Source organism: Arachis hypogaea, chromosome 18, assembly GCF_003086295.3.
Source record: "Arachis hypogaea cultivar Tifrunner chromosome 18, arahy.Tifrunner.gnm2.J5K5, whole genome shotgun sequence".
Lineage (NCBI taxonomy): Eukaryota > Viridiplantae > Streptophyta > Magnoliopsida > Fabales > Fabaceae > Arachis > Arachis hypogaea.
In genome coordinates, this window is record NC_092053.1 from 86,479,559 (window position 1) to 86,551,647 (window position 72,089).

Consider the following 72,089-nt stretch of genomic DNA (forward strand, 5'->3'; position numbering starts at 1 on the left):
TTAAAGTACTGAATCTTAAAGAACAAGAAATTAAATGGCAGAAACTTAGAATGCAAGAAATGTAAATTGCGGAATCTTAAAGTGCAAGAAATGTAAACGGCTGGAATTGTAAAGGGAATTGGGGATTGGATTTGCAGAATTTAAACAAGGAAAAGTAAATTGCATCAAACAGAAAAGTAAAAGAGTGTTTGGGTTGAATCGGATCTGAAGCAAAACAAGTAAATGAACATGAAAAGCAAAAACAGAATGTAAATTGGAATTTCAGATCTCAGGGGTCCAGAGACTAGAAAACCAGGTCTAGATCTCACTACCTTCCTTGATCCAACAAGAACAATTGCAAGGGAAAAGTAAATTGCAAAGAAAGTAGATGAAGAACAATTAACCGAAACTGAATTTCAATTAAACAGTAAATAAACAGAGAGATCCAAGGATGAGATTGAAACAGAATTTCTTCAATTCTTCAACCTAAGATCCAAGACAGTTGTAATTGAAATTGAAAGCAATAAAACTCAGAGGAAGAGAATGGAATTCTCCTTCCCCGAAACTAAGAAATTAAAGATCACTCAATATCCAAAGCTCTCCGAAAACTAATATGAAAACTCAAAAGGAAAGCTCCCCGAAGAACTTGAATTCTATCCTATTTATACACTTTCTTCAAATGATCTTCAAGCCTTGAGTTGGGCCTTTGCTCTTGGTGGAATTGGGATGAAAGAGGCCTTGGTTGATTGCTTTTGGAGTTTGGAGAAGAACCAAAGTGAACCAAATGAACCGGGTTGGAGTTTTGCAAAAGTTGGAGTAAAAGTTTGAGCAAAAGTTAGGGGCTAACTTTTGCTCCAACTTTTCATATCAGCCACCATAACTTGCTGCTATCCACGTTGGGACAAAAGTTAGGGGTCTAACTTTTGCTCCAACTTTGGCCTCCTAATGTGTACTTATGGCGCCAACGTTAGCCCAAAAGTTAGAGGCTAACGTTGGCGCAAACTTTTGCTCCTCCCCTTGTTTTTTTCATGTGCCAACGTTAGCCCAAAGTTAGGGGCTAACGTTGGCGCAAACTTTTGGTGGCCAGGGAGGTTTTTCTTATGCCAACGTTAGCCACCAAGTTAGGGGCTAACGTTGGCGCAAACTTTTGGTGCCCAGGGAGTGATTTTCAAGTTCCAACGTTAGCCCAAAAGTTAGGGGCTAACGTTGGGGCTAACTTTTCACCCAAAAGTTTGTGCAAAAGTTTGAGGCTAACTTTAGGTCCAGCTTTTTGCTTCCTGGTTCAATTTCACTTATTCCATTGTCCTCTCTTTACTCCTAGCCATTCCTTCTTGCTTCAACCTTTCTCCAAGCTTTCTTCACCTATCATTAATCAACCAAACACATCAAAGCTATGCTTAAAATCATGAGATATTCATTCTTTCATAATATGTGACAATTATAGTATAAAACCTCATGAAATAGCATGAATTCATACATGGTTGATTAAATCAAAGGAAGCATGAAAATCTACCTAATTGACTTGCTTGTAGCTCAAGAAAGTGCATAATTCTAATGAAAACAAAAGAAAAAGACTAGTTAAAATAGGCTAAGATGACTTGTCATCACATACCTACGTTAAGGGCCATATTAGTTACACTAACGTGGACCATTAATGTGGGAAAGAAGACAAGAGTGTAGCGTTATTTGCAAAGTTAGCACCAATAACGCTATCGAAGGTTACGAAGGCTACGTTAGTGGTCACGTTAGTGCCACTAACGTTGGAGTTAACGTGGCTCAATTGGTAGGGATGTTAGTGACAAAGTTAGCGTTACTAACATCTTCGAGCCAGAATTTATACTTAACGTTAACACCACTAATGCCTTGACTAACTGTAAACTATGCCTGAATCAACTTCTTTCTGCAAGCAAAGCTAAGCCCACTAAAGACTGTAACTGCTTCAACTAAGGATCAAAGGCCCATATCCAGGACTTGCAGAGCTGATAGAAGATCAGAGAAGTAGTATATATAGGAGTAGTTTTGAACTAGAAAGGGGATTGGAATTCTGGATCCGGAGGATCCAAGAACTTTTAAACACTCTTATATTTACCTTTTCTACAATTTAGTTTACTTTACAATGCACTTTTCATTTTTGCTTTCCATTTTCATAGCTACGAACAACTAAACCCCTTTTCTTTGAGTTAGGGAGCTCTGTTGTATTTTGATGGATCAATTGTAGTTTTCATTCTTCTTCCTCTTTCTTTTCTCTTGATTTTACTAGGAAGCTTTCGGTCTTCACCCAATTGGTTAGTTATCTTGGAAAAGAAACTATCCATAATTGGATCTCCTCTGAGCCTTGGAAGAGGAATGAGGAGATCATGCTAGAAATGCTTTCTCATGTTGGACCAGATTGGGGTTTGGATGGATATAGTGACATATAATCCTACCAACTCTTTGATTCGGAAATGCATGTGGTATAATCAGTGACCAAACTTCATCTCTTCCCATGAGCAATTAAATCAAGGAATTGGGCAATGGTTCAAGCTTAGAGAGATTGGGTTGCCAAGGAATTGGGATTCAATCACCTAAGATTTCCAAGGAGATCAATGAATGCATTGATTGAGGAAGAGATGAAGATGAACTTGATCCGGAGAATGCAACATCTCCTAAACCCAATGAATTCCCCATTTCTGATCTTACCCATTCTCTTTAATTTCTGTTATTTACTTTAATGCTCATCTCCCCAATTCCCCATTTAAGATTTTGCAATTTACATTTCGCCATTTACTTTCAACATTTACATTCCCTGTCATTTATTTTTCCTACCATTTAATTTTCTGCAATTCTCAACTCAATTTGTCTTAGCTCAACTAGAACACCCCTCTAACAAAAGTTGCTCGACCAATCAATCTCTGTGGGATTCAACCTCACTCTATTGTGAGTTTTTACTTGACGACAATTCGGTATACTTGCCGAGGGAAATTTCTAGCGATACAAGTTTTCGCGCATCAAGTTTATGGCCCCATTTCCGGGGATTGATTTTGTATCGACAATGAGTAAATTAGAGGATAACTAGATTGAGCGATTTTCTTTTGTTTTGTTATTTCATTTCTGTTGTTTACATCGAGCATTAGAAATTTTCTTTTACCACTTTCTTTTATTTATTTTCTTAGTTATCTACAGTTCTGTTCAACTAACCCACTAACTGTTTGACAAATTGCATCACTCACACTAACTGCAATCTTAACAAGAGTGATTTCTTCACTTTTCTCTTGCTTTTGTGCTCTGTTGAGTGTATGACAGGTAGAAGAAGAGGAGCTTCAACCTTCTTTGAATCTGAACCTGAGAGGATCTTCCTTAGATTAAGGAGGAAAGCAAGATGAAAGAAGGTTGTTGGTACAGAGGAAGAAGAGGAGAACTTAGAGATAGACATGGAGGAGGATATGGAGAATCACCATGAGGAGGAGGCACATAATCATGCCAGAGAAGGTGCAGCAAACCATGCTGGACATGAGAGAAGAGTACTAGGCTCTTACATTAATCCAAATCCAGAAAACTGTGGGAATAGCATCCAAAAACCAACCATACATGCCAATAACCTTGAATTGAAACCCCAACTCATCACCCTTGTTCAGAACAATTGCTCATTTGGAGGAAGAGCACAGGAGGACCCTAATCAACACTTAACCACTTTCCTAAGAATATGTGATACTGTGAAGTCTAATGGTGTTCACCCTGACACCTACAGATTGCTCTTGTTCCCTTTCTCTCTGAGGGGCAAGGCATCTAAATGGCTAGAATCATTTCCAAGGAAAAGTCTGACGACTTGGAAAGATGTGGTGAACAAGTTCCTGGCGAGATTCTACCCTCCTCAAAGAGTCAATAGATTGAGGGCTGAGGTCCAAACATTTAGGCAACAAGATGGTAAAACTCTCTATGAAGCAAGGGAGAGGTACAAAGACTTGACAAGAAGGTGCCCACTAGACATGTTCAACGAATGGGTACAGCAACACATTTTCTATGAAGGCTTGTCTTATGAATCAAAGAAGGCATTGAATCACTCTTCAGAAGGATCTCTGAAATAGAAAAAGACCATTGAAGAAGCCATAGACATCATAGAAACTGTGGCCAACAATGAGTTTTTCTATGCATCTGATAGGAGCAACAACCGAGGAGTAATGGAGCTAAATCATATGCATGCATTGCTGGCTCAAAACAAGATTATTACCAAGCAGCTGGCTAACCTTACCAAGCAGATGGAAAGGAATCAAGTTGCAGCAGTCACCACCCCACCACCAGCTCAAGAAGGAGTGAATTCAGAGGAAGGAGGAGACTGGGAACAAGCCAACTATGTTGGAAACTCATCCAGGCAGACCCATGATCCATACTCCAAGACTTATAATCCTGGTTGGAAGAACCACCCAAACTTTGAATGGAGAAATCAACAAGACCAAGGCCAAGACCAAAGGCGTCACAACCCCAACTAAAACAATAGTACTGCCTATCAACACTCAACTCAGAGGCCATATCAGCACCCACCCAACAACTCCTCTCAGCATCTATATCAGACCCAAAATTGCCATTCTCAACCTCCTAACCTCAACTCACCATCATCATCTGAAGATAGACTCTCCAGGATTGAGACTCTGCTTAAAGGCATATGCAATGAAGTTCAAGATAGTAGAGCGTTCAGGGAAGAAGTGCGATCCAATATGCAAAATCAGGGTGCAGCCATCAAGAAGCTTGAGACACAGATCAGCTACCTATTCAAGCAAGTTCCTAGCCACAGCCTTTGCAACAGCACTAATGTAAACCCAAGGGAGGAGTGTAAAGTTGTCACCCTCAGAAGTGGAAAGGAATTGAAAGAGACTTCCAAGGAAACATGAGAGAAGAAAACGGATGGAGGAAAAAAAAGGACAAGAGGGAGCACGAGCTCCTGCCCCCAACTGACATCAAGAAAAGGAAGTGTTGAAGCCGTATGTTCCAAAAGCTCCGTACCCTCAGTGATTGAAGAAGAATGGAGAAGACAGCCAATTCTCACGATTCTTAGAGGTCTTTAAGAGACTACAGATCAACATACCCTTTGCCGAAGTAATAGAGCAAATGCCGCTTGATGCCAGGGCATTTTGGCCAGTTTCACTGACCTTTTCTTTACTGTTTTTAAGGTAGTTTCATGCATTTTATTAGAAAATAAGCGAGTTTTAGATAGATATTCACTTACATCTTGATTCAAGCATACATTGTGCACTTTACATGATTTCATAAGAATTTTGCATGAATTATATGATAAATTGGATGATGCATGATCCCATGATTAAGAGCAAGACTTTGATGCACTTTGTTTGATTGATTTCAGGCCAAAAGAAGAAGAGAAGAGCCACGTTAGTGGCTACGTTAGTTACACTAACGTGGGCACTAACGTGGAAGGAAGGAAAGCCCCAACGTTAGGGAGAAAAGTTAGTGGAATTAACTTTGAAGAAGGAGAGCATGGAACGATAGCAAGGAAGACCCACGTTAAGAGTCACGTTAGCTACACTAACGTGAACTCTAACATAGGGACAAAAGGCACCAAGCAACATAAATGGGGAAGGTGAGCCCCAATAACGCTTGCGAAAGGGGTATATGCCAACGTTAGTGGAAAAAGAGAGTGCCACTAACGTTTGCGAAGGCTAGAAGACCCACGTTAGTCTCCACGTTAGTGAGATTAACATGGGAACTAACGTGGAAGGAAAGGGGAACGCCAACGTTAGTGGAAAAGGTGAGTTCCACTAACGTTGGCGAAGCAAAAAGACCCACGTTAACTTCCACGTTAACTAAGTTAACGTGGGCAAAAGTCCCACCTGGCAGCCTGACCATGCCTTCTTTAAACACGCATAACTTGAGCCACAAAGCTCCAAATGAGGTGATTCCAGTGGCATTGGAAAGTAGGATTCCAGAACTTTTCAAGCATATATGGCACTACATGGTTGACACTAAATTTAAGGGAGAAAACCTGCCCCGAATGTGCAATGATGAACATGGTTTCAACCTGTATTAAGGCCAACTGACCTCTTCACCTTCCAAGAAGTGTAACTCGAGTTGTAGAGCTCCAAATGATGCGCTTTCAAAAGCGTTGGAAAGTAGACATCCAGAGCTTTCCAACAATATATAATAGTATGGGGTGGACATTGATTTTGAGCTCCAGAATCTGGAAATATTAAGCCCCTGGTCGCTAGCGTTATCGGGACTCACGTTTTCCATTAACGCTAGCGATTATGCCAGCGACCATGTCCACTTCAAAGGAGCATAACTTGAGTTATAGAGATCCAATTGAGGTGATTCTAGTTGCGTTAGAAAGCTGACATTCAGAGCTTTCCAACGATATATAATACTCTATAGTGGACTGGTGCACAAAATTGTTATCATCAATGGCGCCATCAACATGGTACGCTCAATTGTAATCTCAACTTTTTATCACAACTTCGCACAACTAACCAGCAAGTGCACTGGGTGATCTAAGTAATAAACCTTACGCGAGTAAGGGTCGATCCCACGGAGATTGTTGGTACGAAGCAAGCTATGGTCATCTTGTAAATCTCAGTCAGGCGGATATAAAATGGTTATGGAGTTTTTGAAAATAAATAATAACATAAGGATAGAAATACTTATGTAAATCCTTGGTGAGAATTTCAGATAAATGCATGGAGATGCTTTCGTTCCTCTAAATCTCTGCTTTCCTACTGTCTTCATCCAGTCAGTCTTACTCCTTTCTATGGCTGGCTTTATGTAAGGGCATCACCGTTGTCAATGGCTACATCCCATCCTCTTGTGAAAATGGTCCAAATGCTCTGTCACAGCACGGCTAATCATCTGAGGTTCTCGATCATACTGGAATAGGATTCACCCTCCTTTTGCGTCTGTCACTACGCCCAGCACTCGCGAGTTTGAAGCTCGTCACAGTCATTCAATCCCAGAATCCTACTCGGAATACCACAGACAAGGTTTAGAATTTCCGGCTTCTCATGAATGCCGCCATCAATCTAGCTTACACCACGAAGATTCTGATTAAGAGATCCAAGAGATAATCATTCAATCGAAGGTAGAACGGAAGTGGTTGTTAGGCACACGTTCGTGGGGGAATGATGATGATTGTCACGTTCATCACATTCATGTTGAAGTGCGAATGAATATCTTAGAAGCGGAATAAGTTGATTTGAATAGAAAAACAGTAGTACTTTGCATTAATTCATGAGGAACAGCAGAGCTCCACACCTTAATCTATGGAGTGTAGAAACTCTACCTTTTGAAAATACATATGTGATAATGGAGTTCATTGGTCTCGGCCCCCGAGGGGAACCGGAGTAACCAAAGACTTTGAATACAATGATAAAAAGTTCTATTTATACTAAACTAGTCACTAGGGTTTACAGAAGTAAGTAATTGATGCATAAATCCACTTCCGGGGCCCACTTGATGTGTGCTTGGGCTGAGCTTGAATGTTACACGTTCAGAGTCTCTTTCTGGAGTTGAACGCCAGGTTGTAACGTGTTTCTGGCGTTCAACTCTGGTTTGTGACTTGTTTCTGGCGTTTAACTCCAGACAGCAGCATAGAACTGGCGTTCAACGCCCTTTTACATTGTCTAAACTCGTTCAAAGTATGGACTATTATATATTTCTAGAAAGCCCTGGATGTCTACTTTCCAACGCAATTCAAAGCGCGCCATTTTGAGTTCTGTAGCTCCAGAAAATCCACTTTGAGTGCAGGGAGGTCAGAATCCAACAGCATCAGCAGTCCTTCTTCAACCTCTGAATTTGATTTTTGCTCAAGTCCCTCAATTTCAGCCAGAAAATACCTGAAATCACAGAAAAACACACAAGCTCATAGTAAAGTCCAGAAATGTGAATTTAACATAAAAACTAATGAAAACATCCCTAAAAGTAACTAGATTCTACTAAAAACATACTAAAAACAATGTCAAAAAGCGTATAAATTATCCGCTCATCACAACACCAAACTTAAATTGTTGCTTGTCCCCAAGCAACTGAAATTCAAAGAGGATAAAAAGAAGAGAATATACTATAAATTCCAAACTATCAATGAAACATAGCTTCAATCAGATGAGCGGGACTTGTAGCTTTTTGCCTCATGAATAGTTTTGGCATCTCACTTTATCCATTGAAGTTCAGAATGATTGGCTTCTATAGGAACTCAGAGTTCAGATAGTGTTATTGATTCTCCTAGTTCAGTATGATGATTCTTGAACACAGCTATTTTATGAGTCTTGGCCGTGGCCCTAAGCACTTTGTTTTCCAGTATTACCACCGGATACATAAATGCCACAAACACATAATTGGGTGAACCTTTTCAGATTGTGACTCAGCTTTGCTAAAGTCCCCAATTAGAGGTGTCCAGGGTTCTTAAGCACACTCTTCTTTTGCTTTGGACCTTGACTTTAACCGCTCAGTCTCAAGTTTTCACTTGACACCTTCACGCCACAAGCACATGGTTAGGGACAGCTTGGTTTAGCCGCTTAGGCCAGGATTTTTTTCCTTTAGGCCCTCCTATCCACTGATGCTCAAAGCCTTGGGATCCTTTTTCTTACCCTTGCCTTTTGGTTTTAAGGGTTACTGGCTTTTTGCTCTTGCCTCTTGGTTTTAAGAGCTTTGGCTTTTTCTGCTTGCTTTTTCTTGCTTCAAGAATCATTTTTATGATTTTTCAGATTATCAAATAACATGTCTCCTTGTCATCATTCTTTCAAGAGCCAACATATTTAACATTCTTAAACAACAACTTCAAAAGACATATGCACTGTTCAAGCATTTATTCAGAAAACAAGAAGCATTGTCACCACATCAATATAATTAAACTAAGTTCAAGGATAAATTCGAAACTCATGTACTTCTTGTTCTTTTGAATTAAAACAGTTTTCATTTAAGAGAGGTGATGGATTCATAGGACATTCATAACTTTAAGACATAGTTACTAAATACTAATGATCATGTAATGAAGACACAAACATAGATAAGCACTTAACATAGAAAATGAAAAACAGAGAAAGTAAGAACAAGGAATGAGTACACCTTAGTGATGGTGGCGTTTCCTTCTTGAGGAACCAATGATGTCCTTGAGCTCTTCTATGTCTCTTCCTTGTCTTTGTTGCTCCTCCCTCATTGCTTTTTGATCTTCTCTAATTTCATGAAGGATGATGGAGTGCTCTTGATGTTCCACCCTTAATTGTCCCATGTTGGAACTTAATTCTCCTAGGGAGGTGTTGATTTGCTCCCAATAGTTTTGTGGAGGAAAATGCATTTGAGGCATCTCCGGGATCTCATGGTGATGAGCTTCATGCGCCTCTTGAGATCCATGAATGGGCTCTCTTATTTGCTCCATTCTTTTCTTAGTGATGGGCTTGTGAGATGAATCTTTCTATCTCCCATGGCTCAGAGGTGGAAGCAATTGTCTTCCCTTTTCTCTTTCTTGAGGTTTCTCTGGCCTTAGGTGCCATTAATGGTTATGGAAAAACAAAGAAGCTATGTTTTTACCACACCAAACTTAGAATGTTGCTCGCCCTCAAGCAAAAGAAGAAAGAATAGAAGAAGAAGAAGAAGATATGGAGGAGATGGAGGGATTGAGGTGATTGGTGAAGAGTTTTGGGGAAGAGTGTTTATGGGATTGTGTGAAAGAGGGGTGAGAAGAAGTGAGTGGAGGTAGGTGGGGATCCTGTGGGGTCCACAGATCCTGAGGTGATCTTGTGGGGTCCACAGATCCTGAGGTGTTCAAGGATTTACAACCTTGCACCAAATTAGGCATGCAAAATGCCCTTGCATACAACTCTGGGCATTCAGCGCCAGATTGGTGCTTGTTCTGGGCGTTGAACGCCCATTTGTTGCCCATTTCTGGCGTTGAACGCCAGAACCATGCTTGTTCTGGGCGTTCAGCGCCAACTCTTCTCCAGGGTGCAATTCTGGCGTTCAAACGCCCAGATGCTGCCCATTTTGGGTGTTCAGCGTCAGAACCATGCTCTGTTCTGGCGTTGTACGCCAGCCAAATGCTTCTTACTGGCGTTTAAACGCCAGTAAGGTCTTCCTCCAGGGTGTGATTTTTCTTCTGCTATTTTTGATTTCGTTTTCAATTTTTATAATTATTTTGTGACTCCACATGATCATGAACCTAATAAAACATGAAAAACAATAAAAATAGAATTAGATAAAAATTGGGTTGCCTCCCAACAAGCGCTTCTTTAATGTCAATAGCTTGACAGTGGGCTCTCATGGAGCCTCACAGATGTTCAGAGCATTGTTGAGACTCCCCAACACCAAACTTAGAGTTTGGATATGGGAGTTCAGCACCAAACTTAAAGTTTGGTTGTGGCCTCCCAACACCAAACTTAGAGTTTGACTGTGGGGGCTCTGGTTGACTCTGTTTTGAGAGAAGCTTACTGTGCCTTTTTTCTATGTCTACAGAAGGATAACCTTGAGTTGTAAACACAAGGGAGTCCTCATTCAATTGAAGGACTAATTCACCTCTGTCAACATCAATCACAGCTCTTGCTGTGGCTAGGAAGAGTCTTCCAAGGATGATGAATTCATCCTCATCCTTCCTAGTATCTAGGACTATGAACTCAGCAGGGATGTAAAGGCCTTCAACCTTTACTAACACATCCTCTACTTGTCCATAAGCCTGTTTTCTTGAATTGTCTGCCATCTCTAATGAGATTTTAGCAGCTTGCACCCCATAGATTCCTAGTTTCTCTATTACAGAGAGGGGCATGAGGTTTATCCCTGACCCAAGGTCACATAGAGCCTTCTCAAAGGTCATGGTGCCTATGGTACAAGGTATTAAGAACTTTCCAGGATCCTGTTTCTTCTGAGGCAATGTCAGTTGATCCAGATCACTTAGTTAATTGGAGAACAAGAGAGGTTCATCTTCCCAAGTCTCAATACCAAATAATTTGGCATTCAGCTTCATGATTGCACCAAGGTATTTGGTAACTTGATCTTCAGTAACATCCTCATTCTCTTCAGAAGAGGAATACTCATCAGAGCTCATGAATGGCATAAGGATGTTCAATGGAATCTCTATGGTCTCTAAATAAGTCTCAGATTCCTTTGGTTCCTCAGAGAGAAACTCCTTATTGATCACTGGATGTCCCAGGAGGTCTTCCTCACTGGGATTCACGTCCTCAACTTCCTCTCCATGTTCGGCCATGGTAATTAATTCAATGGCCTTGCACTCTCCTTTTGGATTTTCTTCTGTATTGCTTGGGAGAGTACTAGGAGGGACTTCAGTGATCCTTTTACTCAGCTGGCCCACTTGTGCTTCCAAATTTCTAATGGAGGACCTTGTTTCATTCATGAAACTCACAGTGGCCTTAGATAGATCAGAGACTAAGTTTGCTAAATTAGAGGTATTTTGTTCAGAGTTCTCTGTCTGTTGCTGAGTGGATGATGGAAAATGTTTACTATTGTTAAACCAATTTCTTCCACCATTATTAAAGCCTTGTTGAGGCTTTTGTTGATCCTTCCATGAGAAATTTGGATGATTTCTCCATGATGGGTTATAGGTGTTTCCATAAGGTTCACCCATATAATTTACCTCTGCTATTGCAGGGTTCTCAGGATCATAAGCTTCTTCTTCAGAAGATGCCTCTTGAGTACTGTTGGATGCAGCTTGCATTCCATTCAGACTCTGAGAAATCATATTGACTTACTGAGTCAATATTTTATTCTGAGCTAGTATGGCATTCAGAGTATCAATTTTAAGAACTCCCTTCTTCATAGGCGTCCCATTACTCACAGGATTCCTCTCAGAAGTGTACATAAACTGGTTATTAGCAACCATGTCAATGAGTTCTTGAGCTTCTGCAGGAGTTTTCTTTAGGTGAATGGATCCACCTGCAGAAGTATCCAATGACATCTTTGATAGCTCAGATAAACCATCATAGAATATATCCAGGATGGTCCATTCTGAAAGCATGTCAGAAGGACACTTTTTGGTCAGTTGCTTGTATCTCTCCCAAGCTTCATAGAGGGATTCACCTTGTTTCTGTCTGAAGGTTTGAACATCCACTCTAAGCTTGCTCAGCTTTTGAGGAGGAAAGAACTTGGCTAAGAAAGCCGTGACCAGCTTATCCCAAGAGTTCAGGCTATCTTTGGGTTGAGAGTCCAACCACACTCTAGCTCTGTCTCTTACAGCAAAAGGGAAAAGCATGAGCCTGTAGACTTCAGGATCTACTCCATTAGTCTTAACAGTATCACATATCTACAAGAATTCAGTTAAGAACTGAAAAGGATCTTCAGATGGAAGTCCAAGGAACTTGCAGTTCTGCTGCATTAGAGAAACTAATTGAGGTTTCAGCTCAAAGTTGTTTGCTCCAATGGCAGGAATGGAGATACTTCTTCCATGTAAATTGAAATTTGGTGTAGTAAAGTCACCATGCATTTTCCTTGCATTATTGTTGTTGGGTTTGGCTGCCATCTCCTTTACTTGTTCGAAATTTTCAATAAGGTTGTCTCTGGATTGTTGTAATTTAGCTTCTCTTAGTTTCCTCTTCAGAGTCCTTTCAGGTTCTGGATCAGCTTCAACAAGAAGGCCTTTTTCCTTGTTCCTGCTCATAAGAAAGAGAAGAGAACAAGAAAAGAAGAGAAATCCTCTATGTCATAGTAAAGAGGTTCCTTATTGTTAGTAGAAGAAGAAAAGGAATAGGGGTGAAGAAGAATGAAGAATCCAAACACAAGGGTAAGGATAGGAGCAGTGATGTGAGATGAAGAGAAGTATTAGTAGATGAATAAATAATTAGAAGGAGATGAGGGAGAAGGATTTTCGAAAATTATTTTTGAAAAAAGGGTTAGTGATTTTCGAAAATAGTTTTTGAAAAAGGTTAGTAGTTTTCGAAAATAAAAAAAAAATAAAATAATTAGTTAATTAAAAAGAAATTTTGAAAAAGAGGGGAGATATTTTCGAAAATTAGAGAGAGAGAGTTAGTTAGGTGGTTTTGAAAAAGATAAGAAACAAACAAAAAGTTAGTTAGTTAGTTGAAACAAATTTTGAAAAGATAAGAAGTTAGGAAGTTAGAAAAGATATTTTAAAATCAAATTTTTGAAAAAGATAAGATAAGAAGATATTTTTGAAAAGATATGATTGAAATTAGTTTTGAAAAAGATTTGATTTTTAAAATCACAATTAATGACTTGATTCACAAGAAATCACAAGATATGATTCTAGAACTTAAAGTTTGAATCTTTCTTAACAAGTAAGTAACAAACTTGAAATTTTTGAATCAAAACATTAATTGATGATGTTATTTTCGAAAATTATGTGATAAAGATAAGAAAAGATTTTTGAAAAATATTTTTAAAATTTTCGAAAATAACTAAGAAAAATGAAAAAGATTTGATTTTTGAAAAAGATAAGATTTTTAAATTCAAAATTTGATTTGACTCATAAAAACGACTAGATTTTAAAAATTTTTGGAAAAAGTCAAATCTAATTTTCGAAATTTTAAGAGAGAAAAAGGGAAAGATATTTTTTGATTTTTTGAATTTTTAATGAGGAGAGAGAAGAACATGAAAATGATGCAATGCATGAAATTTTTAGATCAAAACAATGAATGCATGCAAGAATGCTATGAATGTCAAGATGAACACCAAGAACATATTTTTGAAAATTTTTATATGCAAAGAAAACAAGCAAGACACCAAACTTAGAAATCTTTAATGCTTAGGCACTAAGAATTCAAGAATGCATATGAAAAACACCATACAACACAAAACAAGAAAACATCAAGATCAAACAAGAAGACTTACCAAGAACAACTTGAAGATCATGAAGAACACTATGAATGCATGACTTTTTCGAAAAAATGCAAGATGAATATGCAATTGACACCAAACTTGAAATTGACTCAAGACTCAAACAAGAAACACAAAAATATTTTTCATTTTTATGATTTTCTAATTTTTTTGGATTTTTTGTATATTTTTTTTTTGAAAAAACATATAGGAAAAAGAAAATAAGGATTTCAAAATATTTTTTTTTTTCGAAAACAAAGGAGAAATTTTTTTGAAAGATTTTTATGAAAAGAAAACGAAAAGAAAGTTACCTAATCTGAGCAACAAGATGAACCGTCAGTTGTCCAAACTCGAACAATCCCCGGCAACGGCGCCAAAAACTTGGTGCACGAAATTGTGATCATCAATGGCGCCATCAACATGGTACACTCAATTGTAATCTCAACTTTTTATCACAACTTCGCACAACTAACCAGCAAGTGCACTGGGTCGTCCAAGTAATAAACCTTACGCGAGTAAGGTCGATCCCACGGAGATTGTTGGTATGAAGCAAGCTATGGTCATCTTGTAAATCTCAGTCAGGCGGATATAAAATGGTTATGGAGTTTTCAAAAATAAATAATAAAATAAGGATAGAAATACTTATGTAAATCCTTGGTGAGAATTTCAGATAAATGCATGGAGATGCTTTCGTTCCTCTAAACCTCTGCTTTCCTGCTGTCTTCATCCAATTAGTCTTACTCCTTTCTATGGCTGGCTTTATGTAAGGGCATCACCGTTGTCAATGGCTACATCCCATCCTCTTGTGAAAATGGTCCAAATGCTCTGTCACAGCACGGCTAATCATTTGAGGTTCTGGATCATACTGGAATAGGATTCACCCTCCTTTTGCGTCTGTCACTACGCCCCGCACTCGCGAGTTTGAAGCTCGTCACAGTCATTCAATCCCAGAATCCTACTCAGAATACCACAGACAAGGTTTAGACTCTTCGGATTCTCATGAATGCCGCCATCAATCTAGTTTACACCACGAAAATTCTGATTAAGAGATCCAAGAGATAATCACTCAATCGAAGGTAGAATGGAAGTGGTTGTCAGGCACGCGTTCGTGGGGGAATGATGATGATTGTCACATTCATCACATTCATGTTGAAGTGCGAATGAATATCTTAGAAGCGGAATAAGTTGAGTTGAATAGAAAAACAGTAGTACTTTGCATTAATTCATGAGGAACAGCAGAGCTCCACACCGTAATCTATGGAGTGTAGAAACTCTACCGTTTGAAAATACATAAGTGATAATGGAGTTCATTGGTCTCGGCCCCCGAGGGGAACCGGAGTAACCAAAGACTTTGAATACAATGATAAAAAGTTCTATTTATACTAAACTAGTCACTAGGGTTTACAGAAGTAAGTAATTGATGCATAAATCCACTTCCGGGGCCCACTTGATGTGTGCTTGGGCTGAGCTTGAATGTTACACGTGCAGAGGCTCTTTCTGGAGTTGAACGCCAGGTTGTAACGTGTTTCTGATGTTGAACTCTGGTTTGTGACTTGTTTCTGGCGTTTATCTCCAGACAGCAGCGTAGAACTGCCGTTCAACGCCCTTTTACGTTGTCTAAACTCGTTCAAAATATGGACTATTATATATTGCTGGAAAGCCCTGGATGTCTACTTTCCAACGCAATTCAAAGCGCGCCATTTTGAGTTTTGTAGCTCCAGAAAATCTACTTTGAGTGCAGGGAGGTCAGAATCCAACAGCATCAGCAGTCCTTCTTCAACCTCTGAATCTGATTTTTGCTCAAGTCCCTCAATTTCAGCCAGAAAATACCTGAAATCACAGAAAAACACACAAACTCATAGTAAAGTCCAGAAATGTGAATTTAGCATAAAAACTAATGAAAACATCCCTAAAAGTAACTAGATTCTCCTAAAAACATACTAAAAACAATGCCAAAAAGCGTATAAATTATCCGCTCATCATGGACATGAAATTGGAGCACAAACAAGAGGCATCTTTTAAGCCCCAAAAATACCAACTGGGCAGCAAGTGCAACGTTAGCCACAATAACTTTAGCACTAACGCCACACTTGTAGCGTTAGTGTGGCTAACTTTAGCACTAACTTTAGCACCTGGACCTCAACTTGACTCACTTCTCCCTCAAGTCCACTTCAAAGCTCAAGCAAGCAAGCCCACAATTGTCAACCAATCAAGACCACAAGAAACATCTAGAATAGAAATTTTCATTTAATTGTAATTTACTTTTAATTTCATTTTGTAATTTAGGAGAGCCTATATAAAGGCCTTAGTTTTTACATTGAAAGCATTCTGGAGAATTGAAGGAAGGGGGAGAGAGTGAAGACCAATTCGAACTTCTGTGAATTGGCACACTCCAAGAGGAGTGGGTCTTCAGACCCCTCCCCTCAACCACTCTTCTTCCTTTTCTCTTCTTTTCTTCCTTAGGAGTAGTTTCGTTTTAGTTGTAATTTTCATTTATGAATTTTGAAGTTTTAATTTCAGTTTCAATCTTTATCTTTACTTTTCTGCACTTTCTTTCTTTTCTATTTTGGTAGAACAATGATCAACTAACTCTTTTCATTGGGTTAGAGAGCTCTATTGTGATTCAATGGATTAAGTGTAGTTCTTATTCTTCTTCTTCTTTCTTTTCTCTTGATTTTACTAGAGAGCTTTCGATCTTCAACCAATTGGATAGTTATCTTGGAAAATAAGCTATTCATACTTGGATCTCTTCTAAACCTTGGAAGAGGAATGAAGAGATCATGCTAGAAATGCTTTCTCATGTTGCACCAAATTGGGTTTGGAAGGATATGTGACTATAATCCTCCAACACTTGATTTGGGAATACATGTGGTATAATCAGTGACCATACTTCATCTCTTCTCATGAGCAATTGACCAAGGAATTGGCTATTCATCAAGATTTGAGAGATTGAATTACAAGGAATTGTAATTCGATCACTTAAGATTGCCAAGGAGATCAATGAACACATTGATTGAGGAAGAGATGAGAATGAACTTGATCCGGAGGATTGCAATATCTCTTGATCCCAATGTTCATTTTATTTTTGGTTCTTACATTTACTTTTCTTGTCATTTTACTTTTCTGCACTTTATTGCTTTTCCTTTCTTTTCTATCAATTTACAATTACTGCTGCTCATTATCCAAATCTGAACCATCTGACTAGGATAATTAATCAACCATTGATTGCTTAATCCGTTAATCTCTGTGGGATTCGACCTCACTCTTTTATGAGTTACTTGATGACAATTCGGTACATTTGCCGAAGGAAAATTTATTGCGAGACAAGTTTTCCGTGCATCACCATTCTATGCTAAGTTCTTGAAGGAATTGATGACCAAGAAGAGAAGTTGGAGGGAGAACGAGACTGTGGTACTAACCGAGGAACGTAGTGCCATCATTCAGCACAAGTTACCTCAGAAATTGAAGGACCCTGGGAGCTTCCAAATCCCTTGTATCATAGGGGAAATCACAGTGGAAAAAGCTTTATGTGATTTGGGAGCCAGCATAAATCTGATGTCCTTAGCAATGTTGAGACGAATGAGGATTGAGGAGACCAAACCAACAAGAATGGCCCTTCAATTAGCAGATCGATCATTCAAGTTCCCTCATGGAATAGTAGAAGACTTGTTGGTGAAGGTGGGAGATTTTATCTTCCCAGCAGACTTTGTAGTGTTGGATATGGAGGAAGAAGCCAAAGCCTCCATCATTTTGGGAAGGCCATTCTTAGCTACTGCCGGAGCCATCATAGATTTCCAAAAGGGTGAACTTACCCTTAGGCTACATGATGAGAAAATGGTATTCAACGTATTCAAGGCCATGATCAACCCATAGGAATAACTGGGAGAATGTATGAGGTTGGATTCAGTGGAAGTTTTGGTTCAAGAGACCTTTGAGGAGGAAGAACTTGAGGAGATAGCAGAAGAAGAAGAGCCCGCATCATACAAAGAAGTTTCAGCAGCTGAAGTTCTTGTTCAGGGCACACTAGAAGAGAAGAAGGAAGAAGGAGAAGCACCCAAACTTGAACTGAAAGTACTACCATCCACTCTCAAATATGCTTATTTGGGAAATAATGAAAGCTACCCAGTGATCATAAATTCAGCCCTCAGCCAAGAACAGGAGGGGAAATTAATCAAAGTGTTACAAAAACATAAAGATGCCTGATGCACGAAATTGTGATACATATCCATGGCTTCAAAGGCCTGGTGCTCTGATCTAGTTTTATTGTCTGTCACAACTTCGTTACAACTAACCAGCAAGTGCACTGGGTCGTCCAAGTAATACCTTACGTGAGTAAGGGTCGAATCCCACGGAGATTGTTGGTATGAAGCAAGCTATGGTCACCTTGCAAATCTCAGTCAGGCGGATTTAAACATGATATTTTATTAGATTCAAATAAACAATAAAAGGGATAGAGATACTTATGTAGATTCATTGGCAGGGATTTCAGATAAGTGAATGGAGATGCTTTTCGTTCCTCTGAACCTCTGCTTTCCTGCTATCTTCATCCAATCAGTCTTACTCCTTTCCATGGCTGGCTTTATGTGATACATCACCACTGTCAATGGCTACTTTCGGTCATCTCACGGGAAAATGATCCAATGCCCTGTCACGGCACGGCTAATCGTCTGGAGGCATCACCCTTGTCAATGGGTTCATCTTATCCTCTCAGTGAATAATATGCTCACGCACCCTGTCACGGCACGGCTATTCATCTGTCGGTTCTCGATCATGCCGGAATAGGATTTACTATCCTTTTGCGTCTGTCACTAACGCCCTGCAATCGCGAGTTAGGAGCTCGTCACAGTCATTCAATCATCGAATCCTACTCGGAATACCACAGACAAGGTTTAGACCTTCCGGATTCTCTTGAATGCCGCCATCATTCTAGCTTACACCACGAAGATTCTGGTTAGGAGATCTAAGAGATACTCATTCTAGCTTAATTCATGTAGAACAGAAGTGTTTGTCAGGCACGCGTTCATAAGGGAGAAGGATGATGAGCGTCACACATAATCATCACCTTCATCACGTTCTTGGGTGCGAATGGATATCTTAGAAGCGAAATAAGAAGAATTAAATAGAAAACAGTAGTACTTTGCATTAATCTTTGAAGAACAGCAGAGCTCCACACCTTAATCTATGGAGTGTAGAAACTCTACCGTATGAAAATACATAAGTGAAGGTTCAGGCATGGCCGAGAGGCCAGCCCCTCTGATCTAAGAACCAGGCATCCAAAGATGTCTAATACAATAGTAAGAGGTCCTATTTATAATAAACTAGCTACTAGGGTTTACATGAGTAAGTATTTGATGTATAAATCCACTTCCGGGGCCCACTTGGTGTGTGTTTGGGCTGAGCTTAAGTGTTGCACGTGCAGAGGCCATTTGTGGAGTTGAACGCCAGTTTTTGTGCCAGTTTGGGCGTTCAACTCTGGTTTTGGATCCTTTTCTGGCGCTGGACGCCAGATTTGGGTAGAAAGCTGGCGTTGAACGCCAGTTTACGTCGTCAATTCTTGGCCAAAGTATGGACTATTATATATTGCTGGAAAGCCCTGGCTGTCTACTTTCCAACGCAATTGGAAGCGCGCCATTTAGAGTTCTGTAGCTCCAGAAAATCTACTTTGAGTGCAGGGAGGTCAGAATCCAACAACATCAGCAGTCCTTTTTCAACCTCTGAATCTGATTTCTGCTCAAGTCCCTCAATTTCAGCCAGAAAATACCTGAAATCACAGAAAAACACACAAACTCATAGTAAAGTCCAGAAATGTGAATTTAACATAAAAACTAATGAAAACATCCCTAAAAGTAACTAGATCCTACTAAAAACATACTAAAAACAATGCCAAAAAAGCGTATAAATTATCCGCTCATCACAACACCAAACTTAAATTGTTGCTTGTCCCCAAGCAACTGAAAATCAAATAGGATAAAAAGAAGAGAATATACTATAAATTCCAAACTATCAATGAAACATAGTTTCAATCATATGAGCGGGACTTATAGCTTTTTGCCTCTTGAATAGTTTTGGCATCTCACTTTATCCATTGAGGTTCAAAATGATTGGCATCTGTAGGAACTTCAGATTTCGAATAGTGTTATTGACTCTCCTAGTTCAGTATGATGATTCTTGAACACAGCTTCTTTATGAGTCTTGGTCGTGGCCCTAAGCACTTTGTTTTCCAGTATTACTACCGGATACATAAATGCCACAGACACATAATTGGGTGAACCTTTTCAGATTGTGACTCAGCTTTGCTAAAGTCCCCAATTAGAGGTGTCCAGGGTTCTTAAGCACACTCTTTTTTTTTTGCTTTGGACCTTGACTTTAACCGCTCAGTCTCAAGTTTTCACTTGACACCTTCACGCCACAAGCACATGGTTAGGGACAGCTTGGTTTAGCCGCTTAGACCAGGATTTTATTCCTTTAGGCCCTACTATCCACTGATGCTCAAAGCCTTGGGATCCTTTTTATTTGCCCTTGCCTTTTGGTTTTAAGGGTTATTGGCTTTTTCTGCTTGCTTTTTCTTTTTCTTTCTATTTTTTTTTCGCCTATTTTTTTTCTTCTTTTTTTTTTTTTGAAAGCTTTGCTCTTTGCTGCTTTTTCTTGCTTCAAGAATCATTTTTATGATTTTTCAGATTATCAAATAACATGTCTCCTAGTCATCATTCTTTCAAGAGCCAACATATTTAACATTCTTAAACAACAACTTCAAAAGACATATGCACTGTTCAAGCATACATTCAGAAAACAAGAAGCATTGTCACCATATCAATATAATTAAACTAAGTTCAAGGATAATTTCGAAACTCATGTACTTCTTGTTCTTTTGAATTAAAACATTTTTCATTTAAGAGAGGTGATGGATTCATAGGACATTTATATCTTTAAGACAAAGTTACTAACTACTAATGATCATGTAATGAAGGCACAAACATTGATAAGCACATAGTATAGAAAACGAAAAACAGAGAAAGCAAGAACAAGGAATGAATCCACCTTAGTGATGGTGGCGTTTCCTTCTTGGGGAACCAATGATGTCTTTGAGCTCTTCTATGTCTCTTCCTTGTCTTTGTTGCTCCTCCCTCATTGCCTTTTGATCTTCTCTTCTTTCATGCAGCATGATGGAGTACTCTTGATGTTCCACCCTTAGTTGTCCCAAATTGGAACTCAATTCTTCTAGGGAGGTGTTGATGTGCTCCCAATAGTTTTGTGGAGGAAAGTGCATTTGAGGCATTTCCGGAATCTCATGGTGATGAGCTTCATACGCCTCTTGAGCTCCATGACTGGGCTCTCTTGCTTGCTCCATCTTTTTCTTAGTGATGGGCTTTTCCTCTTTAATGAGGATATCTCCCTCTATGTCAATCCCAGCTGAATTGCATAGGTGGCAAATGAGGTGAGGAAAGGCTAACCTTGCCATGGTGGAGGACTTGTCAGCCACCTTGTAGAGTTCTTGAGGTATAATCTCATGAACTTCCACCTCTTCTCCAATCATGATGCTATGGATCATGATGGCCCGGTCTATAGTAACTTCAGACCGGTTGCTAGTGGGAATGATTGAGCATTGAATAAACTCCAACCATCCTCTAGCAATAGGCTTGAGGTCCAATCTTCTTAGTTGAACCGGCTTGCCTTTGGAGTCAATCTTCCATTGAGCTCCTTCTACACATATGTCCATAAGGACTTGGTCCAACCTTTGATCAAAGTTGACTCTCCTTGTGTAGGGGCGTGCGTTCTCTTCCATGTATGGCAAGTTGAACGCCAGCCTCACATTTTCCGGACTAAAATCCAAGTATTTCCCCCGAACCATTGTAACATAGTTCTTTGGATCCGGGTTCTTACTTTGATCATGGTTCTTGGTGATCCATGCATTGGCATAGAACTCTTGAACCATTAAGATGCCGACTTGTTGGATGGGGTTTGTTAGAACTTCCCAACCTCTTCTTTGAATTTCATGTCGGATCTCCGGATACTCATTTCTTTTGAGTTTAAAAGGGACCTCAGGGATCACCTTCTTCTTGGCCACAACATCATAGAAGTGGTCTTGATGGGCTTTGGAGATGAACCTTTCCATCTCCCATGACTCGGATGTGGAAGCTTTTATCTTCCCTTTCCCTCTTCTAGAGGATTCTCCGGTCTTAGGTGCCATCAATGGTAATGGAAAAACAAAAAAGCTATGCTTTTACCACACCAAACTTAGAATATTGCTCGCCCTCGAGCAATAAACAAAAGAATAGAAGGAGAAGAAGAAGAAATATGGAGAGGGAGAGGGAGATGAGGTTTCGGCCAAGGAGAGTGTAGAGGGGTTTGTTGTGTGAATTTGATGAGGAATGGAGGTCTTTATATAGGGAAGGGAGGGGGGTATTGGTTCGGCCATATGGGTGGGTTTGGGTGGGAAATTGGTTTTGAATTTTGAAGGTAGGTGGAGTTTTATGAGGTAGGTTTATGGGGAAGAGAGATTGAGGTGATTGGTGAAGGGCTTTTAGGGAAGAGTGTTTATGGGGTTGTGTGAAAGAGAGTGGTGAGAAGAGGTGAGTGGAGGTAGGTGGGAATCCTGTGGGGTCCACAGATCCTGAGTGGATCCTGTGGGGGTCCACAGATCCTGAGTGGATCCTGTGGGGTCCACAGATCCTGAGGTTTTCAAGGATTTACATCCCTTAGGCATGTAAAAATGCCTTTGTATCCAACTCTGGGCGTTCAGCGCCAGGTTGGTGGCCATTTTGGGTGTTCAGCGCCCATTTGTTGCCATTTCTGGCGTTGAACGCCAGAACCATGCTTGTTCTGGGCGTTCAGCGCCAGGATGCTGCCCATTTGGGCGTTCAGCGCCAGAACCATGCTCTGTTCTGGCGTTGAACGCCAGGCAGATGCTTCCTCTAGGGTGTGATTTTTCTTCTGCTGTTTTTGATTCCGTTTTCAAATTTTTTTATTTATTTTGTGACTCCACATGATCATGAACCTAAGAAAACATGAAAAACAATAAAAATAAGAATTAGATAAACATTGGGTTGCCTCCCAACAAGCGCTCTTTTAATGTCAATAGCTTGACAGTGGGCTCTCATGGAGCCTCACAGATGTGCAGAGCTTTGTTGAGACTCTCCAACACCAAACTTAGAGTTTGGATATGGGAGTTCAACACCAAACTTAGAGTTTGGTTGTGGCCTCCCAACACCAAACTTAGAGTTTGACTGTGGGGGCTCTGGTTGACTCTGCTTGGAGAGAAGCTTTTCCTGCTTCCTCTCCATGGTTGCAGAGGGAGATCCTTGAGTTTTGAATACAAGGGAGTTTTCATTCCATTGAAGGAATATTTCACCTCTGTCAACATCAATCACAGCTCTTGCTGTGGCCAGGAAAGGTCTTCCTAGGATGATGGATTCATCCTCTTCCTTTCCAGTATCCAGGACTATGAAATCAGCAGGGATGTAAAGGCCCTCAACCTTTACTAAAACGTCCTCTACTTGTCCATATGCCTGTTTTCTTGAGCTGTCTGCCATCTCTAATGAGATTTTAGCAGCTTGCACCTCATAGATTCCCAGTTTCTCTATTACAGAGAGGGGCATGAGGTTTATACCTGAACCAAGGTCACACAGAGCTTTAAAGATCATGGTGCCTATGGTGCAGGGTATTATGAACTTTCCAGGATCCTGTCTCTTCTGAGGCAATGTCAGTTGATCCAGATCACTTAGTTCATTGATGAACAAGGGAGGTTCAACTTCCCAAGCATCAATGCCAAATAATTTGGCATTCAGCTTCATGATTGCACCAAGAAACTTGGCAGTTTGCTCTTCAGTGACATCCTCATTCTCTTCAGAAGAGGAATACTCATCAGAGCTCATGAAGGGCATAAGGAGGTTCAATGGAATCTCTATGGTCTCTGGATGAGCCTCAGAGTCCTTTGATTCCCCAGAGGGAAGCTCCTTATTGATCACTGGACGTCCCAGGAGGTCTTCCTCCTTGGGATTCACGTCCTCTCCTTCCTTTTCAGGTTCGGCCATGGCGCTTATGTCAATGGCCTTGCACTCTCCTTTTGGGTTCTCTTCTGTATTGCTTGGGAGAGTACTAGGAGGGATATCAGTGATCCTTTTACTCAGCTGGCCTACTTGTGCTTCCAAATTTCTAATGGAAGACCTTGTTTCATTCATAAAACTTACAGTGGCCTTAGATAGATCAGAGACTAGATTTGCTAAATTAGAAGCATTTTGTTCAGAGTTCTCTGTCTGTTGCTGAGTGGATGATGGAAAAGGCTTGCTATTGCTAAACCTGTTTCTTCCACCATTATTAAAGCCTTGTTGGGGCTTTTGATCCTTCCATGAGAAATTTGGATGATTTCTCCATGTTGAGTTATAGGTGTTTCCATAAGGTTCACCTAAGTAATTTACCTCTGCTATTGCAGGGTTCTCAGGATCATAGGCTTCTTCTTCAGAAGATGCCTCTTGAGTACTGTTGGATGCAGCTTGCATTCCATGCAGACTCTGAGAGATCATATTGACTTGCTGAGTCAATATTTTATTTTGAGCCAATATGGCATTCAGAGTATCAACCTCAAGAACTCCCTTCTTCATAGGCGTCCCATTACTCACAGGATTCCTTTCAGAAGTGTACATGAACTGGTTATTAGCAACCATGTCAATGAGTTCTTGAGCTTCTGCAGGCGTTTTCTTTAGGTGAATGGATCCACCTGCAGAAGTGTCCAGTGACATCTTTGATAGCTCAGATAAACCATCATAGAATATATCCAGGATGGTCCATTCTGAAAGCATGTCAGAAGGACACTTTTTGGTCAACTGTTTGTATCTTTCCCAAGCTTCATAGAGGGATTCACCTTCTTTCTGTCTGAAGGTTTGAACATCAGCTCTAAGCTTGCTCAGCTTTTGAGGAGGAAAGTACTTGGCTAAGAAAGCTGTGACCAGCTTATCCCAAGAGTTCAGGCTGTCTTTGGGTTGAGAATCCAACCATAATCTAGCTCTGTCTCTTACAGCAAAAGGGAAAAGCATGAGCCTGTAGACTTCAGGATCTATTCCATTAGTCTTAGCAGTATCACATATCTGCAAGAATTCAGTTAAGAACTGAAAAGGATCTTCAGATGGAAGTCCATGAAACTTGCAGTTCTGCTGCATCAGAGAAACTAATTGAGGTTTCAGCTCAAAGTTGTTTGCTCCAATGGCAGGAATGGAGATGCTTCTTCCATGTAAATTGGAATTAGGTGCAGTAAAGTCACCAAGCATCCTCCTTTCATTATTATTATTTTCGCCTGCCATCTCCTCTGCCTGTTCGAAAATTTCTGAAAGGTTATCTCTGGATTGTTGTATTTTAGCTTCTCTTAATTTTCTCTTCAGAGTCCTTTCAGGTTCTGGATCTACTTCCACAAGAATGTTCTTATCCTTGCTCCTGCTCATATACCAGGAAGAATGGCCAGAAAAATGATAATAATAATAATAATAGAGATCCTTTATACCACAGTATAGGGATCCCTTTGTAAGTAGAAGAAGAGGGGGAGATAAAGGATGTGATGTAAAGAAAGAAACACAACTGTGAGGATTGGAATGTGAGATGAGATGTTAGGATATGAATGAATAAATAGAATGAGATGGGGGAAGAATAATTTTTGAAAATTATTTTGAAAAAGAGTTAGTGATTTTTGAAAATTGGTTTTTGAAAATTAGTTAGTATTTTTCGAAAATTTTTGAAAAAAAAAATAATAAAAAATAAAAATAATTAGTTAATTAAAAAGAAATTTTTGAAAAAGAGGGAAGATATTTTCGAAAATTGAGAGAGAGAGAGAGTTAGTTAGGTGGTTTTGAAAAAGTTAAGAAACAAACAAAAAGTTAGTTAGTTAGTTGAAACAAATTTTGAAAAGATAGAAAGTTAGGAAGTTAGAAAAGATATTTTGAAAAGATATTTTTGAAAAAGATAAGATAAGAAGATATTTTTGAAAAGATATGATTGAAATTAGTTTTGAAAAAGATTTAATTTTTAAAATCACAATTAATGACTTGATTCACAAGAAATCATAAGATATGATTCTAGAACTTAAAGTTTGAATCTTTCTTAACAAGCAAGTAACAAACTTGAAATTTTTGAATCAAAACATTAATTGGTTTTGTTATTTTCGAAAATTTGGTGTAAAAATAAAAAAAAGATTTTTGAAAAATATTTTTTTGGAATTTTCGAAAATAACTAAGAATTTTGAAAAAAGATTTGATTTTTGAAAAAGATTTTGAAAAAGATAAGATTTTCAAATTGAAAATTTGATTTGACTCATGAGAAACAACTTGATTTTAAAAATTTTTGAAAAAGTCAACCCCAAATTTTCGAATTTGATGAGAGAAAAGAGGAAAGATATTTTTTTTTTGATTTTTGAAATTTTTATGAAAACATGAAAATTATGCAATGCATGAAATTTTTAGATCAAAACAATGAATGCATGCAAGAATGCTATGAATGTCAAGATGAACACCAAGAACACTATGAAGATCATGATGAACATCAAGAACATATTTTTGAAAAATTTTTAATGCAAAGAAAACATGCAAGACACGAAACTTAGAATTCTTTAATGCTTACGCAATAAGAATTCAAGAATGCATATGATAAACATGAAAAGACACAAAACAAAAAATCATCAAGATCAAACAAGAAGACTTACCAAGAACAACTTGAAGATCATGAAGAACACCATGAATGCATAAAATTTTCGAAAAATGCAAGATGCACATGCAATTTCCACCAAACTTATAACATGACTCAAGACTCAAACAAGAACACAAAAAAATATTTTTTTGATTTTTATGATTTTCTAATTTTTTTTTTGGATTTTTGTATAAATTTTTTTGAAAACATTTGGGAAAAAGGAAGTAATGAATTCATAGTCCTCAATCAAAATCCTGGGAATTAGACATGGCTTCATGGCCAGTCAAGCTAAAACATGTTATATGAAACACTAGAATTCATTCTTAAAATTTTTGAAGAAAAATATATTTTTGAAAACATTTTTTTTTCGAAAACAGGTGAGAAGATTTTTTTGAAAAATTTTTGAAAATAAAATAAAAAGAAAATTACCTAATCTGAGCAACAAGATGAACCGTCAATTATCCAAACTCAAACAATCCCCGGCAACGGCGCCAAAAACTTGATGCACGAAATTGTGATACATATCCATGGCTTCAAAGGCCTGGTGCTCTGATCTAGTTTTATTGTCTGTCACAACTTCGTTACAACTAACCAGCATGTGCACTGGGTCGTCCAAGTAATACCTTACGTGAGTAAGGGTCGAATCCCACGGAGATTGTTGGTATGAAGCAAGCTATGGTCACCTTGCAAATCTCAGTCAGGCGGATTTAAACATGATATTTTATTAGATTCAAATAAACAATAAAAGGGATAGAGATACTTATGTAGATTCATTGGCAGGGATTTCAGATAAGCGAATGGAGATGCTTTTCGTTCCTCTGAACCTCTGCTTTCCTGCTATCTTCATCCAATCAGTCTTACTCCTTTCCATGGCTGGCTTTATGTGATACATCACCACTGTCAATGGCTACTTTCGGTCATCTCACGGGAAAATGATCCAATGCCCTGTCACGGCACGGCTAATCGTCTGGAGGCATCACCCTTGTCAATGGGTTCATCTTATCCTCTCAGTGAATAATATGCTCACGCACCCTGTCACGGCACGGCTATTCATCTGTCGGTTCTCGATCATGCCGGAATAGGATTTACTATCCTTTTGCGTCTGTCACTAACGCCCTGCAATCGCGAGTTAGGAGCTCGTCACAGTCATTCAATCATCGAATCCTACTCGGAATACCACAGACAAGGTTTAGACCTTCCGGATTCTCTTGAATGCCGCCATCATTCTAGCTTACACCACGAAGATTCTGGTTAGGAGATCTAAGAGATACTCATTCTAGCTTAATTCATGTAGAACAGAAGTGTTTGTCAGGCACGCGTTCATAAGGGAGAAGGATGATGAGCGTCACACATAATCATCACCTTCATCACGTTCTTGGGTGCGAATGGATATCTTAGAAGCGAAATAAGAAGAATTAAATAGAAAACAGTAGTACTTTGCATTAATCTTTGAAGAACAGCAGAGCTCCACACCTTAATCTATGGAGTGTAGAAACTCTACCGTATGAAAATACATAAGTGAAGGTTCAGGCATGGCCGAGAGGCCAGCCCCTCTGATCTAAGAACCAGGCATCCAAAGATGTCTAATACAATAGTAAGAGGTCCTATTTATAATAAACTAGCTACTAGGGTTTACATGAGTAAGTATTTGATGTATAAATCCACTTCCGGGGCCCACTTGGTGTGTGTTTGGGCTGAGCTTAAGTGTTGCACGTGCAGAGGCCATTTGTGGAGTTGAACGCCAGTTTTTGTGCCAGTTTGGGCGTTCAACTCTGGTTTTGGATCCTTTTCTGGCGCTGGATGCCAGATTTGGGTAGAAAGCTGGCGTTGAACGCCAGTTTACGTCGTCAATTCTTGGCCAAAGTATGGACTATTATATATTGCTGGAAAGCCCTGGCTGTCTACTTTCCAACGCAATTGGAAGCGCGCCATTTAGAGTTCTGTAGCTCCAGAAAATCCACTTTGAGTGCAGGGAGGTCAGAATCCAACAACATCAGCAGTCCTTTTTCAACCTCTGAATCTGATTTCTGCTCAAGTCCCTCAATTTCAGCCAGAAAATACCTGAAATCACAGAAAAACACACAAACTCATAGTAAAGTCCAGAAATGTGAATTTAACATAAAAACTAATGAAAACATCCCTAAAAGTAACTAGATCCTACTAAAAACATACTAAAAACAATGCCAAAAAAGCGTATAAATTATCCGCTCATCAATGCCATTGGATGGACTCTTGCTGAATTAAAGGGAATCAGTTCGGCCATATGCATGCATAAGATACTGCTGGAAGATGATGCCAAAACCTCCATTCAACCCCAAAGGAGGCTGAACCCAGTTATGAAAGAGGTAGTGCAGAAAGAGGTCATGAAGCTGTGGCAGGGAGGGGTAATTTACCCAATCTCGGATAGCCCATGGGTGAGCCCCGTCCAAGTGGTCCCCAAGAAAGGAGGAATCACTGTAGTGCCCAATGAAAGGAATGAGCTCATCCCTACCAGAACCGTCACAAGATGGAGGATGTGCATTGATTACAGAAAATTAATGAGGCTACAAGAAAAGATCACTTCCCACTCCCTTTCATGGATCAGATGCTCGAAAGGCTTGCAGGACATGCATATTATTGTTTTCTAGATGGTTATTTAGGATACAATCAAATAGTGGTTGATCTAAGAGACCAGGAAAAAACATCATTCACTTGTCCATATGGAGTGTTTGCCTACAGGCACATGCCATTTGGACTGTGCAATGCACCTGCAACTTTTCAACACTGCATGCTTTCTATATTCTCAGACATGATAGAAAAGTTCATTGAAGTCTTTATGGATGACTTTCCAGTATTCAGGGATTCCTTTCCCAATTGCCTAAATCACCTTGCCTTGGTATTAAAAAGATGTCAAGAGACCAATCTGGTTTTGAATTGGGAGATATTCCATTTTATGGTAACTGAAAGAATAGTCCTTGGTCATAAGGTTTCTAACCAAGGCATTGAGGTAGGCAGAGCTAAGGTGGAATTAATTGAAAAATTACCTCCACCAAGCGATGTCAAGGCAATTAGGAGCTTTTTAGGGCATGCTGGCTTTTACAGAAGATTGATTAAAGATTTTTCAAAAATAGCCAAGCCCTTGAGCAATCTTCTAGTGTCTGATACACCTTTTGTCTTTGATCAGAAGTGCATGCTAGCGTTTGAAAACTTGAAAAAAAACTTTCCTCAGCCCCTATCATTACCCCACCTGATTGGAATCTGACATTTGAGTTGATTTGTGACGCATCATTGCAGTTGGGGCAGTGCTAGGGCAGTGGAAAGATAATTTGGTGCATGTCATATACTATGCCAGCAAAGTCCTTAATGACACTTAAAAGAATTACACCACCACCGAAAAGGATTTGTTGGCAATAGTTTTCGCATTTGATAAGTTCAGATCATATCTCATTGGCTCCAAAGTGATTGTTTTTACTGATCACACAGCACTTAAATATTTGTTTGCTAAGCAAGAATCAAAACCAAGATTGATAAGATGGATCTTGTTGTTGCAGAAGTTCAATATTGAGATTAGAGACAAGAAAGGAGTGGAGAACAAGGTAGCAGATCATTTGTCTAGAATCCCTTGTGAGAAAGGTGGCACACATGATTCAAGTGTAAATGAGTTCTTTCCAGATGAGCAGCTAATGTTGGTTCACAAGGCACCCTGGTTTGCAGACATTGCCAATTTTAAAGCAACTGGGGAAGTGCCTCTAGAGATCAACAAACATCAAAGAAGGAAGCTCATTAATGATGCTAAATATTTCATCTGGGATGAGCCATATCTCTTCAAGAAATGTTTAGATGGAATACTTAGAAGATGCATTTCAGAAGAAGAGGGATGAGAAATCCTATGGAATTGCCATGGCTCTTACTATGGAGGCCACTCTGGAGGGGAAAGAACTGCGGCCAAGGTGCTACAGTGTGGATTCTTTTGGCCCACTCTTTTTAAGGATGCGAAAGAACTAGTGAAGAGCTGCAATGAATGCCAAAGGGATGGAAATTTACCCAAAAGAAATGAGATGCCACAGAACTTCATCTTAGAACTTGAACTGTTTGATGTGTGAGGAATCGATTTCATGGGACCATTCCCAAGCTCATACTCTAACAAGTATATTTTGGTGGCAGTGGACTATGTATCCAAGTGGGTAGAAGCCATTGCAACCCCAACAAATGATAACAAAGTGGTCACGAACTTCCTCAGAAATAATATCTTTAGCCAGTTTGGAGTTCCACGAGCTCTCATCAGTGGTGGAGGAACCCATTTTTGCAACAGACTATTAGAGGCTCTTCTCCTGAGATACGGCGTAAAACATAAGGTTGCCACACCTTATCACCCCCAAACAAGTGGCCAAACAGAGATATCAAATAGAGAGCTAAAAAGAATCATGGAAAAGACTGTGGGAGCCTCAGGAAAATACTGGTCGAAAAAGTTGGATGATGCTCTTTGGGCATACAGGACAGCCTTCAAAACACCAATTGGGATGTCCCCATATCAATTGGTGTATGGAAAGGCCTGCCATTTACCATTGGAGCTGGAACACAAAGCCTTCTGGGATCTCAAGCTACTAAACCTTGATACTACTGCTGCTGGTGAGAAAAGGATCTTGCAACTATAAGAATTGGAGGAGTTTAGGTCTCAGGCCTATGAAAACACCAAGATCTACAAGGAAAGGGAAAAGAAAAAGCATGATCTCTATCTGACACCGAAGAGCTTTGAAGAAGGACAGCAAGTACTCCTCTACAACTCCAAACTGAGACTCTTCCCTGGAAAACTCAAGTCAAGGTGGTCAGGACCCTTCGTTGTCACAAAGGTCTCACCTTATGGACACATAGAAATCATGGAAGAAAGTTCAAAACGGGCTTTCACGGTGAACAGACAAAGGCTCAAACACTATCTGGGCAATATGGGGGAGGACCCCAAACTGAAGTACAAGCTCAACTAATGGAGCAACCGTCGAGTTAGCGACGCTAAAAGAGCGCTTTGTTGGGAGGCAGCCCAACCTGAGGTAGTTTTCTTTTCATAAACCATTTCAATAAAAGGTATAAGTAGATTCTTTGTATTGTAAGGAGCTAAGTTTGGTGCTGCACACTAAGACAGTTCAAAGGGTGAGTGTGATGCTAAGTTTGGTGTTCCACCACTGATTTCATTTAAAACTATACTGCAACCCTTCACTGACAAGTCACTGACTCCAAACAATCAGAGAAATTACTTAACATGTGTTTAGTTTCTAGTTTATAGTTTATTTTTCTAGTTCATAGTTGTTTTCTTAATAAAAGCACATGAGGTTCTCTGCATATATTCAGTTGTGGCATGAAAAAGTAAGTAAGGAACTAAGTTTGGTGTTCCCACACCAACTTAACTTCAGGAAGTTCACAAGCATAAATGCATGCTAACAGTTTCTCAAAGTGCTTGGGGAACAAGAAAATTTCCAAGAAAATGTATTGCAGGAAGTTAATCGACTAGCTGGAGGATGGAACACACCATCATCTAAAGAAAAGAAAAGGGGAAATGCCAAGGGCTATGGATGATGATGACAAAGCAGAAACAAGCAGACACCAAGAGGTTATGTTTTTCTTCAATCATTCACGCTTTAAAAGGCTCTAATTGGAAGCATGAATGCACCCCTGCTAAACTAGTCTATTGTCATTATAAATTGTGTCTATGTACTGTCTTCATTGCTCAGTATGTTACTAGCTAAGTTCCCTGTTTCCATTCTATCTTCCTTAATTTTATGCTTGTCCCTTAAGAAAAATAAAAGAAAATATTATGAAAAACAAGAGTGGAGTCCATACTATAGAATAAAGTCCCAATGTTTGTGGTGGTAATTGATTAGCTAAGTTGGTTCACCAACAAGGTACAAGGACAATTATGTGTCTTAAACTATATACATGAAAGTGCATCCCATGAAACTAGCCGAATAACAAGATCCCAATAACAATAAAAGAAAAAAAAGGAAAGAAGAGAAGAAAAGAATAAGAAATAAGGCTAGGCACCAAGAGTTTTAATCTTGAGGCATGTGTCTGTGGTGTTTTTGTGCAAAGGATCTGCTTGGATGACTAAGTTCTTAGGAGTGCTTTATCACTTGGTAACTTGGATTAACTGACCCGGGATTATCAACTGAAAGTCCACTATCAAGAGCAACCTTGCTACAAAGCATATAGTAACCTAAAGAGGTGCTGGACACCAAGGTCTCAAGGAAGAAAATAACAAACCATATGCTTGTGGTGTGTATGTGTGGAGGAGAGACTTGAGTGAGTAGGTCCTTAGAAGTGCTTCAACACCTAGCACCTTGCACCAACTAGTTCGGGAGTGTTGGCTGAAAGCTTATCATAAAAAGTTACCTCAACACAGAGCACTTAGCCTAAGAAAGCAATAAGCCCTGAAAAAAAATGGGGGGAGGGGAGGGGATCAGTGAATAAGAGTCTCATAGAATGCAACCAAGTGAGTGTTCAAGGACATGATAAGGGCCTGGAAACCAGCAAGGGCATGAACCTAAGTTTCTATGCATGAAACCCCATGAACTAATGACTTGACTTCTATAAATAAGGACTTGTTTATCTTGTACTTTCATTCATTCTTCTTATGTTTTAGTACTTTCTTGGGGACAAGCAAGCTTTAAGTTTGGTGTTGTGATGCCAGGGCATCTTGGCCAGTTTCACTAGCCTTTTCTTTACATATTTTATGTAGTTTCATGCATTTTCTTAGGTAAGAAGCAAGTTTTGGATGAATATGCACTTACATCTTGATTCAAGCAAACATTGTGAACTTTACAAGATTTCATGAGAATAATGCATGAATTGAATGCCAAGTTAAATGATGCAGGATCTCATGATCTAGAACAAAGCTTTGATGCACCTTGTTTGTTTGATTTCAGGGCAAATGAAGCATAGAAGAACCACATTAGTATCATTAACGTGGTCACTAATGTGGAAAGGGAACAAGCTTGCAACGTTACTGGTAACACCACTAACGCTCTCGAAGGCCATCTCAACCCACGTTAGTTCCCACGTTAGCTGCACTAACGTAGGGACTAACGTGGAAGAAAGAAGAAGTTCCAACGTTAGTGGTAAAGTTAACACCACTAACGTTGCAAAGGCCACAAATAACCACGTTAACGCCATTAACGTAGGCTCTAACGTGGAGCAAAAGATGATCGCCAATGTTAGTGACACTAATTTTGTCACTAACGTTGGATCAGGCCAAGCTTACCTACATTAGTGGTCACGTTGATGCCACTAACATAAGAGGTAACGTGGAGCAAGGGGTATAAGAAGCCAACGTTAGTGACACTAACTTTGTCACTAACATTGGAGATGGCCAGTATACCCAAGTTAGTGGCCACGTTAATGCCATTAACGTGAGCACTAACATGGAGAGGAAAGAAGTTTTGTAGTGTTAGTGACAAAGTTAGTGTCACTAATGCCTTTGTGTCATGGCATACCTACGTTAAGTGCCACATTAGTTACACTAACATGGACCATTAACGTGGGAAAGAAGACAAGAGTGTAGTGTTATTTGCAAAGTTAGCACTAATAACGCTATCGAAGGTTAGGAAGGCTACGTTAATGGTCACGTTAGTACCACTAACGTTGGAGTTAACGTGGCTTAATTTGTTGGGACGTTAGTGACAAAGTTAGCGTCACTAACATCTTCGAGCCAGAACTTATACTTAACGTTAACACCACTAACGCCTTGACTAACTGTAAACTATGCCTGACTCAACTTCTTTCTACAAGCAAAGCTAAGCCCACTAAACACTGTAACTACTTCAACTAAGGATCAAAGGCCCATATCCAAGACTTTCAGAGCTGATAGAAGATCAGAGAAGTAGTATATATAGGAGTAGTTTTGAACTAGAAAGGGAATTGGAATTTTGGATCTGGAGTATTCCAGAACTTGTAAACACTCTTATATTTACTTTTTCTGCAATTTAGTTTACTTTACAATGCACTTTTCATTTTTGCTTTCCATTTCCAGAGCTATGAACAACTAAACCCCTTTTCATTGGGTTAGGGAGCTCTATTGTAATTTGATGGATCAATTATACTTTTCATTCTTCTTCCCCTTTCTTTTCTTTTGATTTTACTAGAAAGCTTTCGGTCTTCACCCAATTGATTAGTTATCTTGGAAAAGAAACTATCCATAATTGGATTTCCTCTGAGCCTTGGAAGAGGAATGAGGAGATCATGCTAGAAATGCTTTCTCATGTTGGACCGGATTGGGGTTTGGATGGATATAGTGACATATAATCCTACCAACACTTTGATTCGGAAATGCATGTGGTATAATCAGTGACCAAACTTCATCTCTTCCCATGAGCAATTAAATCAAGGAATTGGGCAATTGTTCAAGCTTACAGAGATTGGGTTGCTAAGGAATTGGGATTCAATCACCTAAGATTGCCAAGGAGATCAATGAATGCATTGATTGAGGAAGAGATGAAGATGAACTTGATCCGGAGAATTTCTGATCTTACCCATTCTCTTTAATTTCTGTTATTTACTTTAATGCTCATCTCCCTAATTTACATTACGCCATTTACTTTTGGCATTTACATTCCCTGTCATTTATCTTTTCCGCCATTTAATTTTCTGCAATTCTCAACTCAATTTGGCTTAGCTCAACTAGAACACCCCTCTAACAAAAGTTAATCGACCAATTAATCTCTGTGGGATTCGACCTCACTCTATTGTGAGTTTTTACTTGACGACAATTTGGTATACTTGCCGAGGGAAATTTGTAGCAATACAAGTTTTCGCGCATCACGTACCTGGACCATTTTCACTGAGAGGACGGATGGTAGCTGATGCCAGGGCATTTTGGCCAGTTTCACTGATCTTTTCTTTATTGTTTTAGGGTAGTTTCATGCATTCTCTTAGTAAATAAGCAAGTTTTGGGTAGATATTCACTTACATCTTGATTCATGCAAACATTGTGAACTTTACATGATTTTATGAGAATTATGCATGAATTGAATGACAAATTAGATAATGCATGATCTCATGACTTGGAATAGAGCTTTGATGCACTTTAATTGCTTGATTTCAGGACAAAGGTAGCAAGGAAGAATCACGTTAGTAGCCACGTTAGTCTAATTAACGTGACCACTAACGTGGAATGGGAGCTAGCTTGCAACGTTAATGAGAAAAGTGATCACCAATATCGCCTTCGAAAGCCATTATAGCCCACGTTAGTTGCCACGTTAATTACATTAACGTGGAAGCTAACGTGGAGGAGAAGGGAAGCTCCAACGTTAGTAGTAAAAGTGAATACCACTAACGTTGGAAATAGGGCACACTTGGCCACGTTAAGAGTCACGTTAATTACATTAACGTGAACTCTAATGTGAAAGGAACAAGGAATTGCCAACGTTAGTGACACTCACCTTTGTCACTAACGTTGGATTAAGCCACTATTGCCCACGTTAGTTTCCACGTTAATTACATTAACGTGGAAGCTAATGTGGAGGAAGAATTGATGGACCAACGTTAGTGACACTCACCTTTGTCACTAACTTTGGAGATGGCAATCACCACCACGTTAGTGGTCACATTAATCTAATTAACGTGAACTCTAATGTGGGAAGGAAGGGCGTTTGGAGAGTTAGTGACAAAGGTAAGTGTCACTAACGCTCTCGAAGCTTAGGCATGCCCACGTTAAGGGTCACGTTAGTTATACTAACGTGAACTCTAATGTGGGAAAAAAGGGCAATAAGCAACGTTATTGGAAAAGGTGAATGCCAATAACGTTTGCAAAGGACCAAGAGGCAACGTTAGTGCCACTAACGTTGAAGTTAACGTAGATCATTTTTGGCTTGGAACGTTAGCGAAAAAGGTGATCGTCACTAACGTTCTGAAACCCACATTTTCACTTAACATTAACACCACTAACGTCCTAACTAACGTCCATGCCTAACTCACACTTTTTCTGCAAGCAAAGCTGAGCCCATTGAAGATTGTAACTGCTTCAACTAAAGATCCAAAGGCCCATATCCAAGACTTGGAAGAGCCAACTAGAAGATCCAAAGAGTAGTATATATAGGAGTAGTTTTGAACTAGTAGAGAGCTTTTGGCATTTGGAAGAACTACACTCTGTATATTTTACTTTCTCTGCAACTTCTAGTTTTAATTTTCAAAATGTACTTTTCATTTACGCTTTCCATTCCCAGAGCTATGAACAACTAAACTCCTTTCATTGGGTTGGGGAGCTCTGTTGTAATTTGATGGATCAATAATAGTTTTCATTATTTTTCTTCTTTCTTTTCTCTTGATTTTACTAGAAAGCTTTCAATCTTCATCCATTTGGGTAGTTGTCTTGGAAAAGAAGCTATTCATACTTGGATCTCTTCGAAACATTGGAAGAGGAATGAAGAGATCATGCTAGAAATGCTTTCTCATGTTGGACCAAATTGGGGTTTGGATGGATATAGTGACATATAATCCTACCAACACTTTGATTTGGGAATACATGTGGTATAATCAGTGACCATACTTCATCTCTTCTCATGAGCAATTAGACCAAAGAATTGGCTATTGATCAAGATTTGAGAGATTGAATTACCAAGGAATTGGAATCCAATCACTTAAGATTGCCAAGGAGATTAATGAATGCATTGATTGAGGAAGAGATGAGAATGAACTTGATCCGGAAAATACAACATCTCCTGAGCCCAATGAATCCCCTATTTCTGATCTTACCCATTCTCTTTACTTTCTGCCATTTACTTTTCTGTTCATTTCCCCAAATCCCCATTTAAGATTCTGCAATTTACTTTCCGCCATTTACATTTTTCTCTTTATTTCCAGCCTTTACAGTTGCTGTTATTTACTTTCCCGCCATTTATGTTTCTGCAAATATCAACTCAATTTCTGCGTAGCTCAACTAGAACATTCCTCTGATTAAAGTTGCTTGACCAATCAATCCCTGTGGGATTCGACCTCACTCTATTGTGAGTTTTTACTTGACGACAATTCGGTATACTTGCCGAAGGAAATTTTGTTGAGAGACAACTTTCCGTGCATCAGTAGCCATGACAACGGCGATCCACCAACATACAGCTTGCCATGGAAGGGAGCACGCATGAGTGGATGAAGAAAATAGGAAAGCAGAGGTTCAGAAGCAACAAAGCATCTCCAAACGCTTATCTGAAATTCCCACCAATGAATTACATTTTAATTTACGTTTTATTTATCTTTCAATTATCAAAACTCATAACCAATTGAATCCGCCTGACTAAGATTTATAGGATGACCATAGCTTGCTTCAAGCCGACAATCTCCGTGGGATTGACCCTTACTCGCGTAAGGTTTTATTACTTGGATGACCCAGTGTAGTTGCTGGTTAGTTGTACCGGAGTTGTGAAAAGTGTGATTACAATTCCGTGCACCATCGTCTCTCAAAGGAATTACAGGGAAGTGTTCTTGTTATTGGTTATGGATAGTATATTTTGTGGTTTTGAATAAGGAACATGAAAGATAAATTGCAAGAAAGTAAATGAAACTCAAATCTAAAAAGGTCTTGGCAAGGAATGATGGTTAAGGATCTTTATCCTTGTTACTAACCATAATATGATAATTGTAAGGATCAATCTCATTAAGTCATCCTCTAACAAGTGAAGAAAAGTCAAATGAGCTACACCAATCCTAATCCATAAGTCCTAGCTACCTCACTAATTAACTTAGTAGAAACTAGAGTCAATGGACACCAATTATCAAGACTTTGACATTAGCAACTCAATTTCCCCTAAGTTACCATCCCAAGCCAAGAACACAAAAATCTACTTGATGACAAGTCATCTTATGCTAGTTTTACAAGCATTTTTCAATTGTTTCATTAGGTTTTATGCACTTTCTTGCACAATAAGTAAGTGATTGGAGTGGATTTCCATGATTATTTTGAATCAATCAAACATCATTTATTTTACACAAAATCATAAGGTTCATGCTAGAATTAATTGATTTTATGAATGATGCAAAGATCTTGTAATTTTGGTGAGACTTTGATTGGTTGTTTGGTTGCTTGAAGGTGAAGAAATGAAGAAATGAAGAATGGAAGAAACAGTAAAGCGTGGCGTTTAGAAAAGGAACGCCACGCTCAAAGAGCAATGGCTAGCGTTCACTTTGGAATTGAGCGTGGTGCTCACTTTTCCAACATTTTCGTGGAAATCAAGCTTGGAAGCAAAGGTCTAATGCCATCCGTACACTAAGTAGCGCTCAATAAGTGAACTCAGCATTCACTAAGGCAGCGCTCATGAAAGGGAGGCAAGCACCAAGGAAGGCTCAGGAAAAGGGTAGCGCTCAAAATTAGAGCGTAGTGCTCAATTAGTCACCTTTTTCGTGGGTTTTGAGATGCGAGGCAAGGCTTGTGCTGTCCGTGCACTAAGCAGCGCTCAAATAGTGAACTTAGCGCTCAAAAAGGGAGCGCTAGGCAAGGGAATAAGAACACCAAATGGTGCTGCGCACCAAAGAAGCCAAGGGAGAGCGCTCAAGAAGTGAACTTAGCGTTCACTAAGGGAACGCTAGTAGGAGCACATTGCGCACTAAATTGGCGCAAATCCAAATCAACAAAAGCCCACTTCCAATGCTTAATGTGGAAAATAGAAAGTGTATAAATAGGAGCAATTTTGATTTAAGAAGGACCTTTACTTCACATTTTGTTTTACTTTTCTTTTTGGCTCTCTTTTAAATTTTCCTTTTCTTTAAAATTTGGGAATTGGGATTAGATCTAAGTTTTCTTTCTTTTTGTTCTTTCTTCTGCAACTTCTATTTTTTGTTTTGGATTTTGAATTCAGATTGTAGAACTCCATTGAAATTCTTCATCAGAGAATCATCTTTTGCTTTTCCTATTTTATAGTTCTAAGAATTGGAAATTGGATCTCAATCTTCTTCTCTGCTTTCATTTTACTTCTTCTGCAATTTCTTCCTTTCTATTTTGACGAGAGAGTAATTGAGATCTAGATTCTCTTTTTGTTCTTATTACTCTTCTTCAATTGTCAATTTCTCTTTTAGGATATCATAATTGAGCTAAGCTTTCTTGCTATTTTGAGTCTTCTGCAATTTTCCATTTCTATTTTGCTACTGAGATCCTAATCTGAATCTCTTCATCTCATAGTTCTCTGATTTACTTCAATTTACATTTTCCAGCTAAATTTTGAATCCCAGTACCCAAATCCCTTTATTCTTGATGCAATTTAAATTTCGTGTCAATTTAGATTCAGCAATTTAAATTTCTTGCACTTTAAGCTTCAGTTATTTACATTTCTTGCAATTTAAGTTTCAGCTCTATTACTTTCTTGCATTTTAAGTTTCATGCAATCTACTTCTTCTGTACTTTGCGATTTTGTCAATTTACCTTCTCCCTTTTAATTTCCGTGCAATTTTACTTCTGTTAATCAAGTTTCACTCAAATTATCAACTATTCGCTTAACTAAATTCATCACCAAACTAAAGTTGTTCAATCCATCAATTCCTGTTGGATCGACCTCACTCTTGTGAGTTATTACTACTTGATGTGACTCGGTACACTTACCGGTGAGTTTGTGTGGAATCGTTTTTCCCTCATCAAGTTTTTGGCGCTGTTGTCGGGGATTGATATAGATTGACAATGATTATGTAGGGTGATAATCTAGATTAAGCATTTTTTTATTTTTGTCAAGCACACTAACTGTTTGAGATTTTGTTTCAACTAACCTTAACCACACTCTACCAGTAGAGTGTTTTCTTTTAGTTTTTTGGTTTTGTTTGTGTTGTATGCCAGGAGGGAGAAGAGGTGCATCCACCTCTTTTGATTCTGAGTCAGAGAGGACACTACTGTGATTGAGAACAGAAGCAAGAGGAAAGGGAGTTATAGGAGAAGCAGAATCAGAAGAAGAGGATCAAGAGATGGAGAGTAACATCCCGGATCCACCTGAGGATTTGGCTAACAACAATGGCCAGCCTCAGAGAAGAGTTTTAGCCTCCTACACTATCCCCAACCCAAGGAATTGTGGGAGCAGCATCTTAACCCCCAATGTCCATGCCAATAACTTCGAACTCAAGCCTCAATTGATTACCCTGGTTCAAAACAATTGTCAGTATGGAGGAAGTGCTGCTGAAGATCCAAACCAACACCTCTCTGTGCTTTTAAGAATCTGTGACACTGTCAAAACCAATGGAGTCAATCCTGACATCCACAAACTCTTGTTATTCCCATTTTTACTGAGAGACAAAGCCTCACACTGGTTAGAAACCTTCCCCAAAGAGAGCATCACCAGTTGGGATGATTTGGTTAGCAAATTTCTAGCCAAATTCTAATCACCCCAAAGAGTTATTAAGCTAAAAACTGATGTACAAACTTTCAGACAGCAAGAAGGAGAATCATTGTATGAAGCCTTGGAGAGGTATAAGGCTCTGATCAGAAGGTGTCCGGAAGGAATGTTCAGTGAATGGATGGAGATGCAGAATTTCTATGAAGGCTTGTCCTTACCCTCTAGGAAAGCTTTAGATTATTCATCAGGAGGATCTTTGCAAATGATGAAAACTGCTCAAGAGGCACATGATCTTATAGACATGGTGGCCAACAATGAGTATTTCTACTCCTCTGAAAGGCAAGCAGCTCCAAAGAAAGATGTGTCTGAACTTGAAGGAGTTGATACCATATTAGCTCAGAACAAACTCATGCACCAGCAGCTCCAACAGTAAATTGAATCAATGACAAAGAGGATGGATGGACTACAACTTGTAGCAGTGAGCACAACTAACCAACCACCAGTGGTGTGGGGACAGCAGGAGGAAAGCTATGAAGAGCAGCAGCAAGAACAAGTGCAATACATGCACAATCAAGGTTCTGGAACAAATGATTTCCATGGAGACCCATTACAACTCATCTTGGAGAAACCACCCCAATCTGAAATGGGGAGAGAACCAAAACCAATAGCCTTGGCAGAGAAACTCAAACCAGAACAATTCCAGAAACACAAACCATCAAAACCATCAAAACACTAACCAAAACCAATACAGAAAACCAAAAAACAATCAACCCCAACCCAACTACTACCCAACAACCCATCCACTAATCAAAATAACTATCATCCACCCTCAACATCCCATAATCAACCACAACCACCCCAAGAATCTCAAAGGATCTCTAACTTAGAGATAATGATGGAAAAGATGATCAAGCATCAAGAATTGGCCAACAAGAACCATGAAGCTTCACTGAGGAACTTGGAAAGGCAAATTGGACAATTTTCCAAGCAAACATCAGCTGAGAGACCAACCAATGCACTGCCAAGTGACACCATTCCCAATCCCAAAGAAGAATGTAAAGCAATCCAATAAAGGAGTGGAAAAACCTTGGAGAGTGGCAAAGAAGCTAACAAGAATCCTGTGGAGAATGACATTGGCAGCAAGAAGGAAGTAGGAAAAAAAGACAAGCAAGACCAAGAGAAGCTTAATGAGAAAGAGGAACAGCCACAAGCTTCAAAGAAGGGAAAGCAAATCATGGAGGAGCAATCACAAGAACAGAGGGAGATAATGAAGACTTGCACCCCTCCTCTGCCAGATCCTCAAAGATTTCACAAGGAGATCAAAGATCAACAATTCCCAAAGTTCCTAGAGGTTTTCAAGAAGCTGAAAATTAATATTTCTCTTGCTGAAGCATTGGAGTAGATGCCTCTGTATGCAAAATTCCTAAAGGAACTTATCAATAGGAAGAGGAGCTGGAATGAAAAAGAGACGGTGATCTTGTCACAAGAATGCAGTGCAGTGATTCAAGAAGGCATCTCACCAAAACTCAAAGACCCTGGAAGCTTCTTCTTGCCTTGTACCATTGGTAACATAATCATTGACAACGCACTGTATAATTTAGGATCCAGTATCAACCTGATGCCTTTGTCTATGATGAGAAGGCTATCTATAGAAGAAGTGAAGCCGATACAGATGTCATTGGAGCTAGTGGATAGATCTCTGGTAATTCCCAAAGGGGTGATTGAAAATCTCTTGGTCAAAGTAGGGAAATTCATATTTCCAGCAGATTTTGTAATCATTGACTTAGGTGAAGAGGGGAATGACTCTATTATATTGGGAAGACCTTTTCTGGCCACAGCAAGGGCCATCGTTGATGTGGAACAAGGAGAAATGACTTTGAGGGTAAATGATGAGAAGATCATTCTAAATGTCTTCCAGGAAATACAGCACATTGTTGAAGAGAAAAGCTGCTTGAGGGTTGATAAACCACTATTTTACGGTTTATATTGTGTTTAATTATGTGGTTTTATCATGATCCTGACCCACTTATTCATTAAAATAGCATGCATTTATATTTCCTTCCTGAAATTATTACATGAGTGAAAACTGCTTCCTAGAGACGATTAATTATACATTTTACATCTCCTTTATCCCATTCGATGCCGTGATCTGTGTGTTAAGCGTTTCAGGATTTATAGGGCAAGAATGAGTTGGAGATTGGAAAGGAAGCTAGCAAAAATGGAAGGAACACAAGAAATTAAGGAGATGACCAGCGAGAAGCGACGCGGCCGCATGGACGACACGACCGCGTGGAGAAGATCAAATCGCAATGACGCGGCTGCATGGATGACGCGACCGCGTGAAATGGAAAAGCACGAGCGACGCGGAGGCGTGGACGACGCGCTCGCGTGGTGAAGCGAAACGTGAATGACACGTCCGCATGAGCGACGCGATCGCGTGGCATGCGCGATCTGCATAATTTGCAGAATCGCTGGGGGCGATTTTGGACCATATTTTGACCCAAGTTTCGGCCAAGAACAGCAGACTAGAGCCAGAGAACATGCAGAAACCAAAAACAACATTCATTCTACACAGTTTTAGTTTTTAGATCTAGTTTTACTCCTCCTCTAGGTTTTCTCTCTACACATTCATAGTTCTTAGGATTTTAGTTTTTCTTACTTTTTTTGGCATTGGAACACTGAGAAGAGTTATTACCTCATCAAGACTTCGTCATTCTAGTTCGTTTTCTTTACTTGGTTTATTCTTCCATGTTCTTTGCTTTGTTAATTTTACCATTGGAGTATTCTTAGGATTATTTAATACAAGGATCACTTTTATTTTTAATTGACTATTTTAATTTTTATTCACAATGTCTTTCTTTAATTCCTTTTCATATGCTATGAATTTTACCTTTACAATGAGTGAGTAGTTCCCTAACTTGATGGAGAATTGATTGAAAGGAACCCTTGAGTTGGAAAGCTTGAAAAAAAAATTGTAATTGGATTTATGGTCGGATTGCCTCCTAGTCACTAACACCAATCCCTTTTAATTAAGTGGATTGCAACTTGTGAACGGACGTAGCATTCCAACTTGTTTGACTTTCCTTCACCTAGTGAAGGATAACTAAACAGGATAACCTTTGATTGTCAATTAATCCTGAGAGCATTCCAACAATAATAGCGATTCCAACTAATCAATTCCCAGTCAAGGCTTTTATTTACATTATTCAAATTCATCAATTTAATTTCCTGTTTGCCCAATTCAAATCTTTTTGAAAAATTCTGATTAATAGAATAGCACACTTTTCTGCAACTCGTTGGGAGACGACCTGGGATTCATACTTCCAGTATTTTAAATTCAATTTTCTGTGACACCTTTCTAAATTGATAGGCAAATTTCTGGCAAATTAAGAACTATACTTGCAACGTATATATTTTAACAATTTTTAATTCGCCAATTTCTGCCCGCATCAATTTTTGGCGCCGTTGCCGGGGAATTGCAATAGAGTGCTAAAGTTATTAATTAGAATTTATTTATTTTCATTTTATTTTATTTTGCTACTATGAGTTGCCTGTTTCTTTCGTCAAATGACGCGTTCACTTCCTGATCCGTGCTTGCTAATATTTGATCCTGAAATTGAAAGGACTATTTCATGAATAAGGCGAGCTCGGCATCAGTTAGTCCGCTCTGAAGGCGGATCTGAAAGTGAACTTGAGGAAGAAACCAGCTCCTTTTCTACTGATTCGGTTGATTCACGTGCAGAAGACATGGCAGAACCTAGGAGAGTTACCATCCAGGAGGAAGGAGCCCCTAATTTTACAATGCAACCATTTCAAGCGCATCACCCAGCGGTGGCTACAGATTTCGAAATAAAGACCGCACTGCTCAATTTGATGCCCAAGTTTCATTGCTTACCTGCTCAAGAGCCTATCAAGCACCTGAGAGATTTCCAGGCAGCCTGTTCTACTGTCAAGCGAGATGGTACAGATGAAACTTCAATTCTGCTGAAAGCTTTCCCATTTTCTCTTGAGGGAAAAGCAAGAGAGTGGTACTACACTCAACCCCTAGCAAATGTATCCAACTGGGATACACTCAGAAAAGAGTTTTTGGAGAAATTCTTTCCATATGAAGTTACTGATAAACTGAGGAAAGACATTTCCACGATTGTTCAAGATGACAACGAGACTCCCTTTGAATACAGGGAGCGCTTCAATAGTCTTCTGGAAGTATGCCCCCACTACATGATCGACAAGATAGTGTTGCTCAGCTACATCACACAGGGTATGAGACCCCAAGATAAGACCACATTGAAAAGTGCTAGCAATGGGTCTATGAAAAAGTACAAGACCACTGATGAGGCATGGCAATTGATCAGCGACTTAGCTGAATCTACTAGGAACCACAGACAGAAGCAAGGCCGTTCAAAAGCCGTTGCAGAAGTATCCTCTAGCAGAGAGACTGCTGCTCTAACCCAGAGTATCTGTGAAATTACCAACTTGCTGAAGCAGAAGCAATTGAATCAAAAACAAGTTCAGCAAGCTCAACCTCCTTCACCACAGCAAAACCAACAGTTAGTCCCACAGAGAGTTTGCAGAATTTGTGCTGATTATAGCTATTATACTAATGAATACCTGCAACTCTAGCAGGAAGACAATATGGTGGCATCCACTTATAACTTCTATGACCGCCCCAACCAAGGGTACAATCAAGGTGGAAATAATAACCATGGATGGCAAGACAATTCTAACCAGAATTGGAGGGATAACAATAATAGAGGAGGCAGAGATAATCAGGGAAATCAGAGTTGGAATAATAACAACAACAGGCAGCAGAACCAACCTTACAGAGTATCTCACTTGAGGCAGTCCCAAGGACCACAGAATACCCAACAGCAGACCTCTCAATTTACTCACCCTTCTTCATCTCCTAATGAAGAGTTACTAAAATTTTTTGAGCAAAGTCAACAGACCATGTAAAACAACATTAATGCCAGTCTGAATGGTCTGACCACTACTTTGCAAGCTCTTGTCTCACAGATTGGATCAATGCAAAATTCCAATAACCAATCTTCAAGTTCCACTAGAATTCCCTCTCAACCATTACCCAATCCAAAGGGGGGCATTAATGCCATCACCCTAAGGTCCGGAACCACACTGCAGGAGAGGAATCAGGAGGAGCCAAGCCCACCAGAACACGCCTCAGCTGAAGAGGTCGTAGAAATAGAAGATGTTGAAGAGGAAGAGGACATACAGAACATAACTGAAAAAGAAGAAGCCCAACCACAGGAGGAAGTACCAAGAGGTGCAGACACTGCAGAAAACACCACTTCCATTCCATTTCCACAACTTGAAAGGAAGCCCAGGAAGCAACTGGAACCCGATCCCAAAATGGTAGAAATATTCAAAAAGGTTGAGGTAACCATTCCTCTTTTTGATGTTATTCAACAAGTACCTAAATATGCAAAGTTTCTAAAAGATTTATGTATACATAAGGACAAAATTCATGAATTAGAAACTATCCCTTTAGGTAGTTCCATATTTGCTTTAATGGGAGGATTACCTGAGAAGTGTAGTGACCCAGGTCCTTGTATAGTTAGTTGTACTATTGGTGGAGTAGTAATTTATGATTGCATGTGTGATTTAGGAGCCTGTGTTAGTATAATGCCTTTGACTATATATGATATTTTGAGGCTCCCTCCCTTAAAAAGGTCGGCAGCTCATTTTGTGTTAGCAGATAAAAGTATTATTACAGTGGCTGGAGTTGCTGAAGATGTTTTAGTGAACATTAAAGGCTTACATTTCCCACTGATTTTTATATCTTGGAGATGCCCCATAATGTCTCAGATAAGCCATCATCAATCCTACTTGGAAGACCATTCCTGAAGACATCAAAATTCAAATTGGATGCTTTTTTAGGAACATACTCTTTTGAAATAGATGGCCGCATAGTAATCTTCAATCTAAATGGAGTCATAAACAACCCTCCAGAAGAGTATTCTATCTTCCAGTGTGATGTCATAGATGAAACTGTAGCTGAAGTTCACAAGGAAGAGTTAGAAGAGAAGCACATTGGACAAGGTCCAAGTGTGGGGACCCTCTTAACTGACAATGAGGGCACTTCGCCATTTTCACAAGCTCCAAATAATCCAGAGCCTGCCCATGATCAGAAGTTAGAGTTGAAACCCCTCCCTCCACATCTCAAATATACTTATCTTGAATATGAGCAGAAGTTTCCGGTTATCATTGCAAAGGAACTTCTCAACAAGAAGAGCAGTTACTTGATGTACTGAGGAGGCACAAGAATGCAATTGGGTGGAGTTTGGCAGACATAGTAGGCATCAACCCTCAAGTATGTGAGCACAGAATATTTTTAGAAGAGGGAGCAAGACCTGTCCGTCAACCCCAAAGAAGATTGAATTCCACTATCTTAGAGGTTGTCAAAAAGGAAGTGACTAGACTATTGGAGGCAGGTATCATCTATCCCATTTCAGACAATGAATGTGTTAGCCCAGTACAAGTGGTGCCCAAGAAGTCTGGAGTCACTATAGTGAAGAATAAGCATGGAGAGCTCATAGCAACTAGAGTTCAGAATGCTTGGAGAGTCTGCATTGATTACAGGCGTCTCAACCAAGCTACCCGTAAGGATCACTACCCACTTCCATTCATTGATCAAATGCTGGATCGCCTATTAGGTAAATCACATTATTGCTTTTTTAGATGGTTACACAGGTTATTTTCAGATTCATATAGCTCCTGAGGATCAGGAAAAGACCACTTTTACATGTCCTTTTGGGACTTATGCTTACAAGAGAATGCCCTTTGGCTTGTGCAATGCACCAGCTACTTTCCAAAGGTGTATGATGAGTCTTTTCTCTGATCTTATTGAGGACTGTATGGAGGTTTTTATGGATGATTTTAGCGTTTATGGTGATTCTTTTAGCCTTTGCTTAGATGGATTATCTAGAGTATTAGATAGATGTGTTAATACAAACCTTGTATTGAATTTTGAAAAATGTCATTTTATGGTAAAACAAGGGATTGTATTAGGACATGTGGTATCTAATAATGGCATTTCTGTAGACCCAACAAAGGTGAGTGTTATTTCTAGTTTACCTTACCCCTCTTCTATGAGGGAAGTCCGTTCGTTCCTTGGCCATGCAGGTTTTTACAGGAGATTTATTAAGGACTTTAGTAAGGTAGCAAGCAAGCATTTGATAAGCTGAAGGCTGCCCTGACTCAAGCTCCAATTGTGAGAAGACCAGACTGGAGCCAGCTGTTTGAAATCATGTGCGATGCTTCTAACCATGCAGTAGGAGCAGCGCTGGCTCAGCGCGAAGGTAAGGATCCTTTTGTTATTGCTTACGCGTCTAAGACTTTAGACGATGCCCAGTCCAATTATACTACTACTGAAAAAGAGCTTCTTGCTATTGTTTTTGCTCTGGATAAATTCCGAGCTTATTACTTGGTACTAGAATAGTAGTGTATTCGGACCATGCAGCTTTAAAGTATTTATTATCTAAAAAGGAATCCAAACCAAGGCTCATACGTTTGATACTGCTATTACAAGAATTTGATTTAGAAATAAAGGATAGGAGTGGTAACCAGAATTTAGTGGCAGACCACTTGAGTCGCCTTGAGCATATTAAGGATGATTCTACTCCTATAGATGATAATTTTCCATTTGATAACCTGCAAGCAGTATCTGAGGTATCTCCCTGGTATGCACCTGTAGCTAATTATCTAGTTAGCCGCACATTTCGTCCTAACTTTTCTAAGCATCAAAGAGACAAGCTGAAAAGCGAGTCTAAATATTATATATGGGATGACCCATATTTATGGAGATGTGGCGCTGATCTGGTAATTAGACGGTGTGTGCCGCAATCGGAATTCCAGTCCATCTTAGAGGCCTGTCACTCATCTGAGAGTGGAGGACATTTTGGCCCTCAAAGAACTGCTAGAAAAATCTTGGACGGTGGATTCTGGTGGCGTACTCTTTTTGGAGACGCTGCTGAATTTTGTAAATCTTGCCCCCCATGCCAAAAATTTGGTAATATATCCAAGAGGGATGAGATGCCTCAACAAATTATGCTTTTCTGTGAAATTTTTGATGTTTTGGGCATTGACTTCATGGGTCCATTTCCAAATTCAAATGGTTATTTTTACATATTATTAGCTGTGGACTACGTTTCCAAATGGGTGGAAGCAATTCCTACCCACACTGATGATGCTAACACTGTTGTTTCCTTTGTGAGAAACCACATTATTTGTCGCTTTGGATCACCATGAGCAATCGTGAGCGATCAAGGCACCCATTTTTGTAACAGGAGACTAACAGGATTAATGAAGAGGCATGGGATAATTCATAAGGTTGCAACAGCATACCTTCCTCAGACCAATGGGCAAGCCGAGGTGTCAAACAGAGAGATAAAACGTATCTTGCAGAAGATAGTCAAACCTCATAGAAAGGACTGGAGCACCAGGCTACAAGATGCACTCTGGGCATACAGAACAGCATACAAAACACCCATTGGGATGAGTCCATTCCGCTTAGTTTATGGAAAAGCTTGTCATCTCCCTGTTGAGGTAGAGCACAAAGCCTTTTGGGCAGTCAAGGAGTGCAACGTGGGGATGGAGAACGCCGGAGCTGAAAGGAAGTTGCAACTGCAAGAACTGGAGAGCCTTCGCCTAGAAGCCTATGAGAACTCAAGACTATACAAGGAAAAGATGAAGGCTGCACATGATCAGCACATCAAGAGAAAAGAGTTCCAACCTGGAGATTTAGTCCTCCTTTACAAATATCGTCTGAGGCTCATGCCAGGCAAGTTGAGATCCAGATAGGAAAGTCCATACAGAGTAGAGAAGGCCAAACCGTACGGAGTTTATCACCTAAGTCATCCTTCATGTTCTGAACTTATCAAAGTTAATGGACAACGCCTAAAGCTATACCATGGTGAGAAGATTCAGAAAAACAAGGAGCTTGAGATCTTCCTTTTGGAAGATCCCCACATAGCAGAAGATTGAGCTAGTGGAGCGTCCAACTTACGGACGTTAACGCAAAGTGCTAGGTGGGAGACAACCCACCATGGTATGATCGTTCTTTTCTTTATTTTTAGTTTTTCATATTCAATAACTCTTCTCTTTATCAGTACTTTCGTGCATCTGCATCTGCATATTTAAAAAAAAGGGGGGGGGGGAGGTGCCATGCGACGCGACCGCATCAGTGACGCGTCCGCGTGGCAAGGAGAGGAGAGAAAAATTAAAAACGAACAGAGAGTCATGCTGGAGCGTGGCTGGAGGAGTGCTAGTGGCACAAATCAGCCCACGCGACTGCGTCGCCGACGCGTCTGCGTCGTATGGGCATAATGACCTCCCACGCGACCGCGTGCCCTGATTTTCGACGTAGAAAGAGTGCACAGCTGAAAGTTGTGCTAGAGTGGTGCTAGACTGGCGCTGGACGTGCAGTCCCCCCCACGCGACTGCGTGCCCCATGCGGCCGCATCGTACCCCATAAACTGCCCACTCACACGATCGCATGCCCACGCGATCGCGTCACCTAAAATTTGGCATTTAATGATTTTGAACAGAGAGTTGTGCGAGTGCGAGGCAACCCTCGCGCCACTAGCACAAACTGGGTCACGCGACCGCGTGACCGACGCGACCGCGTCCCTCACCTTAAGCGCAAGTCGCGCGACCGCGTGCCCCATGCGATCGCGTCGCTTGCGCCGCACAGCTCAACCTAATTTTGCTAATTATCATATCTTTTTCCTCTCCAAATCCTACTTTTTCTTCTCCCTCCTTATCTCTTCCTCCTCCCCTCTTCCTTCTATCTCACCTTTCACTCTCTCTCCCTCACCTCCATTAACAAGGTTTTATTTTCTTCTTCATCCTTCTCTTTTCTATCATTCTTATTTTATATGTTATTTTCTTTTCTTTTCTTTTTTCTTTTCATTATTCATATCTTCTTCCTTCTTCTTTCCTTTTTACATGGTGTTAGAATTTTATTTGAGTCATTATTTTTCATTATATGCTTGTGGATTGTTGCAAATTGTTTGACAATTATATATTATTTTCTTTAAAGGGTTGCTTGCATGTTCACTTTAATACTTTCTATACCTTCTTCACCATGCATGCTATGTGTTTGTAAAAAAGCCCTTATCGCATTATGCACTTCTCTATGTTATTCCACTATTCAATGCTTGCTTTTCACAAATTCCCTTTACTATTATATTAATTGAATTTAATTGTCAATACAAACATGATGGTTTGTTACAAAGTAATGCCTAGTCTATGCTACTCATGCCCTTTGCCGGCATGCCAATAAACACCTTGCATTCACTTGTCATCATATGAACTAACTATTTCCATTAATGATCTTTCACATGTACTCATGAGCGTGTGTTGACATCATTTACCTTTTAATGTGCATTTACAACCATCCTTTTTCGTTCTCTTCATTGCTATATATCTCTTTGGATTCAATCTATTCTCTCTTCCCTTTTTAGGATGGCCACCAAGAAAGGAAAAGAGAAAGCTACTCCCAAACCACCAGCAAGAAGAGGAACTAAAAGAGCACTAGTGGCAGAGCCTTCTTCAACTGCAGTCAAGCCCTCAACAAAAAGGGTTAAGAGGATTATCAAGGTTGATGAAAAGGAGAAAGCCTTTCCAGCAAAGGACACTACACGATTTCCAAATCGCTACTGTGAGCATATGTTCCCCATCCTGGCTGAAAGGAGTTACAACAACGAACACCTTCTTATCCTCCCACCCAATATTGCTACTTTTGTTGAGCCGCAAATTGAATGAAGACAATGGGGTTTCCTATAGAGACATCAGAAGCAGGCCAATCTTTCTTAGGTAGTCGAGTTCTACTCTAACTTCTACCTGCCTACCCTGCAGTCTGTCTTTGTCCGTCAGAAGCAAGTCCCTATTACAGAAGAGGCTATTCAACAAGCTTTGAGTCTTCTCCCTATTCCAGAAGGATTGGACACCTTTCAAGAAACCGCACTCAAGCGCCAGATGTACCAATTTGACTGGGAAGCTGTTCTCAGAGTTATCGCACTACCTGGCAGCCGTTAGATCTACGGATACCATCATACCCGCCCTAAGGGTATATTGGCTTCAGCACTTACCTTGGAGGCTCGCGTATGGGCACAGATCATGTCCCATTACGTCTTTTCGAGCACTCACGAGTCCTCCTTCACTGCAGACATGGCCGTTCTACTATGGTGCATCCTTACAGACCAGCCTCTGAATCTACCAAGACATATCCGGAATGCCATGGGACACGTACAAACAACTTACCTTTTCCCGCCTTGGTCTCAGATCTTGTCTCAGCAGCCGGTGTTTCCTACAGAGCTGGAGACACCAAAGCCATGCTTCCATGGGATGATCAGTATGTCCCCGATGGGAAGTACCTCAGATTTCCAACAGCCACTACAAGCCTTCCCACTGCTCCGGTTGAAAATATCCCTTCTTCAACACCACAAGCACCTACCACAGATGAACTGCTCCAGCAGATAATCAAAAGATTAGATCGGCAAGAACAGAAAGCGAAGTTAAGAGAGCGCCGTAACGAGCGCTGATTCAAACACCTCAAGGAGCTACTCAAGGGACACTTCAAGGACTCAGACACCCCGGACTCCATTTCTTTTACCAGCACAGGGAACCATGATGGTCCCGACTGTGGGGATACTGCCACCAGCCCACCCCTGTTCCTGACAGATGGCACCGAGGACGGTGCAAAGCCTTAAGTGTGGGGAGGTCGGTCAGTACCTGACTTCCGGAGGTAATTTCTCTTCCCTAGCACCAATAAATTAGGATATTTTAGTTAGTTTTTCTTTCTTTTATAGAATAGGATAAATTGGATAGTAATAGGTTAGTTGCATGCATGCTCTACTTGATTGAAAAGACAATAAGTTTCTTCTAAGACTCTATCTTTGGAACCAAATTTCACTAAGTTTTAAAATTTTTATGATAAATTTGCTTGAAGTTGTATTTGGAACATGATGTTTGAGCTAAAGAACACACAACCTGTGAAGATTTGAGCCTTTATGCATGGTTACATTATTTAACCATAATTATTTTATTCTTGTGTGTTTACTTCTCTATGATTGTAATCTATATTTTGTTTTATCTTATATGTCCAATATTTATTATATTTGTATGCTTGCATATGATTGAGGCCATTATTTGTTTAAACTCACTTATCCAAATTAAGCCTACCCTTTTCAATTACCTTTGTTAACCACTTTGAGCCTTTAAATCCTATTTGTTCTATATTTCACCAAATTACTAGCCTTAAGCGGAAAAACAATTGTATATTCGAAATTGAATCTTTGGTTAGCTTAAGATAGAATTGTGTGTGCTAGTTAAGTATGGAAAATTGTGGGAACAAAAGTTATTAAGGGAATGTGTCATGATAATTTAATGGGAATTTGGATACCTACTCATGAAAAACTATAAGAATTAAAAATCTATGTGCATTGATAAGCTATGTTTATTTTTGCTTCTATTTAAAAAAAATTAAAAAAAAATTTTAATAAATAAATAATGGGACAAAATTACCCCAATGCTGAATTGAGAATTCAAAGATCAATGCACATATGATAAAAATTAAAATAAAAAGTTGATACATGAGTATGGAATGTAAAAGGGGAATTCTCGGTAGCTAGGTACGAATTCTAAGGTTATGCAAGTTATACAGGTTAGGTTGAAGCTTGGTTTAATTAAAGATTCAATTTATAAGCTCACTTGACCATACATGTATCCCTACCTACCTTGGCCTCATTACAACCTTGAAAAGACCTCATGATATTTGCATTGGTATATTAACTGTTGTTGATTGGTTAGGAGAAGAACAAAAGTTAGAGAGCATGATTAGAGAAAGATAGAGTGATTACCCTATACACTAGAGAGATTAGAGCGTACATACATCATCAGTGAGGGTTCAATGCTTGAATTTTCATGTTCCCTGCTTTCATAAGCTATCTTCTTGCACTTTTATCTGTCTTACTGTATAATGATAGAATTAGTGGAATTTGATTTGTAATTGTTTTGAAGAGCTTATTTACTTTTGATAAAGTGGGCAAGAATCATATAGTTGCATTCATATATATAGGATTGCATTGCATTGCATGAATTTCTGCATGTTCATACTTATTTACTTTATCTCCTTCAATTAAGCATGAGGACATGCTAATGTTTAAGTGTGGGGAGGTTGATAAACCACTATTTTATGGTTTATATTATGTTTAATTGTGTGGTTTTATCATGATCCTGACCCACTTATTCATTAAAGTAGCATGCATTTATATTTCCTTCCTGAAATTATTACATGAGTGAAAACTGCTTCCTAGAGACGATTAATTATACATTTTATATCTCCTTTATCCCATTCGATGCCGTGATCTGTGTGTTAAGCGTTTCAGGCTTTATAGGGCAAGAATGAGTTGGAGAATGGAAAGGAAGCTAGCAAAAATGGAAGGAACACAATAAATTGAGGAGATGACCAGCGAGAAGTGACGCGGCCGCATGGACGACGCGACCGCGCAGAGAAGAACAAATCACAGTGACGCGGCCGCATGGATAACGCGACCGCTCGAAATGGAAAAGCACGAGCGACGCGGAGGCGTGGACGACACGCCCGCGTGGTGAAGCGAAACACGAATGAGGCGTCCGCATGAGTGACGCGATCGCGTGGCATGCGCGATCTGCATAATTTGTAGAATCACTGGGGGTGATTTTGGACCCTATTTTGACCCATGTTTCGGCCCAGAACAGCAGACTAGAGCCAGAGAACATGCAAAAACCAAAAACAACATTCATTCTACACAGTTTTAGTTTTTAGATCTAGTTTTACTCCTCCTCTAGGTTTTCTCTCTACACATTCATAGTTCTTAGGATTTTAGTTTCTCTTACTTTTTTTAGCATTGGAACACTGAGAAAAGTTATTACCTCATCAAGACTTCGTCATTCTAGTTTGTTTTCTTTACTTGGTTTACTCTTCCATGTTCTTTGCTTTGTTAATTTTACCATTGGAATATTCTTAGGGTTATTTAATACAAGGATCACTTTTATTTTTAATTGACTATTTTAATTTTTATTCACAATGTCTTTCTTTAATTCCTTTTCATATGCTATGAATTTTACCTTTACAATGAGTGAGTAGTTCCCTAACTTGATGGGGAATTGATTGAAAGGAACCCTTGAGTTGGAAGGCTTGAAAGAAAAAATTGTAATTGGGTTTATGGTTGGATTACCTCCTAATCACTAACACCAATCCCTTTTAATTAAGTGGATTGCAACTTGTGAACGGACGTAGCATTCCAACTTGTTTGACTTTCCTTCACCTAGTGAAGGATAACTAAACAGGATAACCTTTGATTGTTAATTAATCCTGAGAGCATTCCTACAATAATAGGGATTCCAACTAATCAATTCCCAGTCAAGGCTTTTATTTACATTATTCAAATTCATTAATTTAATTTCCTGTTTGCCCAATTCAAATCTTTTTGAAAACTTTTGATTAATAGAATAGCACACTTTTCTGCAACTCGTTGGGAGACGACTTGGGATTCATACTCCCAGTATTTTAAATTCAATTTTCTATGACACCTTTCTAAATTGATAGGCGGATTTATGGCGAATTAAGAACTATACTTGCAACGTATATATTTTAATAATTTTTAATTCGTCAATTTCTGCCCGCATCAAGGGTTAAAGAAGAAGACTTACATTGGAAAGAAAAACCCAATGAAGCACTTATCAGCTCACCTCCGAAGCAAAAGACAAACAATTGAGAAAAAAAAGGAAAGGAAGGTGAAAAGAATGAGAAGAGAAGGTAGAGAGAAAGTGAGGAGTTGATCATAAAGAAGACAGACCCTGATATAAAGCCTACTATAAAGACAGAAGAGCCACCAAAGAAAGGAAAGAAGAGGAAGAAAAGGATTCCAAAAGGGTGGAGAAACAAAAGAATCCTAGCTGAAGGGTTCTCTAAAGGAGACAATGTGCAACTGATATACCAACAGTTGGAGACAGGCCCACAAACTGATGATTACTACACTATCAATAAGATACTCTCACTGGAACTTGTGGAGATTGACCATCAACACACAGGAAGTAGGCTTATAATGAAAGGGGACAAACTGGGGCACCATAATCATCAGCCACCCTAACAAGGGACCAATGTCAAGCTAGTGACAATAAAAGAGCGCTCCATGGGAGGCAGCCCATGATTTAATATCCTTGCTTTTGTTTTAATTTCAATAATTAATGGTTCTTCTAGCATAAATTTAGGCTCTCATGAGCAGACACATCATTTTGAAGCATATGTTTGATTCCTAAATTTGGTATGCCTAAAGGCACTTTAAAGTAGCTTTTCAAGCATGCTGATCATATAACCATTTTAGGATATATACTCATTCATTCCAATGAAGTATATAGCCAAACATTAAGTTTGGTGTCCACATATGCTATGAATTTCAAGAAAATCACTTTTGCTCAAAGGCTCAAATTCATAAATAGATAAACCATATATTACATCATTTTATGAGTTTATTGCATTAAGGTAGAAAATAAAATGTTCCTTATAATGAATATACTAATTATGATAGACATTCATTAGGTTTCACATGAAGCACTTAGCAGAAAACAAGTTTGGTGTTCACAAAAAATTTTGTTCAATTCCTAAGGGACATAGTTGGTTTTTCATAAATAAGGAACATATAGCAAATTTGGTTTTTCTTTATTACTCTTCAGTTGATAACCACCACCGTATTGAATTTAAAGTTTGAGCTCACTATTGCCTTGATTCACGTGGATAGGAATAATGAAATTTGAGGAAAGGACAAAACTCATGCATGCACGGTTGTCCCAAGGAGAAAAGCAAGTCACATGTGCATGCTTGGAAAGCACAACGCTGCAGGAATCAGCTCCTAGGAGGCCGAACCATGTGCACAATGAAGGAGCAATCCTTGTCTTCATTTATCTCTACATGCAAGCTGTCCATTCCGTGAATTTTCAATAAAGGCATGCTCAATCCTCACCTTTCATTGCTACACAACCGAACCAATGCCTTTCTGCAACAATGCCTTCCCTTCTATAAATTGGTAGTAACACTTCTTAAGCCACATACCATTGCTTTCTTCATAAAAGTCCTTCATAACATTTACATCATTCTCCTCTTATCCAAAGACACCACATAATACCCAACTTTTTCTTCCCTCCATCCTAAACCGTGTCTGAACCAAAGTTCATCCTTTATTCTCCCTTCCTGTATTCCTAATTTATGGCTTTATCAAGTTCCAGAAGAAGGAAAGGAAAGGAACCAACTGAAACTGAACCACCAACCTATGATACCAAGAGATTTAAGTCTCAATTTCATGAATTAATATATCACAGGTTAATGGAATCAAAGAAAGTCATTCCAGAGATGGGTTTCGGATTGAAAGATAGAGAATACCCCCATCATGAGAAGAATAACTGTAGAGAGGAGGTGGGAACTTCTATGTGAACCTCTCATTAACACAAGTGCAACCATGATAAGGGGGTTCTATGCAAATGCTGTGAGGTCAAGCAAGACCAGCCCTCTCTACAAGAGCTATGTTAGGGGGTTGAGGTAGATTTTAGCCCACCATCCATCATGAGAGTCTTACAGATAAGAGTAATACCCTATGGAGAAACCAACTTTGAGGAAAGAATGGCAAGAGAGAGTGATCCTGATGAGATATTACATGGTTTATGCTTTGAAGACAAAGATTGGGAAAGGGACTTAGAGGGGGCTCCAAGCCGTTTGAAGAGAATGGATCTCATACCTGAGGCCAAAGGGTGGTATGAGATAGTGAGAAGGTCCATACTCCCAACTGGAACTACATCTGAAGTAATAATAAGGAGAGCAATTCTGATATATTGCATACTTAGGGGAGGAGAAGTCAATGTCCCACAGCTCATAGCAGATAGCATTCAAGAGATGGCTGAGGATACTGGCAAATCAAGCAGAATTGGTCACCCAAGTACCATTCTGAGGCTGTGCAATAGAGCAGGAGTACTCTTTGAGGATGCAGATATAGATCGGGTAAAAGGAGGCAGAGGAATCACCAAGCAAAAAATGGATGGTATCACTGAAACTGAGGAGGAGAAAAGAGCTCAAGGAAGAAGGAGGAGACCACAAGTGGAGGGAGAACAAGCTTCTGGTGCAATGGACCTAAGCCAAATGCAAAGAGCCATCAAAGAAATGCCTCAATAATATATGAGAGCACAGGAGCAACAACAGGAGCAATATTTAAAGCAACAAGAGCAGTACTTGAAATCCCAAGAGCAACAAAAGCATTGGCAGTAGCAAATGATGGAGAAATAAGAAAACTTCTAGCTCAAGATGCTGGATTAACAGAGAGAGTTTCAATCAAAGGGAACAATCTGCACACTCTCAAAAATCATTTAATAGATTGTCCCTACAACAAGCCAAGCAAGGAGAGTACATCCAAAATCTGTACCAATGGAAGAATATATATCATACAATTGGAGAGCATAGGAACTTGGACAGAATGGAGTATGATATAGAAACTCAAGCAAAGTTAGATTATGTAGTCAGTGGCATGCCAATATTAAACCAAGAGATCAAGCCATATGTTCAATACCAAGAATTGGTAGACCATCAGAGAGCAAAAGCCAAGAACAATGCAGCACACATGCAACAAGGATTGAAGGATGCTGGCTCTGGGATCAAGTAGAGCACATTTGGGATCGTAGATGCCCTATTGAGAAACCCCAAGAAACAAGCAAGAAGCGGAAGAAGAAGGGAAAATCTAGCAGAGGAAAATAGCACAACAACTAGAGGTGGTGGAGTCCTTTTTATAGTTTTAATTAAATAAGGATTATGCAAATCTGAAACATGATATGCCTCCAAATATTTTAGATTCTTCACTTTCATATCTTGAGTAGATTTCTTATTAGGATCTGCATTATGCTTGTTATCACTGATCTACATTAAATTCATGTCTTGTTTCCCTTTTGCATCAATAAGAGAAAATGTTTGAAATGTAAAGTGATTTTCCAATGTAGTAGGAATTAGAATAAAGACTTTTGGTGGTAACTTCTTGATTAGATGATAAGCTCAATAATAAAAGCTGCAGAATAGAATGTTCCTTGTAGTGTGAACTTAGTTGCTGTTATAAAACCTTTTATTAATGAACATACTTGGAAAATGAAGAAAAGTAAGAAAGAAAAAGAAAAGAAAAGCCAAGGATTGGCAACAAGCATGAAAGAAACAAATAATAAGGCTAGACACCAATAGCTTGGACCTTAGGACATATGCCTGTGGTGCTTCTTGTACTAGGATATGCTTGGACAATTAGGTTCTGAGGAGTCTTTAAAAACTCAGTAACTTGGATTAACTAATCCAGGATTACCAACCGAAAGTCCATTATCAAGAGCAACCTAGTTATAAAGTATTTAGTGACCCAAAGAGGTGCTGGGCATCAATGTTCCTAAGAAGAATTGTGAGCCAAGTGTCTGTAGTGAAAAAGTGTTGAGAAAAATTGAGCCAAACGGCTGCTGCAACATTTGACACTGAGCTATCATTGAGAAATAAGTTTCTAAAGCAAAAGAAAGAAAGAAAAAGTCTAAAAGGGATCAACAAAAGAACAAGGTAACATAGCAGCAACTCTAGTGAATCCTCAAAGAGACATGTCGTATCTATCAGCAAAGAATAACTGAGCTGCATCTTGTCTGCATAAAACCCCATAGTCCAAATTCTATTACCTGCTAAATAAGGACGTATATACTTCTCTGTTTTGTTTTATTTCTTCTCATGTTTAGTGCTTTCTTGGGAAAAAGCAAGATTTAAGTTTGGTGTTGTGATGACAAGTCATCTTATGCTAGTTTTACAAGCATTTTTCACTTATTTCATTAGGTTTTATGTACTTTCTTGCACAATAAGTAAGTGATTGGAGTAGATTTTCATGATTATTTTGAATCAATCAAACATCATTTATTTTACACAAAATCATAAGGTTTATGCTAGAATTAATTGATTTTATGAATGATGCAAAGATCTTATAATTTTGGTGAGACTTTGATTGGTTGTCTGGTTGCTTGAAGGTGAAGAAATGAAGAAATGAAGAAAGGAAGAAACAGTAAAGAGTTGCATTTAGAAAAGGAACGCCACGCTCAAAGAGCAATGGCTAGCGTTCACTTTGGAATTGAGCGTGGCACTCACTTTTCCAACGTTTTCGTGGAAATCAAGCTTGGAAGCAAAGGTCTCATGCCATCTGTACACTAATTAGCTCTCAATAAGTGAACTCAGTATTCACTAAGGCAACACTCATGAAGGGGAGGCATGCACCAAGGAAGGCTCAGCAAAAGGGTAGCGCTCAAAATTAGAGCGTAGCGCTCAATTAGTCACCTTTTTCGTGGGTTTTGAGATGGGAAGCAAGGCTTGTGCTGTCCATGCACTAAGCAGCGGTCAAATAGTGAACTTAGTGCTCAAAAAAGGAGCGCTAGGCAAGGGAATAAGCACACCAAATGGTGCTACGTACCAAAGAAGCCAAGGGAGAGCGCTCAAGAAGTGAACTTAGCATTCACTAAGGGAACGCTAATAGGAGCACATTGCGCACCAAATTGGCGCACCAAGAGAAGTGAACGCAGCGTTCAATAAATGAACCGAGCGCTCTACTGGGAGGAGACCCAAGCCACCAAGCACCTGATCCATTTATTCAAGGCCAAATCCAAATCAACAAAAGCCCACTTCCAATGCTTAATGCGGAAAATAGAAAGTGTATAAATAGGAGCAATTTTGATTTGAGAGGGACCTTTACTTCACATTTTGTTTTACTTTTCTTTTTGGCTCTCTTTTAAATTTTTCTTTTCTTTAGAATTTGGGAGTCGGGATTAGATCTAAGTTTTCTTTCTTTTTGTTCTTTCTTCTGCAACTTCTATTTTCTGTTTTGGGTTTTGAATTCAGATTGAAGAACTCCATTGAAATTCTTCATCTGAGAATCATCTTTTGCTTTTCCTGTTTTATAGTTCTAATTATTGGAAATTGGATCTCAATCTTCTTCTCTGCTTTCATTTTACTTCTTCTGCAATTTCTTCCTTTCTGTTTTGACAAGAGAGTAATTGAGATCTAGATTCTCTTTTTGTTCTTATTACTCTTCTTCAATTGTCAATTTCTCTTTTAGGATTTCATAATTGAGCTAAGCTTTCTTGCTGTTTTGAGTCTTCTGCAATTTTCCATTTCTGTTTTGCTACTGAGATCCTGATCTGAATCTCTTCATCTCATTGTTCTCTGATTTACTTCAATTTATATTTTCCAGCTAAATTTTGAATCCCAGTACCCAAATCCCTTTATTCTTGATGCAATTTAAGTTTCTTGTCAATTTAAATTTCGTGCACTTTAAGTTTCAGTTATTTACATTTCTTGCAATTTAAGTTTCAGCTCTTTTACTTTCTTACATTTTAAGTTTCATGCAATCTACTTCTTCTGCACTTTACGATTTTGTCAGTTTACCTTCTCCCTTTTAATTTCCATGCAATTTTACTTCTGTTAATCAAGTTTCACTCAAATTATCAACTATTCGCTTAACTAAATTCATCACCAAACTAAAGTTGCTTAATCCATCAATCCATGTGGGATCGACCTCACTCTTGTGAGTTATTACTAATTGATGCAACCCGGTACACTTGCCGGTGAGTTTGTGTGGAATCATTTTTTCCTCATCACTACTCTAACATCCTTCCAAGCATTTTGTCAAACACTTGGAAGGCACAAAAGGAAAGCAAGGTAAGATTGCAAGAAATTTAAATCTACAACTACTAATTGCAAGGATTAACAACAACTCAAACCAACAATAAAAGAAATCAAACATAAATTGCATTAAAGGAAAATAGAAGAAACAAGAGTGCATCAACAACAAAGTAAACAATTACAAGAATTAAAATACTAAACTAAGAAAGGAAAGGTAGAAGAACAAGAATTTGTAAAGGAAAAGTGAATCAAAGCATGAATTAAACCTAGATCTAAGAAATTCTAATCTACCTCTAACCTAATTCTAAAGAGAAGAGAGAGCTTCTCTCTCTAGAAACTAACTAAAGCATGAACCAAACTAAGCTATGACTCCCCCTCCTTTGACTCCTCTTGAATTCTGCATGTAATAAGCTCTGGAATGAGTTGGATTTGGGCCTGGGAAGCCCAGAAATTGCCCCCAGCGTTTTCACTTTAATGAAGTCACGTGCGAGCATCAACGCGTACGTGTGGGTCACGCATATGCGTCACTTGGCATTTTTGCTTTTCACGCGTACACTTCATGTACAGTAAAAAATTAACCAAATATACTAATTAAGGAGCGAGTAAAGGATAGAGTAAATAAGCATCTAATCACAGGGCAAGTAGCACAAAAAGGTAAAGGAGAGAGTAAATAAGCATCTAATTGAGGAATTTTGCATAGTAGTGTGGAATACACACAACGGCCGGTTAAAGTGGCATCCACACAATGAAAAAGTAAGCATGAGTTCCTCAACTAAATAGGCCTAAGATGCAAGCGATGAATGAGCATCAATTAAGCACATGCAAACTTAGGCAAGTACAACAAAGGTGAATTGAATGTAAGAATTATTGGATATTGAAGTTGTGCAAGTGAAAGTCCAAGATTAATATAAAATAGCACAACCAACAATAACCAATGCAATGATGAAGATAACTACCTATTCATCCTTAAGAATAATCAAATAATCATATGGGAAGGTGCTTTCTACAAAAAGTGACAAGTCTTGATAAGAATCAAGTCAAGTCAACTCAAACAAATGCAAAGCATTAACAAGGAGCAAGTACCTTGTTATATGATTATATTGACTTCAAAATCATGATGAACAAGCAATTCCATTCAATTCACTGAATTCAATATGTACTTGTTAAAAATTTCACCAAACAAGAAATTAAATATCAATGTCCATATTCATTTGGTGTTAGCAACTCAAAGCAACAAACAACAAGTACATTATTGAAATTCCAATCCAAGATATCTTCATAATCATGATTAGAATGCCAAACAAAGATATAGTCCAACACACATGGTCACGACAACACATGCATTAAACAAAAAGTTCATGTAGGCATTATGTCAAACACATGGAGTGCAGTGAACATATTCATCAATTCAAGCAAAAATTCAAATATCCGCAACCCATAAATGAAAAATCTGAACACTTGCAATGCAACAAACAAGCACTTAAGCAAAAGTTAAGCTAAATAACCAAAGTTAAATAAAGAAAACGAAAATTAAGCAAGCAACTAAGCATAAAAGGGAAGATTAAAACAAGAAAATTGAAAAGATGAAGAATAGAAAAGAAAGGGATAGGCAACAGTGGCACTTGTGTTAGCCACTGCAAGGCTCATGGCGACGGAGTTTTGCCAGATAATAGAAAAAAGAAGGAAGAAAAAGAAGAAAGAAAGAAGAAAGAAGAAAAAAGAAGAAGAAAAGAGAAGAGAGAGAGACGACGGTGGTGGTGGTGGTTTCGGCGGTGGTTGGTCAGATGGCGATGGTGGTCGCCGGAAGAAGGGCTGGGTTTGGTTAGGGAGGTAGAAAAAGAGAGAAGGAAAGAAGAAAAGGGGAGAGGAGTGGTGCAATAGGGCACCCTTTCTCATTATTTTCCAGACCGTGACCCGTGCATATACACAAAGGTGTGTGCGTATGCACACCAGCAAAATCTGGGGGTGTTCCTATGCACAGGACATGCAAGCGCTGCTGGCAATGGGGGTCTCAAGACGTGTGTGTGCGCATAAGGGTGTGCGCACGCACAGAACACTTTTTTTTTTGAAGAGGGATCATATGTGCGTAATATATAAATAAGATTATTTAGTAAGATAAATATAGTATGATAAATATGAAATATAAAAATAAATATGGAAATAATATATATATATATATATATATATATATATATATATATATAAAAGGGTATATAGAATAATATAAATAGAACTAAAAAAAAGAGTGTTTTTATTAAATTAAGAATGCCCTGTGATCTTCAACTATTTCTGTGCTTCAATATAATTACCGGGGGTAAGGGCTATAGCTTGTTTCCAATATTCAGCGGCTTGATCAAACTAAGCCTCAGCAATTTCGGAATCTCCCTGTCGAATGGCCTGTTCTCTGTGATCGAAATAGGTGAATAAATTCCTTCCCTTAGAACCGTACTTGAGAGTTTCCTGCCTCATACGGCTCAGCAGTCAATTGTTCCATTTTTCTCGATTTATTCTTCCATTAATTTCGAAAGAAAAAAATTAATCAAGATTCAAGATCTAAAAAATCAAATAATTCAAAATGACTCTTCAAATTCAATTAACGAATTATTGACTCCCAAATATCCAATTGATTTGCACACAGGTCCGTGCGCTCGCACAGAGGGAAAGATAGGGGGTTGTGTTCACGCGCATAAGCCATGCCAATGCTCCCACCAGAGGGGTAGCAACTTGGCGTGCGGCCGCACAAACGGCGCAAAAAGAAAGACGTGTGCGTACGCACAGATCAAGAAAAATAGGGTAGCGCCCACGCACAGGGTCTGCTGGCGCTACGACAAGAGGACGCTGCAAGGGGTGTGCGGACGGACACGCCCGTGCGCTCGCACAGGAGGTGAAAATCGCAGTCTTGTGCGCACGCGCAGCAGGGTGTGTACGCACAGATGCCCTTTATCAAAAATTTTTTTCCTTTTCAAAACTAAGGTACCAACCCTTAGTACATCAACATATCAACCCCAAACATTCAAAACATCACAAAATCATGATCCTTACTAAAAATTAAGCTATCAACTCATAATGAAACTAACCTAAGCTAGCTAAGATAAGCAAAAATGCAAAAAATCAAGACTATAAACAAAGAGAAAGGGTAAGAAAGATGTTACCATGGTAGGGTGTCTCCCACCTAGCACTTTGGTTTTAAGTCCTCAAGTTGGACTTTTGAGTGAAGTTTGTGTCATGGTGGCTTATGCTTCCACTCGTCCTTGAGTTGCCACCCATGCTTGCTCTTCAAAAATCCTTCGAGATCCCATACAAGTTACATCAAGCTCTCAAGCAACCTCAAGCAAACGATTGGGATCCAAATTTGTTTGTTGTAGCGTTGTATGCCCAGATCCCACATTTTGGTTTCTCTATTATCCTCTTGTTGACCTTCACTTGTGCCATTGGATGAACAACCTCTCCAAGCACCTTTGAAGAACACATTTGAATGTTGGACTTCTCCTAATTGGGCCTTGCACCACTTTTTCCATGAATTTCTTTGACAACCAACACCCATTCCTTCACCATTTAACACTCCAAGAAGCCCCTTGAGTTGATAATGCTTGGTTGTATGAATGAACAGTGCATATTTGAAGCTGAAATTTTAGAATGTTGGCTCTTGAAAGAATGATGAAAAAGGAGAAGTATTATTGGTAATCTAAAAAATCCAAAAAAATTGATTCTTGAAGCAAGAAAAAGCAGTAAAAAGCAAAAGAAAAAGCATGTTGCAAAAGAAAAAAATTATAAGCATGCAGAAAAAAAAAAAGAGAGAGCAAAGCAAAAAAAGCCAATAACCCTTTAAACCAAAAGACAACGGTAAAAGGATCCAATTTGTTACCCACTCAATTTGTCCTTGGGGTGGAGTTATCCTATTAAGCTCTTGCACAATTGCTTCCACTTCTCGGGTATCTACCTCTTCCTCACCATTCTTTTTTAGCTCTTCCCTCTCTCTCTCAAATTCAAGAGAGAGGGGTTTTCCTAGATCATTGAGGAGGTTGACCAAGGTGGACAAAAAATCATTGTTGATGCAATCCACTTCTCAATCAAATTCCTTCAACTCTCCATTTACCTCTTCCGGTTCACTAGCTTTACCTTCCTCCTCTTGTTGCGATTCTTGCCTTAGCTCCTCTTCCTTTCCTTGAAGCTCCATGTTCTCCTCCTCTTTACACTCCTTACTTGATCTTCCACCTTCTCCAAGAGAAATGTCTTGAGTGGTTGAGCGTAGGGAGGCCAAGCGGTTCATCGCTTCAGCTATGGTAGCAATGAACTCCCCTTGTGTCCTTCGGAACCCTTCTTTCTCTTGGAAGAATACTTGAAGGCCTTGTTTTTCTTGGGGCAAGGATTGGAAAACTTCATATTGAGGTGGAAAAAAAGGTTCAAAGGTTGGGAGAAAAGTTGTATAGTTAGAAGGTGTGTCATGTGGATGAGGGTATTGAGGTGGTGTATAAGGGTATGGTAGTGATGGTTCATAATGTTGGTAGCAAGATGTGTAGACATTTTGATTCCATGGAGGTGTATGATATGGTACTTGAAGGGTTGGTGGTTGGAGGTTATGTATGGGGTGTCCTTCATATCCTTCGGCTTGATATTCATATAGGGGAGGGCTTGGGGAAGGATTTGGCTCGTTGTAGCATGGGGAAGATTCCTCCTCCCTCCAACGCTTCTCCCACTCCTTGATGCAATCCCAATTTGAAGTCATTATACCCTACAAAATATGCACAACCAAGCTCCAAGCAACAAGGGTGATATCACATAGAGAAAGTAAGAAATAAAAGCAAAAGGCATTAATAAAAAAGAAAAACAAAAAACTAAATATTAACAAAAGCAACCAAATAACCAAAAAGTAAATTATTTACACTATCGACATATTTACAACAACCAAAAGTTAGCACTCAATTGCATCCCCAGCAATGGTGCCAAATTTGATAAAGAGAATTATTGCCGGTTTAGAATCAATTGAAACAATTCGTTAGTAGCATAGTCCAACCCAACAATGAATTCTCTAGATCAAATATTAAATCAAATACAAAATAACCGAGAGTAATGAAACCTCGGGTCGTTCTCCCTAGGATGCAATTGAAGGGTTGCTCTTTCGGTTGTTAGGGGGACAAAAGGGGTTTTGTAATCAAAGAACTAAAGATTAAAAGAACTAAGAAATTAAAGAAATAAGAAATGATCAAAATTGAAAGTAATGCAAGCAACAAGGAATAAGATCAAAACTAGTGAAAATGCTATAAATGCAATAAAAGGGCCTTGGCTTGGGAATGAGGATCCAAGGAATCCTATCATCGCCATAACCACAACTATGGTAATTATGATGAGTCAATCTCGCCTAGTCAACCCCAACCATCGAGGAGTAAGTCAAGCAAGCATAATTGACCTTAATCCATAAGTCCTAGCTAACTTACCAAACAAGTTGATAAAAAGCTAGCGTCAATGGAAAGAAGAGTTAACTAACTACCCAAGAATTACCACTAAATGTCGGATATTATGACTCTAGTATCCTAGGAACTCAAACCACAAGCCAAGGTGGGAAAATTTACTCAAATTCTAAAGTTGGCATTTTCACAAACACCTTATGTGCATAAAAGTAAAACATGGAAAGTTGCAAGGAAAAATAACAAACTATAACCAACTATCAACAATACCAACAATAAACATCCAAACAAAGATAAAGAAAGCATGAAACATTAAATTCAACAATCAAAACTTCAAGAACTAAAAATTTCAATTATAAACAAAGTGCTTGAACCATAAGAAAATAAAGGCAAAAGCAATGTAATTAAAGAGAATATCAAGAGTACTTACAATAAAAGAAGCAAAAATCCAAAGAAAAGCTTGCTATAAAATGCTACAATGGAAATGGAAATTAAACCCTAAGAGAGAATTACCTAATCTACACTACTCCTACTCCTACAATGTGTTTTCTATCTAATTCTACCTAATGAAAAGCCTTCCCTTCATATGTGTTGAATTCCCCTTATATGGCACTCCAAAATTAGCACCAAGCCTTCCAAAATAGGCCAAAAGGCCTCAGAAAATGCACAGCACGCGTTTTATTAATAAAATCATGTGCAGGGACCTGTGCGGACGCACAGATGTGTGCGTCTGCACACTTGACTGAATGTTGACCTGTGCGTATGCACAGGTGTTCGTGCGCACGCACACATGAAAATTCTTCCCATGTGTACGCACACTTACTCGTGCGCAGGCACACTTCACTGTGTGTGCTTTTCCTTGTTTTCTTCATGTTTTTTCCCTTGTACATGCTTTCTTACACTTTTGGCTATCCATTCTTGCCTCCAAGGCCTGAAATCACTCAGCAAACATGTCATGGCATCAAATGGAATAAAAGTATAATTAAATTGCTCATTTCAAGCATAAAATTGCATATTTTCACATTTAGGCTCAATTTAGGGGCAAAACGCAAAAGTATGCTATTTTGGTGCTTAAGTGTTAGTTCATGTGCTAGAATCTATCCAAATTAAGTCAAAATATATCATCAAATATGGACTCATCAATATATCAAAAAAAAAAAAAAAGAAAAAGAAAAGCAATAAAAAGGGGACAAAATGCCCCAAAGTGAAGCTTAATAATAATCAATGCATATAAGTTGTAATAAAAAAGAGAATGCATGAGTGTGTGAAAAAGCAAAGAATGGGTAGTTAGGTTAGCTTTGAATTGTATAGGTTGTTATATAGGTTAGGTGGGAAGTTTAAGCTTATCAAAGATTCAAATTTCAAGTCCACTTGACCATATGCATCCTTACCTTGACCCTAGCCCCATTACAACCTTGTGGAAGGACCTCATGATATTTGTATGCATACATGAAATAATTGTTGATTGTTAGATGAAAAATAAATCTTGGAAAGCATGATTAGGAGGGAATTGAGTGAATCAACCCCATACACTTGAGTGATTAGAGCGGATACACATCTGGTGAGGGTTCGATTGCTCAATTACATGTTTCCATGATGATCATCTCTTTTCTTGCAAGTTTGTAAAGTCTTTCAATAATTCAATTCAATTGGGGGTTTGGCTTGGTTGTTAATACCTTTAGCCCTTATGCTTATATTGGTTTTCTTGGGAATTACTTTGTTTTGACCAAGTAGTTGCATTCATTTAGATAGTTGCACATAGATAGGTTGCATTTATTTAGTTTACATTTAATGAATGATGATACCCTTGTCTCTTTCTTGGTTTAGCATGAGGACATGCTATGGCTTAAGTGTGGGGAGATTTGATGCACCACTATTTTGTGGTACATTCTATGCTGAATTTCGGGGATTTTATCACCCTTTTCTCATACTTATTCAATGAAATAGCATTGTTTTGTAGTTTTCTCCTAATTTGTGTCTAAGAATGAAAACATGCTTTTTAGGCCCTTAATTGGTTATGGCAAAGCATATTTTGGGGTTTTGAATAAGGGACAAGAAAGATAAATGATAAGAAAGTAAATGAAATTCAAATAGTAAAAAGGTCTTGGCAAGGGTTGATGGTTAAGGATCTTTATCCTTGTCACTAACCACAACATGATAATTGCAAGGATCAATCCCATTAAGTCATCCTCTAACAAGTGAAGGAAAGTCAAATGAGCTACACCAATCCTAATCCATAAGTCCTAGCCACCTCACTAATTAACTTAGTGAAAGCTAGAGTTAATGGACACCAATTATCAAGACTTGGACATTAGCAACTCAAGTTCACCTAAGTTACCATCCCAAGCCAAGAACACAAAAAACTACTCTAACATCCTTCGAAGTATTTAATCAAACACTTGGAAGGCATAAAAGGAAAGCAAGATAAGATTCCAAGAAAAGTAAATCTACACTACCAATTGCAAGGAAATTAACAACAACAATTCAAATCAACAATAAAAGAAACCAAACATAAATTGCATTAAAGAAAAATAGAAGAAACAAGAGTGCATCAACAACAAGGTAAACAATTACAAGGAATGAAATGCTAAACTAAGAAAGCAAACGTAGAGGAACAAGAGATTAGAAAGGAAAAGTAAATTAAAGCATGAATTAAACCTAGATCTAAGAAATCCTAATCTATATCTAACCTAATTATAGAGAGAAGAGAGAGCTTCTCTCTCTAGAAACTAACTAAAGCATGATGAAAACTCAACTATGTGTTCCTCCCCCTCCCCCCTGACTCCTCTTGAATTCTGCATGTAATAGGCTCAGAAAATGAGTTTGATTTGGTCCTGGGAAGCTCAGAAATCGCCCCCAGCATTTTCACTTTAATGAGGTCACGTGCGAGCTGCGATGCGTATGCATAGGTCACGCATATGCGTCGATTGGCATTTTACTTCCCACGCGTACGCGCCATGTCACGCGCACGCGTCGCCATGCAACTTCATATTCCACACGTGCGCATCGTTCCACTCGTGCACGTCGATGAATGCATCCCAAATCCTTGATTTTCAATGAGTTCTCCACTTTGTAGGCTTTTCTCTTCACTCCTTTGATCCATTCCTAGCCTTTTGAACCTGAATTCACTAACAAACATATCAAGGCATCTAGTGGAATCAAAGGTGAATTAAAACTAGCAAATTAAAGGCCTAAAAAGCATGTTTTCATATTTAAGCACAAATTAAGGGAGAATTACAAAACCATGCTATTTCATTGAATAAGTGTGAGAAAAGGTGATAAAATCCCCTCAATTCAGCATAAAATGCACCACGAAATAGTGGTGCATCAAATAGCAATCAGAATACCCTGGAGTAAAGATCTTTCTGGCGTTTAAACGCTAGAAAGGGAAGGAAATTGGGCGTTTAAACACCCATGGAGACAGCAGGCCTGGCATTAATCGCCATCCAGGAGGTCCTGACTGGGCGTTTAACACCCTGAAGGGAACACGAGCCTGGCATTAAACGCCAGCCAGGAGGCCCTGGCTGGGCATTTAACGCCCAAGAAGGAGCATCAACCTGGCGTTAAACACCAGCCAGGGAGCCCTGGCTGGGCATTTAACGCCCTGAAGGGAGATCTACTCTGGCGTTTAAACGCTAGTGTGGCAGCATGGAGGTAACTTTAAATTTTTCATCTTTTCTTTAATCAACTCATCTTTTTCCAATTCAATTCCAAATTTTCTTTGATTTTTAAATTAAATCTTGTTCAAATATTTCAATTTCAATTTAATTTCAAAATTAAAACATTTTTTTCAAATTTTTTTCAAATCCTTTTCAAAATTTCATATCTTCTACAACTTGTTTAATCTTTCAAAATCTTTTCTTATCTTATTCATATTTTTTATTAAACTTTCAAATCCTTGTCACACTTCTTATCTTGTCTTTAATGCCTTTTATACCCTCTTAAAATCTTTTCTTATCTTTTAAATTTAATAACTTATCTTTTTCTATCTTTTACAAAAATATTTATCTTTCATTCATGATTATTTTTGAAAATCCCTCTCCCCCTCCTTATATATATGTGTGACCGTGCCTCTCTCCCTCACTCACCACCTCTCGTTCGAATTCTCTCCTCTTTTTCCTTCTTCTATTCTCTTTTCTACTTCTTCCTTTCTTACTTTTTTCTCGAGGACGAGCAAATTTTTAAGTTTGGTATGGCAGGAGCCCTATTCTCTCATCAAGAATTCAATCCCATGGCTCCAAAAAGTGGCAAGACTGCCCAAAAGAACAAGAAAGAAGACAACTCAACAGTTGTTTTCAAACCTGTTCAATTCCTTACCAAGCAACATGAAGAACATTATCACAAGATAATGAGTAAAAGGCCAGTAATCCCTGAAGTAGGATTCAACCTTGGAGAAGAAGAATACCTGGAGATCCAAGAGCATATTCGAAGGAGACGCTGGGAGATTCTAAGTAATCCCGAATTAAATGTTGGATACAACATGATCCAGGAATTCTATGCAAATATGTGGATGATAGATAAATAAAAGAAAGATGGAACGGCCTTTCATATTTTTCGCACCATGGTCAGAGGGAAGATCATGTACTTTCACCTAGACAGGGTGAGAGAGATCTTCAAACTACCTCTACAAAAGGATGACCGTGAGTCATACAACAGAAGGGTTGTAGCCAACCAAAAGCTGGATCAAGTCCTAGAGGACATATGCCTACCCGGAACTCAATGGATCAAGAATACAAAAGGGGAGCCATTCCAGTTAAAGAGAGCTAACCTCAAGCTTGTTGCTAGAGGATGGCTAAACTTCATTGGGCGTTCTATACTCCCCACAAGTAACCGCTCTGAAGTCAATATTGCGAGTTGTGATTATTCATTGCATCATGATAGGGAATGAGGTGGAAGTCCACCAAATAATCCCCCGTGAGATTTACAAGCTGGCAAACAGGGTGTCTACTAATGACATGCTAGCTTATCCAAATCTCATCTTTCGCCTATGCCAAGAGGCTAAGGTTCTGATCCCATCAGATCACTTTATTCCAATGGAAAAACCAATCACCAGGCAGGTGATAAACCCCAATTTTGTGGTTTATGTTGTGCTTAATTTGGGGATTCCCACATTTATTCAATGAAATAGCATGGTTTTGTAATTCTCCATTGAATTGTGCTTAAGTGTAAAAACATGCTTTTTAGGACCTTAAATTGGTGATTGTAATTCACTTTAATTTCATTCGATGCCTTGATGTGTTTGTTGAGTGATTTCAGGTTCATAAGGAAAGTATTGAATGGAAGAAGTCAGGAGAAAAGCATGCAAAG

At 39.1% G+C, this 72,089-nt stretch overlaps 1 non-coding gene across 1 annotated transcript; it reads left to right on the forward strand.

Moving 5' to 3' along the window:
* The first annotated feature begins 24,518 nt into the window (after window positions 1–24,518).
* LOC112773674 (small nucleolar RNA R71) lies at window positions 24,519–24,626 on the forward strand. The gene has a single exon (XR_003188212.1). It is a non-coding gene; the product is annotated as a small nucleolar RNA R71 (small nucleolar RNA).
* The last annotated feature ends 47,463 nt before the right edge of the window (window positions 24,627–72,089 follow it).